Source organism: Gouania willdenowi, chromosome 7 (assembly GCF_900634775.1).
Source record: "Gouania willdenowi chromosome 7, fGouWil2.1, whole genome shotgun sequence".
Classification (NCBI taxonomy): Eukaryota; Metazoa; Chordata; class Actinopteri; order Blenniiformes; family Gobiesocidae; genus Gouania; species Gouania willdenowi.
Window position 1 is genome coordinate 39,795,418 of NC_041050.1, and position 72,089 is coordinate 39,867,506.

At 36.2% G+C, this 72,089-nt stretch overlaps 2 protein-coding genes across 5 annotated transcripts; one reads left to right on the forward strand and one right to left on the reverse strand.

Annotated features, from left to right (window-relative positions):
- Positions 1–10,895: 10,895 nt before the first annotated feature.
- Positions 10,896–25,226, reverse strand: LOC114466914 (acylamino-acid-releasing enzyme). Of its 4 annotated transcripts, XM_028452789.1 has the most exons (22): positions 24,937–25,226; positions 23,685–23,820; positions 22,660–22,735; positions 21,854–21,929; positions 21,683–21,768; positions 20,291–20,425; positions 19,963–20,054; positions 19,340–19,377; positions 19,122–19,243; positions 18,487–18,547; positions 17,885–17,979; positions 17,164–17,215; positions 16,825–16,929; positions 15,713–15,807; positions 15,469–15,601; positions 15,316–15,399; positions 14,431–14,511; positions 14,037–14,125; positions 12,886–13,079; positions 12,378–12,480; positions 12,177–12,283; positions 10,896–11,338 (listed from the first exon to the last, which is right to left on the reverse strand). In XM_028452789.1, exons 1-22 carry the CDS (start codon positions 25,052–25,054, stop codon positions 11,239–11,241), a joined length of 2,178 nt encoding a protein of 725 aa, XP_028308590.1. In that variant the 5' UTR covers positions 25,055–25,226; the 3' UTR covers positions 10,896–11,238. The 4 variants fall into 4 exon arrangements, with proteins under 4 accessions (XP_028308590.1, XP_028308589.1, XP_028308591.1 ...); XM_028452788.1 differs by having other exon boundaries at positions 16,825–17,215; positions 23,685–23,809; positions 24,947–25,226; XM_028452790.1 differs by lacking the exon at positions 16,825–16,929.
- A 1,325-nt stretch (positions 25,227–26,551) lies between these two features.
- Positions 26,552–44,622, forward strand: dalrd3 (DALR anticodon binding domain containing 3). Its single transcript, XM_028454144.1, has 13 exons — positions 26,552–26,967; positions 32,240–32,547; positions 34,143–34,450; positions 35,696–35,754; positions 35,875–35,976; positions 36,050–36,114; positions 38,744–38,802; positions 38,882–38,964; positions 39,626–39,752; positions 40,839–40,897; positions 41,009–41,125; positions 41,184–41,252; positions 44,372–44,622. Exons 1-13 carry the CDS (start codon positions 26,746–26,748, stop codon positions 44,489–44,491), a joined length of 1,698 nt encoding a protein of 565 aa, XP_028309945.1. The 5' UTR covers positions 26,552–26,745; the 3' UTR covers positions 44,492–44,622.
- The last annotated feature ends 27,467 nt before the right edge of the window (positions 44,623–72,089 follow it).

Here is a 72,089-nt window from a genome sequence, read left to right on the forward strand (position 1 = left end):
GTCAGCATCTGACCAGGTTTGTTTAATTCAAATGTCAGCATTCAGAATAATGACCCGTCTGAGCATTAACACATGAAACGACAAAGATATTTTACAGTAGCTTTGTGTGTTTTTTCTGTCATTCTGTGTCATTTTTTTTTTTGCATTTCTTTTGTGTATTTTTTCTGTAAAATGTACTTTTGTGCTGTTTTCCTTTTTTTACAGTCAATTTTGTGAATTTCTGTTGTTGTTTAGTTTGTTTGTCGTACTGTAAGTTTGAGTCTTTTTGTTTGTTTTTTGTGTACTTTTGTTGTCATTTTCTGTATTTTGAGTCCTTTTATGTATTTTTGTTGTTGTTTTGTGTTATTTGGAGTCATTTTGGGTATTATTGATGTTTTGTAAAGTATTTTCTGTGTTTTCTGTAATATTGTAATTTTTTAAATATATTTTATTTTATTATTGTTTTTGTTTTGTGTATTTTGTGCGTTTACTTTGGGGGTACCAGTTATCCAAGTCTGGAATGCTCACTGAGTGTGTAGTATGTTAGTGTGCACACACACACTCCATAGCGAGCAGTGTAATAACAAGTGAAAAAAGAACATCTCTTTTCTTATCAATGAATTATGCATCTCACATATTACAAAACGCTGCAGCGCATGGATTATTGATACAAAACAAGTACACGCTCTGCATGTGTGTGAACAGACGCATGCTGACACTAACACAAAATAACGCTGAGGTAAGCTAAAAAACTTTCTGAAGAGATGGAAAAACAACCTCAGACGACCAAAAAGGCTGCAGATGGAAGGAGTTTTATTCATTATTTTTACAACCTGGGATTTAGAAAAACCATGAGTTATTATTTTAATTTATACATATTTCTACTGGATCAAATGTCCTTTTGGTAGATCGAACACAAACTGCTGCTTTGCACATACATTCCAACCCTCAGATCATAAAATCAGGAGAAACAAACTTAACTCACTATAGTTTATGTCGTCCAGCTGTGAGTTGTGTTTATTGTGTGCAGCCAAGTATCTGATGAGTTGTAACATGTTTGACACGTGTGCGTTAGCTACAAGGTTAGCAGTGAGGCTATTTTACCTGCTGAAGGAAAATACCTGAAGTGATTTATGCTCAGAGGAGAAGTATCAGTTACAGCCGTGTACAAGCTTTCGTTTTATTATAATTAAGATGTTTTTTACTGTTTAACATGGTGTGTATTCTTGTCAATCTATCTACTCTTCAATAGCAAAACAATATTGATACATGAACCACAGACAAATCTGACTTATTTTTTATTGGCCATGTACGGTTTTAAACAATACGAGAAATGATAAATAAATGGTAAATGGACTTGATTTATATACAGTAGTGCTTCATCCACACACTGAAACAGTCTTGCTTTACAATGTGACTTGGTGGATGATGTGAAAAAAACCCTGTATATTATTAATAATAATAATAATAATAAGTAAAGATAGTGAAGTTCAAACACTTATTATCAAACAAGTAAATATTTACACAAACACTACAGAGTGCTAACGCTCACTAAACTAAGTACGAGGCTCAAGTACATAAAATAAAAAGAGAAAGTTTAATGGAAGAAAAAAGATAGAGAAATGCTTTTAAGTTACACATTTTATATATTGTTTGAAATAGAAAAAGATTTACTGGTTTAAAGGAGAGAGCTGACTGGATCTTAATACATTTAAGAAGGAATTCTATAAAAGTCTGTAAAAGACTGTGAAAATAAGTCTAAAATGTGTCCATTGGTAAATTTAGTTAAAGCAGATATTAAGTGCATTATTTTTTCTTATTTAACCTTTATTTCATTTTATGAATATTTTAGCAAAAAGTTCCTACAGGTTCTATTAACTAGTCAATAAAGATGTTTTTAGTGTGAAAGTGTTTTAACAGAATATATTTGTTATGATCCAGTTCAACAGGTTCATATTAGAATTCAATAAGAAAATATATTTATTGTGAAACCATAACAAGCCTTTCCATTGTTGACATAGATGTGACAAATCTAATGTTATTTAAAACAAAAAAAAGGTTAGAAAGGATTTGTTTTGGGATGTGTTTAGTTTGACATTTTAGTTTCATGAAATGAAGAACAAAATAATTTCTATTATTGTGTTTGACTTCGTCACTGTGAGTTTAGCCTGAACTAATTTAAGTTTCTATTCTTTAAACTCAAACTATTTCTGTCAATAGAGGCATTTAGTGCTTTAGAATCCATGGATCATTCGTTCGTTCGTTTTTTATTATGAAACAAAAACTTGAAAACGAAAAAAAAACACTCATTATTTGATATTTGTTTCCAAAACCAAAATGAAAAAACAAAAAATACCTTGTTTTTCAAATTCAAGGTCTTTTGCTTTGGAACAGAAAACAAAAAATGGAAAACGAACACCTTTATTTGTTTTCTCCATTAATGATTTGCTAAAGTACGTGACCAGGAAGTGAAGCGTTACACATTCAGAGATATCTTTATCTCTGCAACACTTAGAGTCTCTAAATCATCCTAAATGTCTGTGAGGACGTTCTGTGTTCAACACCAGCTAAAGACAAAAGGACACGTTTCTGATGCACAGTTGGAAGCAGCGATCTTATCATGCTGAACTGCCGTTAGCATAGCCGTTAGCGTCGGATGAGAGTACACTTCCGGGTGGCGTCACATCATCCTATGATTTAAATGATATAACATTGTTATATGCAGTGTTGTAACTAGTAATGTAACGCAATATATTTCTAAAGAAATAACACCGTTACCGTTACAATATGGTGCGTTTGTCCGTTACTTTGCTAGCTGTAGTGTACTTCCTGTTTACAGTGGCGCTACATATTTTAGCGGGATGCCGTGCCAACCACGATAAAACAGTAGAAGAAGAAGCATCGTCAGCGTGTCTGTGTTTACATCACGTGTGTCAATCATGGTGAGTCGATGCGAGAACAGGACGAGCTACTCAGAGTAGAAATATGTGCATTATTTTTGTCTCCAAGAGATGCATCAGTGAAGCTAAGCTAACGCTGCGGCTGGATTTTAACAGACTGTGACTGTTATCCAGGGACAGGTCAGCCAAACTAGTGCACGGTATGTTGTTGTAAATATGCAGCCTGTCGCTACTGCTGAGTCACTGCTAACAGCAGCTCATTAGCCTGATATGTTTAGCATTGTGTAGCTGAGAAAAATGCTGTGAATTAGTTTTTCCACATTTATTTTTATAAGCATTTTCAACAGCAGAATGTACACCTGGAATACACACAGCTTACTTTACATTACTGTGTTAAGGCTGAAATTAAGTAATTTTGGAACAGCTGTTTTGTGCTTTATATGCACATCATTTATGGTTGTTTAATAGCAGTTGATCAACAGTGCATTATTATATTATTACAGCACTGATATGAAGCTGTATGGACACAAATGACCCAAAATAAATAATACAAGTAACTCAAAAGTTACTTTTTCCAGTAACACATTACTTTTTGGTGTAAGTGATCAAAATATTAACTGAGTTACTTTGTGAATGATGTAACTAGTAACGATAACTAGTTACTTTTTTCAGTAACTAGCACAACACTGGTTATATGCCACAGCCACAACGCCACACACTCCACTGACTTGATAAATAATTTAGTTGAACGGTGGTTTGGAGGCAAAGTTCAACTTCTTGCTCAACCCGTTGCATCGTCTTCATTTGTCGTTTCAAACGAGTTCGTTTTTGTGAAAAAGTTGTAAATTTTAGCAGTAGTGGAGGCGGAGGCAGCCCAGGGACAGCAGTAGCAGAATACGTCATCAACCACACACACACACACACACACAAAGTGAGCACCAAACATCAGACCGGCTAATCAGGAGAACCAGGAATTGTCTCGGTCCTCTCGACTGCTAAAAAGCATGAAATTGTAACTTGTCCAAAAAGTCTTGGTAATTTCAAGGTAATTTACTGTAAGCAGCCGTTATTTTTTATTTACACCCCCAGTGTTTCATCTATCTACCTTCTAACAATGTTTTATGTTTTACATGCTGTCGTGTTGATTGCCAGATACATTACCACACCTAAAGTTATGATTTGTTACTCCTGCTGCTGAACTAAATATTCTAGTTGCAGCATGTTATCAGTGATACTGTATATCAGGCTTTAATGCAGCTGCTTGAAACAAATAAACCACATTTTGTGATGAGTGCCATGAGAAAACTTGTTTTATTTAGCACAATATCAATGAAGTTCAATTAAATGAGTTTGTAGTTTTTACTTTTCAAACCATAGTTAAGAGAATGATGGACATTTGTACACGAGGGTTTTAGATTATGCCAATGGTTCCCACTCACAATCAAGAAATCCAATATGGCGGCCATCTGTATTACCAATTTGGATATTTTGTCATAACTTTGGTTCTATTTGACATAGAAACTCGATTTCAGTGGAGAATTATAGGTTTTCATGGTCAATGAATTCAATAATATATCTATAAATACTGTAAATTGTGCTCAGAGCAAGATCCAAGATGGCCACCATCTGTAATTTAAATTTTATAACTTTGGATGTAGAAATATGATCTTTGTGGCAAAAAGTAAGTTTTTTGGGGTAGAAATTGCCCATTTCTGGTTTAAACTGTCCCACTAAAATAAATGCATTTCATTTTTTATCTCTTTTTCCCTTATGTTTATAAAGTCACGTATCTCAAAGTGACACTAACATCTTAACCATAACAACAAGGTCAAAACACACTGATGTCACTCATATAAGAGGGGGTTTTTCACCTCTTGTTTGTTTTTGGTGGTATTTTGGAGCTAAACCCCTACACCTCACACCCCACCCCTTTTATCCCACATGGCACTGATACAATCGTAGCTTAGGGCGTAGCATGAGAAAAACAGATAAATGTGACAAAAGAAAGATGGAGGTAAGCCAAATGTTTAGAGGAGGAGAATATAAAGAGGTTTATGTGTGATGGAGTTGAGACGACTCCCACCGTCACAAAGAAAAGGAAGATGGGCCGTTCCCATAATCTGCTGCCGTGGTTCTCAACCTGGGGTACGCTTAGCTCGTACTACAGTAGCGTGTGGCAGCGAGTGTAGCGTTAGCTCGTTAGCATTAGCTTTCTAGCATTTGCTCGTTAGCGTTAGCTCGTTAGCATTTGCTCTGCAGAATCCTGATAACCATCATGTTAAAACTAAAAGTATCAGGTTCAACCACTGCTCATTCAACCAAAGATCTTCATTTTTTATATTAATATTGTTTTATTTTTATGTTGAAAAAAACAACAAGAGCAGAAAAGTTAACATCCTGTTAATTTAAAGTGAAGTTTAAACTTGATTCAAATAAAATGGGGAATACATTTGACATTAAATGTTGTTTACTTTTTGGTTTTCTTTATTTCCTGTATTATTATACTGTACTACTATACTATTAGTCATTAACTAACACTTTTAAAATGTGGTTTTTATACAGGTGATTAGTTGAATTTAATTTTTTTAGTAAATTATTCATGAAATATGTCACGTGCATTATGTAAAATGACGTTAATTTATTTCATACTTTTCCTCTTTTTTTTTAAGCTTTTTGTCACAGATTGCAAACGATGTTTCTTTATTTCCTGTATTTTTAACTACTGCATTTTTACATGTGTTTTTCATGCATGTTTAATTTAGTTTGGGATTTTTGATTCATTATTAAATATGATGATACGTGTTCTGTTAGTTCAATAAATGTTAAAATGTGTGACTGTTTTTATTTATTTTATTTTTCCTAATCTATGTGTTCCACTATTATCTTATGTTGGTATTTATTTTTGTGTTTACTTCCTGCTATTCTATTGTGTTGCTGCAATGTGTGAATCTCCCCTCTGGTGATCAATAAAGGTATATTCTATTCTATTCTATTCTATTCTATTCTACTCTATTGTCTATTGGATTATTTGGGGGCAACGGGAGCAGGTGGGGCTTGAAAGTTCACCTTTGTTAAAAAGAGGAACACCTAAAAAAGCAGTTTAAGACATTGGATTACCCAATAAAAACTAAGCTAATATAGAGAAAATTAAAGCCAGTAAAGGAAAATAAAAGATAAAAAGTGAGAGTTGAGAGCAAACAGTGAGCGAGGCCTCGACTGTTCAAACAACCTTTTACTGTCAGACAGTAAATCAAAATGATTAAAACCTGTTTTCATGAGCGTGTGAATGAATGAACGCTGTATGTATGGTAAACACAAGCACTCGTTCATGGTAAAAGGTAGAAAACAAAAAGTCCCTAAGGAAAGAATGCAGCAGGAAGAGGAAAGTTCAGCCACGCGAAACGCTTCACAAATGTAACGAGGACGGAAAAATAAAGAAGTTGTTTTATTGAATCAACCAGACTGTGAAAGGAAACACATTTATACACTGCTTTAAAACACACACACACACACAGGTGACACACACTCATCATAAACAGAGGTTTGAAACACACTACACACTACACACTCGATGAGTATATACTTACTTCTCCCACCCTGGGACCCACATTTTTCCAAGATCATTATTGTGACCCACTTTCACAGAAATCAATCACCAAATTTAGTTTCTTTTAAAAATATCTGTTTAGAACTCACATGTATCATCTTTTTTAAAACATACATTCATATATTTTCCTGAGCAACATGCATTTCACAGCATGCCTGTCAAAATAAGTTTCTTTCAAAACAAAAGACAAGTCCAACATGAGACACATTAGGTATTTATATATATTTTATCAGCTGTCTGTGACCCACTTCAGGTCCCGACCCACCAGTTGAGAATCACTGGTCTACTATATACCATTAGTATGATTAGTTTCCCAAGATGCATCTGGAACCTCCAACGTCAAAAACCTTGTTCACACTGAGGTTAAATATCTCTGTTGATTTTCCACCTTTACTTTGAAAGTTCTGAAAACATTTGAAGTGAGAAAGTGACCAAGTAGAATATCAACATGTGCTCATTTGATCCATAAAACTCACGTAGACACATTTCATTCACACATTTTCAGAGACCCTCCATTGGTCTACTGACTAAACTTCCTGTTCACTTCAAAATAAGAGCCCCATTTACAAAAAAGCTAAAAAACTAATGGAAGCCAAGAAATGCTTTTATTTTGAAAAGGGGATGTTTGATTTTTATCTTGAAGCTGGTCCCAGGACCATTTTACATTCAGGTCCCAATGCATTATGGGACGTTTGAGTATGACTAGTGTGTTCACCGTGCATACTTAAAATATGTCCCCATATAGTATACATCCTGGTATTTCTCACATACTCAATCTATTCATACTATCTATTGTGAACGCACTATATACTCATTTAGTACGAGTAGTACGTTAGCATGAGTAGTACGTTAGCATGAGTAGTACGTTAGCATGAGTAGTACGTTAGCATGAGTAGCACGTTAGCATGATGAGTAGTATGTTAGCATGAGTAGTACGTTAGCATGAGTAGTACATTAGCATGAGTAGTACGTTAGCATGAGTAGTACGTTAGCATGATGAGTAGTACGTTAGCATGATGAGTAGTACGTTAGCATGATGAGTAGTATATTAGCATGAGTAGTACGTTAGCATGAGTAGTACATTAGCATGAGTAGTACGTTAGCATGAGTAGTACGTTAGCATGATGAGTAGTATGTTAGCATGAGTAGTACGTTAGCATGAGTAGTACGTTAGCATGATGAGTAGTACGTTAGCATGAGTAGTACGTTAGCATGAGTAGTACATTAGCATGATGAGTAGTATGTTAGCATGAGTAGTACGTTAGCATGAGTAATACGTTAGTATGATGAGTAGTATGTTAGCATGAGTAGTACGTTAGCATGAGTAGTACGTTAGCATGAGTAGTACGTTAGCATGATGAGTAGTATGTTAGCATGAGTAGTACGTTAGCATGAGTAGTACGTTAGCATGAGTAGCACGTTAGCATGATGAGTAGTATGTTAGCATGAGTAGTATGTTAGCATGAGTAGTACGTTAGCATGAGTAGTACATTAGCATGAGTAGTACGTTAGCATGAGTAGTACGTTAGCATGATGAGTAGTATGTTAGCATGAGTAGTACGTTAGCATGAGTAGTACATTAGCATGAGTAGTACGTTAGCATGAGTAGTACGTTAGCATGAGTAGTACGTTAGCATGATGAGTAGTATGTTAGCATGAGTAGTACGTTAGCATGAGTAGTACATTAGCATGATGAGTAGTATGTTAGCATGAGTAGTACGTTAGCATGAGTAATACGTTAGTATGATGAGTAGTATGTTAGCATGAGTAGTACGTTAGCATGAGTAGTACGTTAGCATGATGAGTAGTATGTTAGCATGAGTAGTACGTTAGCATGAGTAGTACGTTAGCATGAGTAGTACGTTAGCATGAGTAGTACGTTAGTATGACTTTACACCAGATATCATTTACGTTTCAGCATCTTATGACGTCCATGATGGCAAATAATTTGTAACAGCCTCACACCTCATTGACAGTTGATAATATCTAACTACATAATAATGATTATTATTATTATTATTATTATAGAACTTTTTCTTGTTTTCTTTTCTTGTTTGTTTTGTACGCCGGTTCCTCCATCTTGACATCATTTCCTCCTGCTGTACATCAAACAAATGGGTTAAACCAGGGTTTTTCAAACTTGTGGTTGTCATCCCTTTGTGGGGTCACCTGAAATGTCTAGTAATAATATAATATTAAATAAATTACTGATTAAAATTATGTTTTTAAATTTTATTTATTTTCAATTATTGATTTTGTAGAATTTAAAATAAAAAAACAAGACTTAATATCACATAAATAGATTTACAGTGCAGGAAGAGGTAGAAAGCTCACAGAGCTTAAATTATTATTTTTCTTTTTCAAATTAAAACACCACACGCAATCTCAAACAACTGTATTCTATACTTTCATTTTGTCAAACATAAATCTAGTTCAAATAAAATGCAGTAAAATATATATATATGATAAAAATGTTGCCCAGTGTGAAGCATTTTTCTGCATCATCTTCTCTGTTCTTCTGTTTCTGTCTGTGATCAGCTGATGAGGGGATACACCAGAATAAAACACACAAAGTCATTTTCCTCACTTTCAGGAAACACTTTTCTTGACGTTCTTTGTCTGTCTGCCTCCTACAGACACTATAGTGTGAGTCTCTGCTTTCAACAAAGCTTCATCTCTGGGCCTCCACCCACTCAGCAGAAATACCAGGGGGGGGTACCATGATCATTGACGGGGCCCAGTCTCAATCATTTCATTATCTCAGACAACCATAATTCCAGCAATGGTCACCCACATCACATGGCAGTGACTTCATCAGCTCAGCTCAGTCACCAGCAGCAGATTGTAGAACAAAGTCATCTCAGTAACACATATTTTACAGGAAAAAAAGCACATGTTGGTGATGGTGTTTTTATTTTTTTACTGTTTAATGGTTTAGTTAGAGTGACGGACGTCTTTGTAGGCAATAGGTTGCAGTCATGGGCGGAGTTTGAGATTCTTGCCAGTGAAAAATAAATAAATAGAATTAAATATACATATTGTACAGTAATGCAAAAATAATTAGTAACATAATTGATAATGTTGACGACAAAAATTTGCATCTACGCGTCATTTGATGTTGTAAATTCATGATAAAATATTTTTGCTTCATTTTTGCTGCAGTACCATACATGACCTGCTGGGTGCAGTGTCGCTTCACCATTTACATTGTGAAGAACAACAGAAGAAGAAACAACCTAAAGTCTGAAAAGTTCTACTACACACCTGAGATAGAACTAATATCTGTGACATGAAACTAACTGTAATATGTTCAAATCAAAGCAGCAGAAAACTATTTTATATATGAATATTAAAAAATCTCAATAACTGTTGCCAAAAAAATAACAATTTAACTCATGTATATTTTGTACAGTCACTGTTTTATGGCACGCAAAATACTTGTATGTTATGTATTTATGTACATTATATTAAGAATTGTATTTTTTGGAATAAATTTGGGGGAAAAGTAATGAAAACTTTTGACTAAAGAGCAGTTTCACAACTTGAGGTCGGGACCCAAAAAACCCAAAAACAGATGTTTTTTTAGTGTGTAGCAGACATCTCATCAGGATTAGTGACAAAGTGATGTCACCTCAGATGTTTATATATATATATATATATATATATATATATATATTATATTATATTGAGAAAGTTTAAGTATAGGATGCAGTTATTTGATTTTTATTGTGTCATGTGTATTTGAAAAATAATAATTAAAAAGTGTATATATATATAATTTGGATACCTTTTCATTTAAATTTTTATTTTTTATTTTTCGACCCTGCATTAGGCCCTGACCCTAAGGTTGAAAAATACTGTACGAGAACCAACGTGACCTGGATGACTGGGATATTTTAATTTGTTTTAAGTAGTTGATTAAAAAAAATACATTTTGAAATATTAGTAGCTAAAATTCTGAAGTCGCAATATTTTATACTTTTTTGGTTGGAAATGACACACATGAGATCAGTTGTTAAACACCACCATCTGCTGGATGTTTCTGTGCATTACAGTCATAATAATCACTACTGCTTTCCATTATTATCTCTGAGTGTTTCATGTTATGAGGATAAGGTTATTAGGTAAAAAAATACACATTTTAATACAGTTTAAGTTATGTATTTCTTATTAACATGTATAATTAGAGGAACCAACTGGACTGAGACCTAACCCACAAAGAGAGAACATGCAATCTCTGTAGCCCACCATAGGTAATCCCTGTAAAACGTATTGCTGCGTAGCTTAGGTTTTGTGAAACTATTTAAAACATGCAAATTCAAACAAGACAAAAAATAAATCCTCACACAAAAGACAAACATCTAAAACTACTTCAAACCAGTAATAAATAATAAACTAATACATTGTTTTCAAAGACAGGTTTATTTTTCCAAAGACAATCTTAAATCCTATTTAGTAATCCATTAGTTGTTGTTTGTCAGCCCAAAGCTAATACATGTGTATATATTTTATTGGTGCAGTATTTTATCATTTTTATGTTTAAGGGATGTGACTCCAAATGATGTCCCAAAGACCATTTATTCATTGATTTACAAAAACTGAATTCTATCAATGTTTACAGGAATCTAAAGAGTAAACATCAGTGTGGTAAAATCCACAATGAGAAGAGAACTATTTTAGCTACGCTGTGGTCAGGTGTTATTCCTCTTTGACGCTTCTTTAAAGTGTGTCTCCACGTGGTGCGTTCAGTGTTCAGAGATGCTGCTGCAGCCACAGCACAGTGCTGAGGAAGCAGTCGGCCTGTGTGTCCACTCTGGACAGAGAATGTCCGTCATCTGGAAACCACAGCACCCTGAAAACAAACCACACTGTTTGTGTTAAGTCGGGTAGGCAATTTTCAAAAGCTAGCATGATTTTGAATGTAGCCTCCCTGATGGCTCCACCTTTACCCCCCTCGCCCCTCCCCTCTCTGCTCCGTCTGACTCACATGCATGCTCACAGCTGCTGCAGAAGAGGAGCTCAGCTCATCACTTGTATTGTGTAGAAACGTTGTCTCATTCAGCAATAAATAAACAATAAACTTTATCATTATATATGTTAAAAACGTAACCAAAAACTCTGTTTTAACTCTGTCAGTGGTGACGAGCTTTCAGTGTGAGCTCGTGCAGGACATAAAGACAATTTCAACCAAATCTGGAGAAAATAGCCTACCCTAGCTTTAATAGATCCTCCACTGTTTTTATAAATGTGTCCTAAAACATTTAAAATGTCTTTATTAGTAGATCAAACACATTATTATGCACCATATTTGTTGGGATGGGACTACTTTACAGTTTTAGAGCCTGTGTTACTCCATCTTGAAATCATCATCTTGAAAGCTGCCAAAATGTCATTTTGGCCAAAAAAATCTGTAAAATAATCTATAAATCAGGCTGAATGTTTCACTCCAATAGAAAACAATAGGATGTTTACAGGCAGTGGAGCCGAGTGACATCATCAATCACGTGATTTCAAGGCTCTAAAACTGTAAAGTAGTCCCATTTTTAAGAGGAAATATAACTAATATGGTGCATAATACCGTTAATGTGTTTTGTCAGACTTAGATATACTATTAAGGACATTTAGAAAGTTTAGGCCACATTTATAAAGGACAGTTTTTTCAATGGGAGGAAGTGACATCAGTGATGTACCTGACATCTGATCCTCGGCTCTTCAGTGCTTTGTAAAGCTCCAGGCCCTGGTGAGGGGACACTCGTCTGTCTTTGGCCCCCAGCATCAGCAGCACTGGAGCTTTGATCTGAACACAAACACACACTCATTATCAGCTGTGATGAGTCGTCCACATGTGTTAGTAAATCACACACTGATGGACACATTAGTATTTTCTCTACCTGAGCAGCATGTGTGATAGGTGACCTCTGTAACATGGTCGTCAGGGCCACAGCAGACGGAATCTGGTCATAAGAAAACTGGAGCCCCACGCTGGTGTAACGCCTGCAGGAGGAGGAGAAAAAACCGACAAGCGCAGTTAAAAGATGAGTGGGAGTTGTAAATGTCATGCTAACGTACTACTCATGCTAACGTACTACTCATGCTAACGTACTACTCATACTAACATACTACTCATACTAACGTACTACTCATACTAACATACTACTCATACTAACGTACTACTCATACTAACATACTACTCATACTAAATGAGTATATAGTGCGTTCACATTAGATAGTATGAATAGATTGAGTATGTGAGAAATACCAGGATGTATACTATATGGGGACATTTTTAAGTATGCACGGTGGGCACACTAGTCAAACTCAACCGTCCCATGATGCATTGGGAGCTGAATGTAACACAGCCTGGGAGATGCATCATGAGTGCTTATGGTAACTTCTCACCAGTCCATGATGTCACTGGTTCCCAGTAAGGTGGCAGCATTGATGACTGGGTTCCTAGAAGCTCCTGCTCTGTAGAAGTCTGGGTACTGACCCAGCAGGTGGCAAGTCAGGAAACCTCCGTGAGAGCCACCAATCACAGCCAAGCGCTTGGGGTCGAGGGCGGGGTCTGTCTGCAGCGCCGTGAGCACGGCCCTCTGGGTAAAGACAGGAAACCACATCTAATTATTGTCTTTTATTGTCTTCATCTGAGTGGAGTTTAGTTTGTCTCTGACTCATCATATTTTACTGTATTTAGTCATTGAGAGTTAGATTCATTGGTCCTCATTTATCAACCATGCGTGAAAACGTGTGTAAATCTGAGTTCACATTGTGTCATACGACAGGACCAATGTGTGATTTATCGAACATTGGTATCTGACCGATCACAGCTTACAAATGATCAAGTGGCTGAATTCAATCATTAATAACTTGTTTCTGAAGCCCCGCCCACTGAGGTCAAACAAGAAAAGAAACTTTTCCAAGATGAAAATCATCATCTTCACATCTGAGGTAGAGCAAAACAAAGATGAGCTTTTAGAACGTGTGAAAACTGCACTTAAAAGATCTGATTTAAACGTTCTGTAGAAGAGGATCAGCTACTGAGCAGGAGACGTCTGCCCCCCTGTGTGCACTGACAACAAAATATGATGTTAATATCAGCCTCAGTCCACACGCTTTAGACATTAAATATAACATTCAAAGAAATTAACGATGAAAACGCTTTAAAAAAGCCTTAAAAATGACTTAAAAATGACTAAATGTTGACTCTGTCTGTGTTTATTATGCCTTCACCCATATTCACCTATAATTCATTACATTACCAATTACTGCAGCACATTTGTAAAGGTTTAAGGAACTATTAACATTTAACAGCATGAATGAGGTCCTGTTTCCTCCGTACAGCCTCCAATGATGTGATGTATGGAGAAAATAGGACCTCACTTTACTTTATAATAGTTTTATTAATCTGTGTTTGCTTATGCCTAAATGACATCTGACTTTTAGTTTCTGTTTGTTTGTTACAAAATGGCCATTCTTTAGGACGACTGGAGGAAAAATTAAATGAAAGTCAGACGACCACATTTTAACAGCAGAAATAAAGTCTGAAGAACCTGCACATCTTTCACATCTTGGCTGCCGATCTGACCAATCAGGGACAAGATACTGTCCTGGCCGAACCCAGTGGATCCTCGATAGTTCACTGAAGACACAAAGAGAGAAAAACTCCACGTTATGGGTTCAGTGAGTAACTGGTTTATATCAGCAGAAAGCTTTAGCATGCTAACCCTCATGCTAACACTAAATCAACTCTGTGTCCAAAAATGTAACTAAATTAATCTTTCAGACCATTTTAGTTTGATTTGATGAAAATGTGGATCTTTACACGAGGATTTATATTTTGAATATTAAATTATTAAATATGTTAAATCTATATGTTGGTTTGGAATAATTTAGGCTTTGTCACATTTGATTCTTAAACAAGTAAATAAAAATAAAACGGCTCACCCATGAGCACAGCAAAGCCCAGTAGAACCAGACCAGATGTTGTGCAGTTCCACTCAGCAGGAAACTGGGAATGAGGTCCACCTGAGGAACACATCATACTTTAGTTCAGCCCTAATCAAATTATTGGAGGAATGAAGTAATGGATGGCTGATGTCATAACTATAAATAATAAACATTATATCAACATTTTTTCAAATGATAATAATTCTGTATTTACTACAGAAGAGAAGTTGGGCCACTGGAGAAAAAAACAGAGCAACTGAAAAAATGGTTATCTTTATTTTTTGTCTGTTTTATTCTTAATCTATTTTTTAGTCTGAAATTTTCTTAAAAAAAAAATGTTTTTTTTTATTGTCTAGTTTTTTTTCCCCCTTTGATCTTATTTTTTTTTTTCTTCTTTTGAGTCTTAATCTTTTTAGTTTTTAGTTTTGAGTTCTTAGTTTTAATTTTTAATTTTAGAGTGAAATTTCTTTTTTGAGATTATTTTTTTTAGTCTTAATCTTTTTTTTGTCTGAATTTATTTGCTTTAGTCTCAACTTTTTTCCCTGTTTTGTTCTGAGTGAACGAGGGGTTCCTGAGGAATGTCTTCTCTTAATGGTCATTCTCAATTCCATCATTCAGGTGTCCTGAAGTAGAAACAGATGAAAATAAAAATGAAAAAATTAAATAAAAACGAAGCCAGAAAAAAAAGTTTAAACTGGACTAAAAAAATAAAAACTGACAAAAAAAAAACACAACCATATGATTTAAAAATGTGTTCTATGATTTGTTTCTTCTTCTTCTTCTTCCACTACTGGATTTGTTTTTTGGTTGTTGTTTTTTCCAGTGGTCCTAATCTTCTAACATACTTTATTCACTAACTCCTTGTGTGAAATGCAGACCAACCATGGATGAAGACCACTACAGGTATCTTGGCTTCGGTGAGTGAAGTGGTCGGTTTAACCAGGACGGCCCCAAAGTCTAACCCAGCTGATAGAAAAAATGTAGTGAGACAAAAAGTAACGAGAAGAAGATGCTGTGATCAGGAGCTCAGCTCACAGTAGGCGGAGTTATCTTCCTCTGGTGAAGGCACAACATCCAGTGACGTCCAATGGAAATCATAGGACTTCACAGGCTCCTGTAGAGTGTACCAGTTTACAGGTTCTCCTTCAGACGGCAGGAATCCAACTCTCTGTAGATAAAACACACACACACACACACACACACACACACACACCCTGAATCACATCAAAGAGCCTCCAGATGCAGACATGTCTGTTTCCAGTAATGTGTGCTGTCTGACCAGAGTGGGAGGGGTGTTGGGGCTGGAACAACAAACCACCATCAGGTCTCTGTGGATGGTCAGGAGCTTCCAGCCCCCATAGACTCTGACGGACTCTGCAGGGGAAACCAAATGCATCAGGCTTCAAAATAAAAGTCATCAGACAAGAACGGCCTCAAGTAAAACCGACTTCCAGGCCATAAAACACGACATGACGTCATCAATATGTGTTGAGAGGAAAGTTTAAAGCTCTTATTTTCTATTTTTATTTTTAAAGGTTAAGATTTATCAATGTTTCATTTAACTATGTATTTATTAATCAAACACTGTGTTGATGCATCTCAACTTTTAAAAAACAACTTTTCAACTTACTTTGTCATGTGTTCTGGTTTCTTCAAAATAAAATGCCATGTTGTGTTTTATGGCCTGAGGCTGTTGAGTCTGGAGACTCTTATTTTGAAGCCTGAGGACGTTTCATTTGACGGAGGTTTTGCTGAGTCATGAGTCAGTTTGGACTGATAAATGACTGTACGGAGGATTTGAAAGATGACAGAACATATACAATGACTCATGGAGACAAAGTTTTCTTTTGAGCTTTTAATTCATCATATAAATAACATGACATGCACCGAAATACAAAAAACTAATCATGATAACCTCATTAAAAAACATAACATCATTTTTCAGTTATTTCATTTTAACTTAAGAAAAAAAATGATTCCAAGAGACATCCAAAAGAATGATTAGGAATAATTATCAAATATTAACATTAAATAAATGCCTAATCAATAAATGAGAAAGTAATTAGATGATAAATTATATTTATTAGTGTATTTTACAGCTGATTTAAGACATGAGTCAAACTGACCTGTTAGCATTAGCGATGCTAACAGAATGCTAACACAAGAGGAAGGTTAACTTTTATGGGCTTATTTATTAAAGGCTCAGTAATTGTGATTAATTGTAATTGAACTTTAGTAATTGAGAATGTAATTGTAATTGACTTTCAGGTGGGAAAATAATAATGGGAATTTTAATTGTAATTGGGAAATAATTCTGGTCACCATAATCTTAATTGAGTTGTAATTGAACATGGATAATTGTAATTGAACCTGACTCTGGTTATCTCATACCTTGATGTTGCATCTTGTTCTCCAGATGAGAAGAAGGCAGAAGAGAAGGAGGAGGAGGAGGAGGAGGAGGAATAAGGAAGGGAGACTCAGCAGAGAGTGGAGGAGCTGAAAGAGGAAGAGGAGGAGGAGGAAGAGGAGTGAGGATAGAACACTGGGATGGCAGAGTAGAGGTGGGCAGCACTGGAGGAAGAGGAAGAGGAAATGGAGGAGGAGGAGGAGGAAGATGGATGGACCAGAAGGGGGAAGGAGGAGGAGGGAGCTGAGGAGAGGGAGGGGAGGAAGGGGGAGAAGGGAAGATGAGAGAAGGAGAGGAACAGAGGAGAGATGATGGGATCTTACTATCAGAGATGGAGGAAACTTTCTTTGATCTTCGGTCAACGACGAAAACATCCTGAGAAGAAAAGATTCAAGTTCAAACTATAAGACCTGTATTCACAAGACAGAATGTCAACCTGTATGTGGATTGGTTGACAAGTTATATAATGACTGACCTTGACCTTAAATATGACTTTGAGTGAAGGTCAATGTCACACATTGAAAGAAAATGTTGTTCAATGGTACCAGTCTGAGGACTGCATCTGTGGCCATAGGAAATAAAGTTTTTTTGGGGGGTTTTTTTGGGTTTTTTTGTGACGTCATGAACTTTGACCCCAACCAATCTTTTTACTGGTAGGTCGTACAGCTTTAGTCCAATGAAATAAAATACTTCACAGATGAGCTTTTCATAAATGTAAGCATTGAACTTGTACAATAAATATTCGTAGAGATGGAACATTTTGGTTTTTCACATTTGACGTGACCTTGACATTTTGGCTCCAGAAAAGGTCGACTGCACATCGTTAACATTGTCCCTATGTGATAATATACATGTTATTAGTGCTGTATTAATAGTGTAGGAGGAGCTACAGGATAAGAGGAGTTATGGAAGAAAAATAATAATAATAACTCCTACGAGAACAGTGTGTGTGTGTGTGTGTGTGTGTGTGTGTGTGTGTGTGTGTGTGTGTGTGTGTGTGTGTGTGTGTGTGTGTGTGTGTGTGTGTGTGTGTGTGTGTGTTACCCTGTAGTTTCTACAGGCGCTGCTGAACACCACTCTCTGACCGTCCTCAGACCAACAACAGGACGCCAGAGCTTCATAAACTCCTGCAAACTCACCTGGAACACATCATTACATCATAATTACTCTATATACTTCTTTTTCTCTAACTTTACCTCCTCTCCTTTCCAATCAGCCAAAAACTCAACTAAAATGTTTTGTATTCTCAAAAAAATGCAGTAGACGATTTTAATCAGAAATCTTTGACCTGAGATAATGAGGTAATAATAATTTCATTTAGCTTAGTCAGCTCAAAAAACATCTAAACCTGGATACACACACACACACACACACACACACATTCAGGTGTCCCACTTTGCTGCAGTGACATGTTCGTAGAAAAAGCTACTGGTACTGTATATAAACCAGATATTTGCTTAAAAGAAAAAAACGATAAGATTTACAAAATATGCAAATACATCCAAATTGTTTTTTTAAAAACCAGCTAAACATATTGTAGAAGTCAAATGTTAGTGGGAAGCGTGTTAGTGTTATCAGTGAATAAATAAATCATTATAGACAACTGTTAAAGGGTGAAGTTTTATTACATTACATTAATTACTCACCAGTTTGAGGTCTATCGACAACTTCTATCAGTGTGGACGTCTTCATACGTTTCAGATCCATCTGTGGAGAAATAACTGTGTGTTTTAAAGAACACACTACGTCAAATAATGTCCACACTAGGGCTGGACGATATGGACCAAACCTCATATATCAATATTGTTTTCTGAAAAAGGTAATACACAAAATTAATCTTGATATTTTCACTCAATAAAGTCTGACCAGAAAGACAATTATCTGTTAAATTTACTGATGTAAAATACCACACAGACACATTTATTAACTTTTGGCTATTTTCTCGTCTCAGGGACAGCACGTGTGAGTGAGTTCTGTAGTGTGTCTTGTTTAGATGAAGGTCTGGGTTAGAACACACTCAGTGATCATCTAACTGAGCTTTACATGTTCTGAGATGAAACTAAAGCAGCGACTCCTAAAACTAGTATTTTAATATAAAATATAGATCTTAGACATATGGAACAGATGTAAAGAAGGATACTGTTTGACTGTACTTTATGAATGATATTAAATACTTTTATGTTGTGATTTGTACTATAAATAAAAACAAGTTTAAAAAAATATATAGATATATATCAATTGCCCAGCCCTAGTCCACACACACACACACACACACACACACCTGCTGCAGACTAAGGCACTGGCTGTGAGGTCCAAACACTGCCCCCTGCAGGTAGATGATGGTAGATCCATCAGGACACAAACGAGGACAGGACACAGAGACGTTGTCCTCTGACAGACGTTCTAGAAGAAGGAGGAGGAGGAGGAGGACACAAAGGGATGAGATAAGCAGGACATGGTCCATCTAGGTTTAAAATCAGTCACATTAATGCTTCTCACCACAGTTTCCATTTAGATCCAGTCTGAACAAAGCTGACCTGAACATAAGTAGAGGAAAAGCAACATGTCACCACCTGTACTATGAATATCTGTCTTCACTTAACCAAACTGTATGTAAACTCTTCATCATAATGTCACTGCGTGTTGTCTTTACTTTAAATTTAAATTTTGGGTGATTATGAACTCATTATTAACCCTTGGTGCACCTTTAAAAACTAATTACAATATTTAAGCTTAGGTACCAAAACGATACCCTTCATAAAACTGTCATAAAAATGTCATATGTACATATTCTTTCCCACTTTTTCACATCAAATCTTTTGAACAACTCCAGAACCATAGATATAAAGTTTTCATTATATTTTTATACATTTTATGTTTTTTTATTATTTTTTTAAATAAGGTGCAATGCTCAATATTGTATGAGTTATTACAGCCTTGAGTAGGTCAATAATTGATAGGAACATTGATTTTTGCTCACTGTATAATATTGCAGTACTTTTAACAGAGTGCTGTAGAAAACTAAATACAATTTGAGAACAAAAATAAGAATTAATCACAGAAATACAATGCATAACTACTACTGTAATAATCCACTGTGTGTGAATAACGGACTCTCTCACCTACGGTTGGAGCAGAATTTCAATCCGAGTCTGAACGGTTCATGATACCAACCCACGAAGTACAAGGACTGTCCTCCTGGAGCCCACAGCGCCTACACACACACACACACACACACACATAGGAAGTATTTTATTGAACATTAGTGCTGTTAGTTTATGTTGAATTTGTCCAACAAAAAAAAAAAAATTAGCCTAAAAAGGAACTGGGATGATTTCCTGATTATTTTCTAATTAATTGGTAAATCTTTCCCCCTGTAATGTGTTCCTGTACCTCTGATTGGGAACCACTGGACGAGAACAGATAAATACTGGTGAGACGTGAGCTCACCTGTCCTGCTGAAACATCTGATGGAACGCCTTCTAGGACGGAGAGCGTCCCACTCCGTAGATCCACCACACATATGACTGGGACGCTCTGATTGGTCAGAGCCTCTCCCCAGTCCTCACGGTACACATTCCTGTCCTGATCCAGCACAATCAATCAATCAATCAATCAATCAATCAATCAATCAATCAATCAATCAATCAATCAATCAATCAAACTTTATTTAAATAACACCTTTATTACATATTTAACTGCAGATCAAAGTGTTTCACAGAAATGTACTAATGTGATTGATTGACCAAAGTTAACAATACTAAAAAAGGTTTAGAGACTAATGCACACAAATGTATTTTAATAAAATAATTAAAATGATGATAAAATAACAAAGTCAGAAATAAAAACAAAGCAGAGAATGGAACATTTTTATAAATATAAACTGTTAAATTAGCATAAAAACATTAAAGCTTAATTAAAATAATTAAATTATAAAACACTACATAAAACACCAGACTGAATAAATAGGTTTGTAGTTTGCGTTTAAAAATTGTGATACTCTAAATAAATAAATAAAAACTGAAAGAGGAGGAGTCTCTAAACTTTTCAGTTTTGCTCTTTAGAACAGTTTAAATAGTCTTTATTAACCAATAAAATCATTTTAAAATCTATGCAAAAACTAACAGGCAACAAGTGTAAAGATTGTAAAATAGGAATAATATGTGCTCTCCTTCTGGTCTGGGTCAGTACAACAACAATATACACTAGGCAAGACCTTTATTCACAAGGCAAATATGTATTTGGCAAAAATAACAACTTGTATCTGGATTTGTTGACACGTTTGTTATTTTTACTAATTAAACTGACAGTAATAATGCAGGGAAAACAGAAGACTGACCTTGACCTTAAATATGACCTTGAGTCAAGGTCAAGGTCATACAGTGAAAGTAAATGTTGTTCAATGGTACCAGTCTGAGCACTGTATGTCAATCTGTGGCCAAGTTATATCTATTTTACTGGTAGGTCGTACAGCTTTGGTCCAATTTAAATAAAATACTGAGTTTTTCATAAATGTAAACATCAAACTTGTACAATAAATATTGGTAAGATATGGAACATTTTTATTTTTTCACACTTGACTTGACCTTGACCTTGAAATTTTGGCTCCAAAAAAGGTCAACTGCACATCCTTAACATTGTCTCTATGAGATGGCATACGTGCTGCATTAATAGTCTATGGGAGGAGTTACACAATAAAGGATTTATGGAAGAAAAATAATAAGAACTCCTACGAGAACAATGTATTTGGCAATTTTCAATGACCAAATACAATAATGACAATAATCAATAATGACACAACATATCGTGTGACTATTTAACAGTAAAAATCGTTGTACTTACTGGGTCTGAGGAACGTTCTTTGGCCTTCTCTGCCACGTACAGCACTTTATTCTCACAGTCTGACCACGACAGACAACCAAACTGGGCTGGAATCACACACACACACACACACACACGTTAGTATGGCATTGAGCACAATGTGCTGCATTTGATATTTTCTTTAAATCCCACCTTCGTCGTACACTCGTCCATGTTTGCTGAGTGAAGTCAGGTCGAGACATTTCCTGAGGCCATGTGGGTCCCAAATCTAAACAGAAACAACAACAGAATATTAAACGTGTCCATAATGTCATATTAGAACAAGGTGTGTCAAACTCATTTTAGTTCAGGGCGGGGCCAAAAATGGACCAGTTTGATCTGAGGTGGGCCACAGATTTTAGGAGGAAAAGTTAAAGTTTTTAATATCAGTCCCTGGAGGACTTTTACTTCACAACTTTTAGATTTTCTAACCCAGTTTCTGTATTTTAGAGGTTTTTTGTGGAATTGTTTTTGAAAAGTTTCAAAATCTTGTAATTAAAAATGACTGCATTCTAGTGTTATGAGCTGGGAAAACTGAGCTCCTAAAATATTGTAGAGTTTCATTAAAACTGTGAACTTGAGATATCTACAACTGAATTATTTTATGATTTACACAATAATTATTTTTTTCCTCATTATTTCTTCTGTCTCCTGTGGCCCAAATTATTTATTTATTATTTATTTATTTATTCAGTTCATTTCCGACATGGTTGCATTCACAGAAATTCATTTGACATTCAGAGCAAAATCACATCATTGTTTTTTTTTTTTTTTGTCCTTTTTTTGTCCTTTTTCATGCCGGAAAGGGCGGCGGAAAAAAGCATTATGCTTATCCAGATCCGTCCCCTAATTTGAACACAGATAATTTTACATCCAACCATTAGATGCTCTGAAGGGCCAAATTTGGCCCCCGGGCCTTGAGTTTGACACGTGTATTAGATGAAAGGCACCAATCCCACCTCCAGAAGCTGGTGACCACCCGTTTCCCTGACAACGGCTCTCAGGTGTCCAACAGGAGAGCGTCTGCTCAGTAACCTGAGGATTAGAAACACATAAACACTAATGCTAACCACACACTAGGGATGCACAATTCATCACATTTTAATCATAATCACAATTTTAGTTGCCATGATTAAATAAACCTGATTCATATTTATAATACGGGTTCTGAACTCTGTAATAGTGCATTCATTCATTTAGCCTTTGGTATATCTTGGGTTAATTAATTAATTTTTTTTATTTTTTTTTTATTTATTTATTTATTTATTTTTTTTTTTTTTTATTTATTTTCGTGTAATTCTTAATTCTTAAGCTTAATTTTCCACTGTAAACTTTACACATTGTTTTAAAGTAGTGTAATAAAAACTGCAATTTATAACACAAACAACAAAAAACTATAATTTAACAAATAGTGAACAGAAAAACTGTTTTCTTTTTTCATACCAATTATGATAAATAATTGGGATTACACTATTGATCAAAAATAATGGTGATTATCATCACAGACACACACACACACAGACACACACACACAGACACACACACAGACACACACACATATACACACACACACATATACACACACACACACACGCTCACTCTGCAGACACACACACACACACACACACACACACACACACACACACACACACAGACACACACACACACACACACACACACAGACACACACACACACACTCACTCTGCACACACACAGACACACACACACACACATACACACACATATACACACACACACGCACACACACAGACACACACACATACACACTCACTCTGCAGACACACACACACACACTCACTCTGCAGACACACACACACACACTCACTCTGCAGACACACATACACACTCACTCTGCAGACACACATACACACTCACTCTGCAGACACACAGACACACACATACACACTCACTCTGCAGACACACACACACACACTCACTCTGCAGACACACATACACACTCACTCTGCAGACACGGGGGTGGGGGGCCCAGAGGGGAGGATGTTCCGGAAGCTTCTGTGGTCGTTGGCGTCTGAGATCAGAGTCCAATCCTGTGTGTAATGAAGTCTGGAACCACGGACCAGGTCCACCTGAGTCCAGCCTAACCATGACACATGGAACCATTATTCAGCATTTATTATTCCACTCATGACTCATCATAATCATCTCCTCTATTAATGAGAGGTGTGAACAAATGTTTATCACATTATTCATTGTATTTTGATTTTATCCTCAACATTTCAACTTCATTCTTGATTTGTCCAAAATGACTTTCATTTCCATATTGTATTTTTAATTTATTTTCTATATTTCAACTTTATTCTTAAAATGTTAAGTTATTCTCAACATTTCCACTTAAATCTCAGCATTTTGTCTTTAATCTTGATTTGCCCAAAATTATTTCCTCCATCAATATTAGTCCTAATCCTCTTCCGTAGAGAAAAAATTAATGCCACTTTTTAATAAATAAATGTATAAATATAAAGAAGATAAAACAGTACACAATAACTATTAAACCTGTTAATTATTTAGAAGCCTGTAATAATGTTCTTTATATTCAAACATTCACACAAATATCTCAATCAGTTCATTATAGAAGAATATTTAACTACAGCTGAATAAACATATTTACTCTGGACTGTATACTACCTTAATATTAATGTATACTAGTGTATTAATAAAGGTGTTTATAGACATGTAGCTATGTGTTGTTATTAATGTATAATAGTGTATTAATAAAGGTGTTTATAGACCTGTAGCTATGTGTTATTATTAATGTATAATAGTGTATTAATAAGGTGTTTTTTAGACCTGTAGCTATGTGTTCATATTAATGTATAATAGTGTATTAATAAAGGTGTTTATAGACCTGTAGCTATGTGTTGTTATTAAAGTATAATAGTGTATTAATAAAGGTGTTTATAGACCTGTAGCTATGTGTTAATATTAATGTATAATAGTGTATTAATAAAGGTGTTTATAGACCTGTAGCTATGTGTTGTTATTAAAGTATAATAGTGTATTAATAAAGGTGTTTATAGACCTGTAGCTATGTGTTAATATTAATGTATAATAGTGTATTAATAAAGGTGTTTATAGACCTGTAGCTATGTGTTAATATTAATGTATAATAGTGTATTAATAAAGGTGTTTATAGACCTGTAGCTATGTGTTAATATTAATGTATAATAGTGTATTAATAAAGGTGTTTATAGACCTGTAGTCACCGTGTAGATGCAGACCTCCAGGAGCTTCTTCTCTCTAACTTCCCCAGAAACAGGCACAGAGAAGCCGCTAAGCTCTCCGTACGTCCCGCTAATCTGACCGGCCTCCATGGCTCCGAGCTGCCGCTGAGCTCAACCCTAGCCCGGCCTCACAGTGAGGCTCTGCTGCGGTTCTGTTCTGTATACTATATAAAGTTAATCACATAATAACTAATGAGTTTAAAGCAGATACGTTCCCAGCCTCCATGTTGGATTCATGAAGGGAAGCTAGTCCGTTAAGACGATGCAGTGGTGGGTAGTGACCGCATGGTGGCAGCAGATAGCAGATAATAGCTGGTTCAGAATCTAGAGACTGTCAGACTTAAGGAGGTCGATTTGTGTCTTTTTATTCAATCAAAATCACTTTATTAAAACCATACTTTTTAATAAAAGTTTACTTCAATCAAAATAAATATTTTCCAAGAAAAAAGTGTTCAAATGCAAAAAAAAAATTCAGACCCATTTGAAATCTTTTTTCTTTGATTAAATATGTTTTGGTTTTTTAATGAATTATAAAAACAAATATTTACTACCCATAATATGGCCCAATTACGAAAAAGATTACTTCAATCCAAAAAAAAAAAAAAAAAAAATCGGTTTGACCTTGTCTTTAATCAGCTTTAGATTATAAAAATACATTAACTATTATTTTATTTGTTTTTTTATCTCTTGGTTACCTTGTTAGACTTCCTTATCTATGAAATATTTTAATTACATATTATTGGTGTTGATGAATGAGCCTTTTTTCTGTCAGTATACCCCGATAGTTCACTTTTTTTTTTAAATGATAAAAATGATCCTTAAAAAAAAAAAAAAAAAAAGAAGAAGAAGACAGGTAACTTGATATTAAACACATTTTATTAATTGTCAACTATGTATGCGTAAGCCATAGCACTGTAACATGGTTCTCAAATTATATTTGACTTTTTGATAGGATTTCTAGAGAACCAAAATATATTTTCCCCTGTGGCAGCAATTTCCATGCCAATTACAATTACAAAATACATTTTCTGAAGTCAGTTATAATTCAACCTGACAGTTTTGATTTTTGTATATATCTGTATTATTATTATTATTATTATTATTATTATTATTATTATTATTATTATTATTATTAATTTTATTTTTTTTACTGTAATGTGTGCACTTGTATTTAATCCTTATTTAATTACAAGTATTTTACTTAACTTTGTTTGTCTTTCTTTCTTTCTTTCTTTCTTTCTTTCTTTAGTGTGTTATTTTTATTTGTAATATTAGTAGGTATTTTCCCCCTGGGATAAATAAAGAATTTCTGATTCTACAGCAGCAGCAGTTTTTTCAATTAAAATTAAAATGATAATTACTCCATAATTGTAACTAATTATCAATTAAGTCATTACAATTATAATTTAACCCAATCCTGTTTCTATTTTTTTAATAAATAATTAAATTTATTGTTCTTGTTGTTGTTGTTGTTGTTGTTGTTGTTGTTGTTGTTGTTGTTGTTGTTGTTGTTATTATTATTATTATAAGATTGCTGCAGTTGATTTACGGGCCGCTAGGAAGCGCCAAAACAGTCCCACACAAAAATGGCCTCGGTCAGAACACCGACTGTGCTGCTACGGTTCCGCTACAGAAACGGACCGGTGCGGTTATTCACATCATAACAGCCATTGAACATCGACCAGCGAACAGAATACCGTCATTTAGCATCTTTAAAACCACAGTGAGTCGTTATGAGACGTGTTTAAAGCTACACTGAGACAGAGTTTCACCTTTCTATAATGGAGGCTGTGGAGGAAACCTGTCCTCTGAGGATAACCGCCACCGTCCAGGCTCTGAGCTCTGCACTGCGGGGAGAACATGTCTCTAGACCGGGTAAAGGTGTGGGAATGTTCCCTAACCCGGAGAAACTGTGGTTTAAAGAAAGCAGCGCTAAAAACCTGAGGAACAGAGACTTCTTATCACCGAGCACCATGATTAACACTCTGTATGCAGACGGACAGGTTAGCACATTTATTATTATTTATTATTTATTATTTACCTCTACAGTTTGAGCTCACTGCGCAGTGACAAACACTGTTTAGCTGATATTATATAAAACCTGTTTTGGTTGAACAAACCCCCTATTTGACTCGTTAAATTACCGTACCCTGATTATTCCGCTTTGTAGTGTAGATCAGGGTTTCTCAAATGGGGGTACGTGTACCCCTACTGCTACGCGATGGTCTACAGGTGGAACTTGTGAGATAGAGAGATAGTGGAAAATTAACAACTTAAATAATAAAATAATAATAATGATGATAATGATAATTATCTTGACTAAAAAAAGAACTGGAAATACAAAAGTGTTGGTCCCACTACATCAGGAGGGAGATGACGTAAATAATAAAAAACTACAGAAATAAATCTATTCAGGAGACACTAAATACTGTTTTTTTATTTCTTACTTACAAAATAAGATTCTTTAAAAAATGTTATCACTCATTAATTCTATCATTATGATCTATTAGGGATATCCCAATACACCCCCCCCCCCCCCCCCCACCTCAAATACGATATTGATATTGCAGCCTTGAGTATTGGCCGGATGCCGATATTGATCTGCACATACACATACTTTTATGACTTATTTTGTTGTGTGGAATGTTAGAAAATGTTTGATCATGTGATGTCACTCAAACAGAGAACAATAGTGAACAACAGCAGGTTATTGTGTTAGAGTGTGAACCACAGACATCTATAGATAGATGTGCTGGAGCAGAACATTTTATCAGAGAGCTTATATCGGAGACTTTAGATGCAGTCCGATAAAATCCGATATTTGTTTTCTGGCTGATATCGGACTGATATTCGATATCAATATTCGATCGGGACACCTCTAATTGTTATTAGGTATTTGGAACAGCGCAGTACGGCCTTCATAAATAGGTTATGTATTACATAATTATATATATATATTAGAAGTGTCTCGATACAGCGATATATTGCAATATTTTTTGGCACGATCGATTATCGATATGCTCGCACTAGTATCGATTTTTTTTTTTTTTTTGGATTTTTTTCTTCTAAAATATTTATTTAATTTTTCAAAACCTTTTCTGCTTTTTCACTAAAATGTGCAGGTACGTCTTCACAGAAATGTGTATCGCGTATTTTTATCGTATTGTGAGGTACCCAGAGGCTCCCACCACTAATATATATATATATATATATATATATATATATATATATATTGATATCGATTTTCTGAGAATTGAATCACAGTACTTTTTTTAAACAGCAGAGGGTGCTATATATTTATCCTTCTCTTGTCCAAATGCTGAGGCGGTGGGTGGAATCTGCTACTACTTTCTTTCTGGCCACCTTCTACTCTTAAACATGTTCATAAATGATTCCTTACCTCTTTAGCACCAAAAGAATATCCGTAGTATTACGTGAATATCTGTAAAAGTCACGTTTTTCTATTAGCTCTGTCTGCTAGCATAGCATTTCTTCTTCACTGCACAGAATATCTGCATGCCAACCGACCACTGGGTTACCAGCGCCCTCTGCTGGTCCAAACAAATATCTGACGTAAATACATGAGGGGTTTTTTTTTAAAGTCCAATTGTTAAGGCACAAAATACGTATATAAGTTGCACTTTTAAAAAGAAAAAGAACTATTATGTAGTTTTGCATTGTTTACTATAGAACCAGAATTTAAAATAATAGGCTTCTTCTTCATTTGTATATATGTTTATTTCATTCAAGATTTATTTTTAGTTAAATTGCATTGCTTTGAATAGTTTATCAAGGGATTCTTTTGACAATGAAAATAAAAGGAAAACAGTACAGTGTTTTCTCGTTTTTTTCCCAAAAAGAATAAAGGAATATTTTTCAATCATCATTTATCTACAGTCCCATTTTGTAAAATAAATCGTGAGAGAATCGTATTGTGAACCCAGTATCGTGAATAGAATCGTATCGGGAGTTGAGTGAATCATTACATCTCTTTTTTTTTTTAATGCCGTACGTTGGTTTTTTTATCATCTTTGTACATATTCAATGCCTTGTTGTTGTTTTTGCTCCTGTCTTTTAATTCTATGCTCTGTGGTGTACTGTAGCTCTATGCGAGCATCTCTCAAATTTCACTGTACCACCAAGTACCGTGACAATGAAAGACTATTCTATTCTATTCTATTCTAATATGTATATATATAGGTGATATTTTAATTTTCTATATTGCCAAAATAGAAAAGTCGATTTATCTTGAATGTCGATATATTGCTCAGCTCTAGATGGGGCGCTGATGGGGTACAGCCCAAACTTTGGAAAAAGTTGAACTGAACTGAATTAGATATGAATGGGCTTTAAAATAAATTGATTGTCCCACTTTTGATTGTGAAACTAACTGTATAAATGATTTAAAGTGGTTTAAAATACTCAACCTAAAGTCAGTATATAGCAACTTTAAAATGTAATCTTGAATCTTATTTCTTGCAGCTCTCGTTCAAGGTTATATTGACATTTTGAATAGAATAGGATAAAAAAAGAACAATGGCACATAATTTAATCTAAACTCTAAGTCAGAGTTAGGAGCCTGCAGCACTAATTATTAACCCATGACTGGTGGCACATATAATAAATATAATATGGGTCAAAGCAACAAACTGTGAAATACAAAGCTTTGAAAAGTCAGATATGCTCAAACAATGAGTGATTCATTCATAAAATGTGATGTTTAATGACTAATATATACAGCTGTTATCTTGCTTTAGGATGTTTGTTGAGTACATGTGTTGTCCTATGGGTTTTTGAAGCAGGGATGATAATCTGGTATTGATGTATTATGTCTGACTGACATTTGTATTGATCTTTCTGGGGCAGAGCTTTTTAAACTTACTGACATTTATGTTAAAACCTGGTTTGAAAACAAAACCTAAAGGTTTACTGTACATCCTGTTGGAAAGTAAAACACTACTTAGGAGTTTATGCTTTCACATTCAGAGCTCAACATTTACAATTAGTTTTATTCTGCTTTTATCAGTCATTTTTAATCAAACACTTACGTTTTTTACAAAATGCTGCAATTTTCCTCTAAATATTTCACAAAATTTCCCCAAGTTAAATAGAAAATTTGTCACAAAATCAAGTAAATTTAAAGTAAATATATCCTGTAGAGGGACTGATATCTATTATTTATTGCTTAGATATTGTTGGTGTCTTACATACTTTACATATCATTTAGGGAAACTAGGAAATATTCATGTTGAAATTGCTTGTTTTCTTTTGTGGTTAAAGATTGTTTTTTTTTTTTTTTCAAAGGTAAAATGTAAATCAGAATTATGCAAACAAAAGCTTGTTTTCATGATTATGCTGACCATAAATCAAATAGTGCACCGCCCTCTTTTTAAATTGTATTTTATGTCATACATTATGTTTAAATAATTGTTAGAATATTGTTAAATAATTAGGTTCCCGTGTTATAGTTCTATTGCTTACACATACTGTACATAGTTGATAATTATTAAAATGTTTCATATCAAGTTTACCGGTTTGTTCTCTTAAGAATCATTTTGCCATTAAAAAAAAAGTTAATCTATTTCAAACTGACAGTAAGAATGTTCAGACACCCATACCATAAATATTAATACCAATATTTGTATTGATTAGGAAGCCTAACTATGTAATAGATGAGAAACTAATTAGATGATAAATAATATTTATTAGTGTATTTTACAGCTGATTTAAGTAATCGGTCAAACTGACCCGTTAGCATTAGAGATGCTAACAGAAAGCTAACACAAGAGGAAGGTTACGTTTAATAAAGGTTATTTATTAAAGGATTAGTAGATGTGATTAAAATAGAATTTTCATAATTTAGAAGGTAATTGCAATTAATTCCAGGGGGAAATAATAATTGTAATTGGAAAAAATACAGGTCAACATAATTGTCATTGTAATTGAAGATGTAATTGTATTTTAAAAATGTAATTGACCCCAACCCTGTCGATAAGCAATGATTTTAGATGATAGGAATGATCTAATCATTGTAGATCTTGTTTTGTTTTGTTTTATCTTTTTTTTCATTTCATTCTTGAGATTCTAAAAAACATTTAAACTCATTCATTCATTTATTTTATTCCTTTCATGAAAATGCATAGTTGTACAGACCACATATGATTCACACCTTCAGTGTTTTATACATTTTTATGATGAGAAATGAGCAGGAGGAAGAATAATATATTAATAATATATTTATCTGCTCTCTTTTTTAACAGAGCTAATATTAGACGGCTTTATCAGAATCAGAATAAACTTTATTGACCAAGTAATGTATTGAATACACACGAGGAATTTGTCTTGCTGTTCCCTCCACCATCACCTGAACTGCAACATACTTTATAATATTAATTTAAGCATTTTTACAAAGAACATATCCAAATAAATAAATAAACTGTATTTATCCTTATTCAAAATAAATAAGTTTTTTGATACCTTGTTTTTACATGTAATATATGAGCTCTCCATGTGAACTTCTCATCTATGATGAGCTCGAGAAATCTTATTTCACTATTTACACCTTCTCAATATTCACATTGGTAATGGATAAACTGACTTCCACCTTTCTTTTATTACTAAATACCATAAATTTAGTCTTTGTCAAATTTAAAGATAATGTATTTATTTTAGTTTAACAATTTCCTCTTCAATATTATGGTAAGGTTTTCAAATCATTTCATGAACAGTATACATTTATATTATCTGTGAATAGCATAATGCTTTTTTTCGTCGCCCTTTCCGGCATGCAAAAGGACAAAGAACAAAAAAAAAGAACAAAAAAAAAAACAATGATGTGATTTTGCTCTGAATGTCAAAATGAATTTCTGTGATTGCAACCATGTCGGAAATGAACTGAATAAATAAATAAATAAATACGTACTGTAACGTCTTCAAAACCTCACAAATATAATTTATATATAAAATAAAAAGTTTAGATCCTAAAATCGAACCTTGTGGAAGTCCATATTCAATATTCATACATTCTGACCAATAATCGTCAAATTCAAACTGGTTGTTGTAAATAACCAGTCCAGTACAACTCCATGGTATATCATTTAGAATCTATGATCTATAGTGTCAAATACCTTCTTTAAATTAATGAACACCCTATTGTGTATGTATTTTTCTATAAGTTGCAGTTGTAATCTCTTCAATGAGTTCCATGATGGCCAAACTGGTGCTGGTAGTGGTTACTGTACTATGACATCTACTGTAATGGTGGTGTCTCCCCAGGTCCCCCCAGCAGTCCTGTCCAGGGTCCTGTCCCTCCGTGGCCCTGGGGTTCTCCCTGTAGCCGATGGGGAGATGATGAGTGAGGGTCTGAGGGTGCGGGTGGACCACGCTGCTGCCTTCAAAGCCGTCTTATCTGGGGGAGCCGTGGACTACCTGGGCCTCTCCAGTCACACCAAAGGCTGTGTGGTGATCAACTGCCCCGCGCTGCACCCTAAACCCAGCCCCCCCACCCCAGACTCACTGACCATTGGTCAGCTGAGGACCGTCCTTCTGTCTGACCACATGGGGGCGCTACTGAAAAGACAGGGGTGAGTCAGCAGGATTTTATGTTGAGTCAGAGTGAAACCTGCACCAGCGAAGGAAATGATATGCAAAATAATCTTTACAAATCAAATTAGATTGTTTTATTGTTCAGTGTTTCTCAAATGGGGGTACGTATACCCCTAGGGGTACACGATGGCACTACAGGGGGTACTTTAAAGAGAAAGTGGTAAATGAATAAATAAAGTGTCAGTCTTGGCCCCACCCCAGGAAGGAGATGACCAGAAATGATAAAACCTATAGAAATAAATCTATTCAAGAGCCACTAAATCAGGGTTTTTCAACCTTAGGGTCGAGACCTATTGTAGGGTCACCTGGAATTTAACTGGGGTCGCTTGAAATTTCTAAAAAATTAAAATAGATTTTTGAAGGGTTTTAATTATTATTCTTTTAAAATAAATAAAACAACAATAAAACACAATCTTAAACAACTGTGTTTCTATACTTTCACTTTGTGAAATATTAATGTAGTTTAATAGTTAGCTAGTTTGCAGTGATTTTTTATTTTTTTTATCTAATTCAAGGAAAGAATGTCTTTGGAGTCTCCAGAAATTCTTGAAAACAAAATGTTGTCATGATCCAAAAAAAGGTTGAGAACCACTGCAATAAATACTGTTTATTTCCACTTATTTAAAAGTCAGATTATTTTAAATGTGTGTTATCACTCACTCATTACATCATTATGATCAATTGTTGTTTTTAAATAAAATACTGTCGTCGAACAAAGGGGGAGCTTGGTTCAGAAATAAAAGACAGGGGTTCTAGAGCTAATAAAGTTTGAGAACCACTGCGCTATGGCACTACAGGGGGTTCTTAAATGAGAGAGAGAAAGTGGAAAATGAATAAATGAAAGTGCTTACTACCGCTGAGGTCAAGGAGCAAAGAAGTGGAATACAACCAGTTGCAAAAGTGTAAAAACCAAAGAATTTATTTATAATTTAACAAAGCGAGCGATTCAAATCAAAATTAAGGGCAAACAGTCATAAAACGCTTTGGCAAAAACTCAACTAAGAACCAAACCTTTCAATTCAAACAAAAATAACAACTAAGGAAATCACAAGAACTATATCATATTCATATTTTTTAAACTTGTGGGAACACGTAAATGGTAACTAACTGTAATTCAAGCACACATATCAAAAACAAGTCGTATTTATCAAACTTTCAAATTACATTTTCATTTTTCAGAAAAGTTTAACTTTTGCTTCTCCAACAGATTCTGATTCTGTTAAGTTGTTAAAGTCTTAAAAACTAACCACATACATCTATAAAAGTGTCCAGTATGTTTTATAAAAATAAAGCTAAAGGTCATAGAATAGTGAGGTAGTTTAAGGTCTGATGGTGCGTTCACTGACACCTAGTGACCAGGAGTTTACGTGCTATTTTTGCTAAAAAACATGAATAAAAAAATTCTATTTGAACATTTTATTGGATCAATACGATAATCGTGTGGTGAAATACTACGATATATCACAGAGATTATTTTTTTTCTTACACATTTAGGCCTTAACCTTGCATTTTGTTCCTCAGACTTACCACTGCTTCCCTCAGTAGATGATGACCCTCTCCCTTCCTGTGTTAGCTTTGCAGTGTCCTACTGCCCCACACTTCCAGAAGACAGTGAGATCCTCCCCCTCCTCAGAGCCCTGGGCATCGATTGGCCGGCTGCTGCAGCCAACTGGACCAATGAGGAGCGAGAGAAGAAGATGCAGGAGGCGTTGGAGAGCTCCCCGTACAGAGAGAAGGAGATGAGGAGGAGCAGTGGAGGGAGGAAAAGTGAGGAGCAGCAGGAGGAGGAGGAGGAGGGAGGAGCACTCAGGATTAATCTCACACGAGTGTTCCAGGAGGAGGGTCTGCTGGGATACGACCCCAGCCTCGGTACCTGCACAGGTCAGACTCTCATTATGAAAAATCATGGTTCCCACAACGACCAAAAGCAGCATCTACAGTGTTTGTTTCATGTAATTTTTAGGGGTGGGCAATATTTAACAAAATTCACATCTCAGTATTTTTTCTCAAAATGGTGACATACAATATAAGTCTAGATCATTTAAATTAAAAAAGTCTGACCAGAAAGACAATTTTGGGTTAAATTTGCTGATGCAAAATGCCACACAACTAAAATAATGTCACGGGGCTTTAAGATTGGTAAAAAAAAAAAAATAGTTAATACACAAAATTAGAGCAAAAAATACACAAAATTATTACAAAAACACAAATTAACAGAGAAATACACAAAAGAACAACACAAATACTTAATAGGACAACAAAATATAGAAAAGGAAAAAAAGTTCACAAGGGGACAACAAAAATACACGAAAAAAACACAAAAGAACAACAAAAATAATGAAAACGACACAAAAAGACCAAAAAAATGCAGTGGGACAACAGAAATACATAAAAGTACAAAAATAAACAAAAGGAGTAAAAATACACAATAGGACAAGAAAAAAGAACAACATACATACCAAAAATACACCACACAGCTCAGAAAGACATCCAAAATGACCAGAAAATACACATAAGAATAACAAAAATACATAGGACAACAAAATACACAAAAGGAGATAAAAAAATACCAAATGGGACATTCACAAATTCAATGAAACTCTACAATAATTGCAGGGTTCACAGTTTCTCATGCTTGTATAACAGCATGGAAGTAATTTTTACTGTCAAATTGTTGAAAGAAACCTAATTTTTCCAAAATCCTGCTCAATCTTCAAATAATTTGGTAACATTTCCTCAAATTAAATAAATATTAATTCTCACTACCTATCACCGATTGCTCAGATATAGTCGGTGCCTTATATACTCTACATACATACCTTTTATTCATTTATACATGGAAATGCAAAAGTAGCACCAATTGTTCGATTCCCAACCTCAAATGAGTTTGACACCCTTGAGTTAATCTATGATAGCATTTGCAGACAAGGTAGAAAAGGAGGAAAAATGTTAGGAAATGTAGTCATTTTACTTTCAATTATGATTTTAAGGAAAGCAATGGGGACTTCTGTTCAATAATTTTACACAGCACGGCCTAAATGTATCATGTGTTTTATACTTTATTCAACATTGAGATAAAAATCTTGTTCTGTAGAGAAATGTTGCTACAAACTGTGTTTGCTTTAGTTCACAGAGATAGAGTTTCACATCTCGCTCAATTGGACCAGTCTGTAGCTGACTGCACTGTAAGTACACACACACACACACACACACACACACACACACACACACACAGTTCCGATTTCTCATTAAAAACAACACAAAAACACATTAACTTGATTTGTGTGCTCTTTCCTGTCTTGCAGGTTACCATGGTAACAACATTACATGTGACTTCATGCCAGGATGAGTTTCGCCAGCAGCAGATAGCGATGCTGTGGCGAGCCAGTGGAGCGGCGTACACACAAGTAACCGTAACAAACATACACACACGTACACTTGCGTACACACGGTGGATTGATGTGCTGTTTGCTTCCACAGAGGCATCTGCTGTGTGGACCTGTGAAGACTCCTGGTTCTGACCTCTCAGCGGCTCAGTACCTGCAGTAAGACACCACTGTACCTGTGTTTGTGAAGGTGTCTCATCTCTTTTATAATTAGTTTATATGTCCCTCTTCGCTATAGTCTCATTCTTTCACTGCACATGAGACACAATCATTCTGGTCCTCATTGATCAACCCTTGGTACGTTCAGATCTGAGCGTACGACGTGTGTTCAACCACATTTATGAAAGCTTCAGTATTTATCAATAGTGACGTGATGGTACGCTATGATCAGATCTCACGTCTGGTCTGAGCTCGTGTAGATAATCTGTGAGACTGAAAATAAAGTGTTAAACAAACCTCAGCTGTTATTTAAACATAAACAGACACACAAGAACAGATTTATTTATTTTATTTATTTATTCAGTTTATTTCCGACATGGTTACATTCACTTTTTTTTTTTACATTTTTTTTTTTTTTTTTTTGTACATGCCGAAAAAGGAGACGAGAGAAGCAGTTTGCTTATCTGGGTCCCGTCCCCTGTTTTACCATCGCAAATTTACATGGGTTTACATGTCTCTCTGGTCAAACATTCTTGAGTTGTTCTGAACAGTCCTTTTTTGTGTATTCTCATCTGTAGTCAGTGTTGTCTTGTTTTTATTCCTCCTCCTCTCTATCGTTGTTCGTGTTGGCCTTGTTCCCTGCCAGACGTTGTTAGCATTCCTCCAGTTCAAGAATAGTTCCTCTTTCGAAGTTGTTTGGAAGGTTTTTCCCTTTTCATCCATAATGTCACCACTCGGGAATGTCTCTTTTGGACACACAAGTTTGCAGCTTGTTTTGTCTCTACATCAAGGTTAATCCAGCTGTTGTTAGTTCTATTGGCAGTGTTGTATTTTCCACTGTTAGATTTAACTTGTATAAACACATTATTATATCTTAGTTCATAAGCAAGGTAGTAATTTCATTGTACAGGAAAACGTGTTTCTAACTGCACATATGACAATAAACACTTTGAATTTCAATTTAATGTAATCCTTAATCACCCCACCACCTAGCAATTGAAATGAATAAATGTGGTTTCCACATTTAATTCAGTCTCCGTAAAATAATCACAGTCTGAGTTTTGTTTCAGTGTTTATATAGATCTGGGTCCATATCCATGATTACCATCAGTAATGTTGTTGTTTAGGTGGATCCTTCGTATTTTCCCAAGTCTTCCATCGTTTTGATGAGGATTGGTTTTCCGTTCTCTTCTCCCAGTGGTGTGATGTAAATCCTGCAGTTCCTTGTCCACGTTTTTAGAATCTTTCCTCCTTTTTTTATTTGGCGTGCCTTCCATGCGATGCTTGCAATTTTTTTATGTCAGGCTTTCATTAATAAAAACCTTCGTTTCCTTCAGCTTTCTTCCTTGCTTCAGTAGTTCTCCTTTGAAATTCTTATTCGTGAAGGTTATTTTTACAGCTCTGTTATCATTTTTCTTTGGCAAGAGATGGCAGGAGTTGATGTTGTCAGGGTTCAGGACAATGTCCTTCGACTCCAGGTAGTCAATGACCTGTTGTTCAATCGACTTTGTTTCTTCGTCACTCGCGTAGCTTCTGGGTTTTATCTTTAGGCCTGTGATGATGGCATCTTTCTCTCTTTCCTTTTGTTCCAGCTGTTCAACCCTGGCGTTCAACAATTTTATCTCTTCAGCATTTCTTTCATTCTTTTCTTTCAGTACCTTTGCTTCGCTTTGTAGGTTTTCCAGTGAGTTTTCCAGCGTCTTTTCCAACGACTTTATCTCGGCAGATAGGTTTCGTAGACCTTCGCGTATCATCTCCTTGACCTCTTCCAAACCCGAATTGGGTTCTGAAGGGCCTCCCTGCGGTTTTTTCACCATTTTCCTTCAGTCTTGGGCCCAATTTTTCAGGCTGTTCAGCTGTAGCCAGCTGTAGCCAAGGTCGTGTTATCGGAGCGAATGAAAACACGTCTGCTCTCTCCAAAGACCAGAGAGTCTTCTAAACGTATTATTGAACCAAACCAAATAACAAAACATTCATGCTTTTAAATGTAAATAATTACATAAACTTTTACCAATGCACTGCAGTATTTAATCAGTAATGTGATGAATTATAGGTGAAATTGGCTGAAGGCAAAATAAACACAGATACGAGACAATATTTAGTCATTTTTTAAGCTTTTTTTTTTTAAAGTTTCAATTGTTAATTTAGTTTAATGTTATATTTATTGCCTAAAGCATGCAGAATGAGGCTGATATAAACGTAGTATTTCGTTGTGTGTGTCTCCAGGATCTCTGTTGTGTAGTTGTTGTCAGTGCACAAAGGGGGGCAGACGTCTCCTGCTCAGTAGCTGATCTTCTTCCACAGAACGTTTCAATGAGATCTTTTAAGTCCAGTTTTCACACGTTCTAAAAGCTCATTTTTGTTTAGCTCCACCTCAGATGTGAAGATGATGATTTTCATTTTGGAAAAGTTTTTTTTCCTGTTTGACCTCAGTGGGCGGGGCCTCAGAAACAGGAGGAAGTTAATGACGAGACACAATGTGAACTCAGAGTTACACCTGTTTTCATGTTGTTTGCACTGTGATTTTATGTCACATAAAGAACACTAGAGTCATCAATGGTGCTTTTTTAAAGATACTTTTTATTTGTCCAGTTGTCCATGAACATGCATTTGTTGCTGACTCATGCAGGTTAAGAAGAGGCCAGATGAAGGAGGCCTCAGAGATGAAATATGGAAACCAAGTGGAAGGTGCGTGTGCTTGTGTGTGCGTGCGTGCGTGCGCGTGGACAAAGTGAATAGATTTAAGTGAAGTCTTTCCTCCTCGTAGGTCAGACATGGAGTGACATCATCAAGGTCATGACCTCTGCTACGGTTCGCTTTGAGCTGCTGTCGACAGTCCACACCAGTCCTGTGAGTCGTTAAGTCGTGTGTTTTACCTTCATTACAATTATTATTTTCTCCCTAGGGTCAGTTTGACTCATGTCTTAAATCATCTGTAAAATACACTAAAACATATTATTTATCATCTAATTAGTTTCTCATCTATTGGTTACATTGTTAGGATTCATAATCAATGAATATACTGTATTAGAATGAATATTTATGATGTGGGCGTTTGAGCCTTTTTTCTGCCACTATATTCATAGATTAAAATAATTTTTAAAATGTAAAAAGAATATAATGAGAACTGAAAAGGTAGTAGGACAATAATAATAATTAACTACGTACGTGTAAGACATAGAACTGTAACATGGTCTTACAGGTTTATGTTTAATTCAATTATAATTCACAGTTTTTATAGAATTTCAATTACAATTACAAAGTCAATTATCTGAACTTACAGCAGCAACATATTTTTCCATTACAATTCCTATTATAATTAAGTCATTATTGTAATCATCAGTTGTGCAATTACAATTATACTTGTCCCTGCACACTGCGCCCCCTTGTGACCAGAGGCGTTTTCTTTAGCTGCTTTGATTGAATCAGTGACTGGGAATGACTGATAATAATAATAATAATAATAATAATAATGAATAATCATTGTTAATAATATTAACTGTGTGTTTAGGTGACGCTGGACGTCCAAAGGGAAGGAGGCGTGCCAACCAAAGGACCACGGGGGGGCGCATTTGTGATGTACAACTGTGCCCGATTACACACACTGTTTGACAGCTATGAGAGAGGAGTGGAGAAGGGTGAGAGTTCTTTTTCTATTATTAGTTCAGTTCATCTTTCAACTGTTTCAGGCTAAAATTAGTCTTTTTCATTCATTAATCCTTCAAACATGCCTCATTTTTCAATAAAGCATGTTTTTTTGCACATAAGCACTGTGTACACTTTCTTATTACACTGATGCTGCACGACTATTGCACTATTTTAGTATTTTAATATTGTATGTGTTGCTAACCTGTTTTTTGGCATCTGTGTAGCTGCTGAATAATTTAAATTCTATCATTTTTACTGTCTTGGGCTGAATTTGATGCTCCAATAGACAGCATTTGGCCCCCGGACCTTGAGTTTGACACACGTGTCTTAGTGTGAAAGATAGCTCAGTATTAGTTTTCAAGAGATGATTAGTTTCATTGGTGTTTCAGCAGTAGGTAATATTAATAAGTAACCAAAAAACATATTAACCTTAATTATTGTTTTAATGAAAGTGATCAATATGGCCAACAAAGCTTTTAATATTACTGTAGCTAGGCCTGGGCAATATATCAAAAGTTAAGATAAATCACAATTTCTGTTTTAGTGATATAGAAAATTACAACATTGCCGCTATATTTAATATATTTATATAATATATATTTTTTATTTTAGAGCTTATTTTGTATAAAATACAAATTTTAGGGGTCACTGCATTTGTTACTTCTCAGAACAACATGAAAAGCTGTTAGATGATCACTGTGTGTGTTCTAACCATCATCTAAACATCCACACTACAGAACTCACTCACACGTGCTGTCCCTTAGGGGAGAACCAGCCAAAAGCTGTTTGTTAATCAATGTGTCTGCGTGGCAAATTTAACCCAGTATTATCTTTCTGCTCTGACTTTATTTAGTTAAAAATGTTGAGATTTGTATTCTATATCGTCATTTTGGGAAGAAATATCAAGATATAAGTTTTGGTTGATAACGCCCAGCCCTAGCTGTAGCTGTGTAATCTCATCTTTAGTTTGTTTACCTTGATTTTTTTCAGAATTGGATGATTAAGAGCATCATTAATGTAATGTTTTAATACTGAGCCTAAATCTCTACATCCTGGTTCTTTGTGTTTATCTGCAGGTCTGTATCCAGAAATCCCTGAGGGCTCCCAGCTAGACTTCTCTGCTCTGAAAGAAGAGGTACCACCTTCTCCATCTTCATCATTACTTCTTTATTTCTACCAGCTTTGACCATGAGCTGTTCCTTAACAAATTAAAACCTTTATCTTGTCTTTATGTGCTCACCTACAGGGTGAATGGCTTCTTCTCTTTAATTACATCATTCCATTCTCTGAGCTGCTGGACCAATCAGGACAGGTGCTCGATTGTGAAGAAGGAGGAGCCAGAGTTAACATCAAGACAGAGCAGGTGTGTGGATGAATGAATGAAGCAGTGCTAACCAGCGCTAACTCCTCCATGTGTGTAGATCTGCAGGTTCCTGGTGACTCTGAGCAAAGACTTCAGCTCCTACTACAACAGAGTCCATGTGCTGGGGGTGAGTGTTTCTATATTTAAGTTTCATACGTTCACTTTTTATAACCATTGAAAATACACGTAGTGACTTTTTTCAAACACATCTACTGTGATTTACACATGGAAACTAGAGCCTATTAAAGGCAATAAATGTTTATAAAACTGAACAAAGTCAACTGACAGTGAATATATAGATATAGGTTAACATTTAGGTTTCGTCAGTAAACAATTTAAAACTAAATTATTTATTTATTCATTTTATTTTAAATTATATTATTTATTTAAATAAATAAAAAACTTCAATCGTAAACATCAGTAAATACAGTGGTTACTTTGAACGAAGGTGAACTTTCTCAAATAATCCTGACAAATATCACTTTTTCAAATCTATTGAACGAACAGAGAACAAGTAAGATCTTGTTTTATAATAGATTATAAACTAAATTAAATTAATCACCTGCACTAAAAACTAATGTTAAAGTGTAGCGGTGAAAACTACAGAAAATAATGTAATAATCTGAGACAAAAAACTTAAGAAAAACATGCTGACTTAATTTGTTATTTTTAGTTCCACGTTACATTTTCTTCCTGGTCCATATCTAATACAGCCTAATAATTTAATGCTCTTTTAATTTCTGATATAATTTTAGGTTTTCATTATTACTTTTTTGTGTGTTTACTGTTATTAATTTTTATTGTCAATGAAAAAAGTCATGACTATGAATTTGAAAATGTCCTCCTGTTTTTTTGCAGCCCACCTGTCATGTCTCCATTCCCCACACTTTGAGAAGTTAATAAATCAGATGTATTATTAATAATATTTAATTTTACTATACCTGATGTACAGATGGTTGTTAGCGTACCCCTCTATACCTGCGCTAGATTAGCCTGCCAAAGTCCTGGAAACCCTCCCCCCACACAGCTGCACACATCTGTTTCAGGCAGCTCAGACACCAGTCCATGACCTGCTCATGAGTTTCCGTGAGCGCTCGGGTGTGCGTGTCACATTAAATGAATTGTGGGTCATTATGTGGTCTCCTTTGGTAAAGGATGTATCAGTGTTTCCTAGGCTAAAGGAGGTTATAAAGGAAGCATTGAGCCTCCTTTCCTGAGCTTTTAGAGAACTGGAACGCTCTTTATCATGGCTGCCACTTAAACACTTCTGGGGGTGAAGGAACAGTGGATAGGAAAGGAGATAGGAGGGAACAGTGGATAGGAAAGGAGATAGGAGGGAACAGTGGATAGGAAAGGAGATAGGAGGGAACAGTGGACAGGAAAGGAGATAGGAGGGAACAGTGGATAGGAAAGGAGATAGGAGAGAATATTCAGATGCAGCCACTGACGTAACAGAGAATATCACTATTATAGTCCATATAACACTTTCTCCAGTGCCTCCAGAGCTCTGAGCTGTACCTGATACTGCTCTGGTCAGTCTGTATAAGAGCAATTATCATTTCATTATGTGAGTCCATGAGCCTATCATACATTGATAAACAACATTTCTTATTACAGCATTTAATGTGGTCACATTGTTCTCTACAAACAGCAGACTGGTACTTTCCCAGCGAGGAACTTTCAAAAGAATCCTGGGAGCATCGTTGTATGCTACGTGTAGCTTATGGAATGTAGCCTTTGTGTAGCAGCACCACTAGTGGGCAGTGTAGAGTGGTGTGTTTGATGCGTGTACCAAAAACAGTTTGCCATGGTAGAAGCATCTAAGCAGCACATGTCCTCTGTACTTCCTCACAGCCTCTTTCAGGGCATAGATGCACATATCAGTTCCATGTTGACTTTTAAAACCAAATTGCTCATCAGTGGTGATAACATATTTCTTGAATCTATCCATGAGTACAATTTCAAAGACCTTTGATATCACACAGGCCATTAAGTTGTCAATACTGGATATTTTCCCTGTTTTATCCTTCACTACAAGTACAACAGACAGCATAGAAAAATATACCATGAGTTAACATTGCAGTGAAACATAAAGCAAGTAATACCATAACTCTATTTTAAGTGCTCTGCTGTGATTTGATCTGAACCACAAGATTTACCCATTGATATTTGCTAATGGCTTCAGTCACCTCCTCAGTAGTGACGACCACATTGTCAGGGGTATGTACAGTATGTCACCAATACTAAAGTTTTTACTTTTTACACAATTGAATATATCACTGTAATGCTTTCTCCACAGCTCCACAACATTATCAGGCCCAGTGAATCCTTCAACAGTAGATGGTAGAGGAACTTTAGAAGCATTCATGACCTGGACTTCTTTCTAAAAGTCTTGCACATAATTATTATTATTATTAAGAACTATTAATAGTTCAGTGAATATGTTTATAAAGCTGATGCTTTAGTGTGACTGATACGCATCACTGCATCATCTCACCTCAGGTTCTCTGTGAGGTTCCACTCACTGCATGTTCTTTGTCTCACAACATACAGTCATAGATCAAAGTATCCAAACCTCTGGAATTATCCCAGAAAAAGTAGCAACTGCAAATGTTTTTAATATTCACATTTATTTCCTTTGTGCATTGATAAAACACAAAAAAGCCAAAACATAAGTAATTTTCCATAAAATTTTAAAAATGGACCAAACGACTCTGTGTGTGTTCAGCATGTACATCCAAGGTTCACATTAGGTTATATAGGACAGTGAAAATATCAGCGTTTATGATGCAGTGCTGCTTCCAGGTCCCGTCATAACTTCCTGGTGTCGTCCGTCCAGGCCAGCCGTCAAATTAAAATGAAAATAAAAGTCCAAAATAACGGATGCACACCCTGGGGCTTCGGAAAGGCTGTTAAAAAGTTTCAGGTCGACCAACACTGCGTCGGCTCCACAAACAGATTGGTGCGCTAGCGCCCCCCCTCACACTGAGGTCAAATGTTGAATAGGTTTCATTTTCTGGTAAACCATCTGGGCTAATCCTCATGCAAAATAAAACACTCAGCATGTTTGCAAGCTTGTAAAAAAGTTTCAGGTTGAACACACACACACACACACACACACACACACACACAGACAATCTTTGATTTATTAGAGCGATAACCCGTGAACTTTCTCTTTCTTTTTCCTGTATCTGTATTAACTTTTCTCTCTTCATCATCTCCCCCCCCCTCCACCCCCCCCACCAGGAACCATTGCCTCACCTTTTCAATCAGATGTTTTGTCGTCTCTATCTGCTGAAAGCCTTGAGAGAGCTTTACCACAGCGCTCTGGATACGCTCCACCTCCCCCCCATCAGACAGCTATAACTGCACCATAGGCCCATCAGCTCTACCTCTACACACACACACACACACACACACACACGTTTCCTCACCAACAGTAAATAGTAACAATAATAAAACACCACAATTATAGAAACTGATTTTTACTTCATTGTTTTGCAAAAACAAAACAAAACATAGATGTCGCAAAAATATTGCACTTCACATAATGCTAACCAGGGTTGGGGTCAATTACATTTTCAATTACAATTATGATTATGGTAACCAGCATTTTGTTATTTATTTTTTTCCAGGAAATCAATTACAATCAATTACAGGTAGTGTGAAAATTTGATATGAAACATATTTTAATAGTTAATTACATATGTGTAAGACATGGAACTGTTACATGGTTCTTAAGTTTTGCGTTTAATTGAAAGTCAATTATCTGAACTAAATTATTATTCCAGCACCAATAGATTTTTTCAATTCCAATCACCTATAATTGTAATTATCTGACCTCAGCCCTAGCGCGAACCTTAGACGACTGATGCAGAAATATGAATCATTATTGTAGCATGACTTGTTTAAAATCTCACTCTTTGCTATGATTCCAAGAACGTTCTCCTGTTTAAAATGCTTTACAGTGACATGTTTATGCCTTGTTAATATTATTCATAATAATGGTTATTTGGCTGTTGGAATGCTAATGATCAACTGATTTTAGTTCTTTGTTTCATTAAGTTATGACAGATTGGAGGTTTCAATGACGGTTTTGTGTCACATGGAAGCTTGAAAAACTAATTGTTATTTATTCTGTAAAATGTGGTTTTATGCAGATTCTGTAAATCTTTCAGAGCAGCTTATTAATATCTGACTATTTCCTGCTATTGGCCCCTAATGGGTGTTTGTGTGCAATGTCATTGCTTTACATGTCTCTTCTGATTAGTTAATTTTCTTTTAAAACCTGTGGACCAGATCATGTGCAGATTGTAATTTGACTCCAGCCTCATTCTTTCATTATTGATGCCTGAACAGACAGATGTGTCACATCTGCAGCATGGCTCGTAGCAACGCTTGGACTTTTTTCCTCTAATTTTATTGCTGATGCTGGTCTTTATGTGTAATTATTTGCTTTATTATTATTATTTACATTAATTCACTGCATGTTAACAATCACACACGCAGCCTCTTGTCTTTGTACATTTTTCCAACTTTCAGGACCTTTACGCGTGTGTCATAAATATTTATCAAAGCATTTAAAATATTTATTGTCATGAGGAAAAAAAAGAGACATTTGTATAGAATATATTCTTCACCTGCGTCTTAAGTGCTTATGTGTTTATGTAACTTTCTTTAGTGACTAGGTCATCGCCATGGCAACCCAGCCGGAGGTGACCACTGTTATCCTGCTTGACAAATCAAATGTATTAGCATAACAATAGGAAAAAAAAGTATGCTAGCAGTATTAGCACAACGTGCCAAAATACTTAGAATTGCATGAGAGCAAATAAAGTAAATGCCAAAGAAAGAGCATTTATTCATTAAAAGCAGTTTAAATTAAATCTGTATTCCTGAAACAAATGTGATTTATTGTTTTTGTTCAAATGTGCCATAGTTAGTTTAACGCCTTTCTCGTCAAAGCCTGAATTTTAACTGTCATTTTATTTTTATACAACACAAACGTTGGTTTGACCTAGTGTTTGTATTTATGTTCGTTACAGTGTGTTGTTATTTCCCTGCATTGAAGGGAAACAGGATGTTTACATTTTTCTCATCATGTTTAACTTTCATTGTAATTTTCACACAATTAAAGCTGTAGATTTGACCAAGGAAACAATGTTTTTTTGTTTCTTTTGTTTTGCTCTTTAATGCTATGCTACTGTAGGAGTTGTAACTCTTCAGGTTACAGTGTTTAATGCTGCGGGTAAAAAAGAGCACAGGGACATATTCTGTATGACTTCTATAACACTTTTTAGTTCAGGGGCCAAATATGGACCAGTGTGACCTTGAGTGGGCCACAGATTTAGGTTGGAAACAGAACAAAGTCAACTTTGTCCTGGTTTACACCTCCACCTGTAAATGATTTATAAATGATAAGTATATCAGTCCCTGCAGGAACTTCACTTAAATTTCTCTGATTTTGCAAATTCGGTGGAACAATTCGAGAAATTTGCCAGATTTTGGAAAAATTGAAAGTTCTTTGAACAATTTCAGATAAGAAATGATTGTTGTCATGTGATATAAGACGTGGAAACCTGAGCTCTGCAAATATTGTGGATTTTCATGGAATTTATGTATTTTGGACGGGCTGAGATATCTACAACTGAAATAGTTGATCATTTACAAAATGTTTCATGTTTTTTAACTATAATTTTTACTTTCTCGAGCGGGCCTAATTTGATGCCTGAAAGGGCCGGCTTTGGCCCTCGGGCCTTGAGTTTGACACGTGTTTAATGGCTCAGTTTAGCATAGCGTCTTTTTTCAACCTCACTTCCTCACTACTCGTTCATGTTGCATCTTAAAAAAACATAAAAACTAGTACCTTCTAAATACACTTTAACTAAGGAGCCCCGCCCATAATCAAGGTATTTCTTTAATTTAGTGGCAGGTCAAGAGAAATCAAGGGTTTAGTTACTTTTTAACTTCAAACAATTAATATAATGCAAAATAATGCCTAAATTAAATCTTGTTTCTGGAGTTACACTTATTTTAGTTCAGGGGCCGCAGATTTTAGGCAGGAAAACGAGCAATTTCAACAATAATATTCCCAAGTTTGCACTTTGACGTATAAAAGATACATAACGTACATATACGACTCCGACAATATCCAAGCTATTAGTGACGAATATCATCCTCTGCAGGATTTAAACTTTTAAATTTCATTGATTTTGTGACTAATTTGTATTTAAATTTTGAAATTAAAGGAAATAATTTCAGGAAAATTGTGTATTTAGAAGGGCTGAGATATTTACAACTAAATTATTATCATTTAATTCATGTATTTTTTACTTTAATTGGATGGTCTAAAGGGCCGGATTTGGCCCCTGGGCCTTAAGTTTGACACTTGTGCCTTATGTGAAAATGAATAATATAAAACAAAAATATATGTAATCTTACACTACATTATATAACTGAGCTACACATGTTTTCATCTATTCATCATTATTGTTTCTGTCATCATTGCAGTGATATTTTACATCACATTTTATTATTCTATCAGTAAATGTCTAAAATGTTACCTGATAATGTTTGTGCTGCTCATTATGTTTTTAAACTTATTCTCTCACTAGAGTTTAGGAAATATAGAACAGATGCTCTACGTTGTGATTAAAGACATATTTAAAGTGCAACGCTCTCATTAAAGTATAAGAATAGAAAATACCGTATTAAAGTGTGAGCATGTACATGTTTAACTAAATGCTATTAGGGCTGGGACGATACAGTAATGGACGATAACGGGCTCGTGGTGATATTTTTGGAAAGAAAAATGAATCTAAAATGTGGATGATTAAAACTTTGCTTTAATTTGACGTTAACTCTGGACATATTGGCTCATTATCAATTTTTCAACTCAAAAGGAATATTAAAAAAAATGAAAACAAATCATAACAATTGATAGTAGAATATTTTTCTGTTGAAAAGTTGCTCACCAGAGAAATGTCCATAATAAATAATTCAATATATTAATTGGCTTCACATTGATTTTTTTGGCAGGCATTAATGTCTTAGATGATTTTTCATTAGGAAATCAATGATTTTTAAGTGCCTAACGACGTGTAGACATGGCTATTGGTCATTTTGTTTCATCAATAATATTAATAATAGAAATACAAGCGATCATTTATTCTGCAGTTACTGTGTTTGGCAAAATGAAATAACAGCTAAATATTTGCTTTGCGTGTGTCTATTCTACTGTAGATTATTCACATCTATTCTCTACTGTTACACACTGCCCTGAGGACACACTGCTCCAACAGTAACACACACACACACACACACACTGTGTATTTACATCATATGCTGTAAAGGATGATCCGCCACAGATAATTTAACTGTGTTGTTAGTTATTTTGCCTACAGTGTTTTTTTTTTGTTTTTTTAGACTCAAACATCTGTACACTCTCCTTTTTTTATATATTTATTTCCTACCTGATGTTGGTGTGTAAGTGTGTGATAACCTAAAAAGATTATTGAATTCCACTCATCAAGTACCAGGACCTTTTTTTAAGGTATCAGCTCAGATTCTGGATCAAATCTTTAAAATAAGGTTTTCAAAAGAAAAAAACAGATGAAACCTTTAGTTTGGGTTTATCAGAATGTTTAAGTAGGATTGAGATCATTTTGGTCCAAAAAACATCTCAACAAAACACAAACAACTCCAGAAACAGAAAAACAACAACAAAATGATAATAAAGACACTAAACATTCACTGAAACGCACGTCGACTACAACAACATTTATAAAAGGACTTCAAAGACGCACAAAATGACAGAAAAATACACAAAAAGATATCAATAAAACAGAAAATATCACAAAAACACACAAAAAAGGCGACAAAAAATCATCATATTGACAAGAAAATAGACAAAATGAATAAAAAACATAAAATCTATTTTCCTGTATAGATGCTCACATTGATCATTATTCTAAATAAAGTTGCCCATCTCTGGATTACGTGATCATGGATGGCAAAAAAAAATGAAACAAACAGTTTAAACATTTATAGCATACAGTGTATACTGTATATACGTAGCTCAGTAAAAGTACAGATATCCACCCACAGTTTATCTAAAGCTCAGAGCTGAGACGAGAGCATTAAACCCGTTAATTTATTTCATATTCTGCTTCATTTGCTGCTCATTCAATAGAGATTCATTCATAATAACTTTTACAACCCTTTGTATCAATTTATCCTCTAGGTGGCAATGTTGAGACACTTTAGTCTTTGTTTCTTAACCCAAGACGTTTCCAGAAAATCACAGATGAGGCAGTGATTTTTATAGACATTATTTTAACTGATAGAATAATCAAAATAAATGACTTAATCAGATACAGAATTTTCTTCTCCTTTGAAACCAAAATAAAATGACTTTTTTAATAATGTGTTTCTTTAGTTTATCCATCATCAGCTCAGCAAAATGTTTTAATCAAAGGCTGTTGAAATGATTTTTAATTGATGATAATTCCAAAATAAAACAAAGAATTGGGTTTGTTTAGCTTAAAGGCAATAAACATGAGTTCCTTCTTGTAATTATTAAACTAATAAGCAATCAGGGAATAATTTATCCTCCTGTTTATTGACTGATGGGACACATTATTAATCTGGTTTTATTTATGAGTGAAAATGTATAAATGTATGTTCTGGATAGAGTTTAGATAAACAAACACCGAAGCCTGAACATCAACAGTGCGTGTGCCACAAGTGTTTGTGTGTGCGCACCATGAGTGTTAGTGTGTGCGCGTGTAGAGTGTTTGTGTGCGCACCATGAGTGTTTGTGTGCGCGCATAGAGTGTTTGTGTGCGTGTGCCATAATTGTTTGTGTGCGCACGCCATGAGAGTTTGTGTGCGTGCACCATGAGAGTTTGTGTGCGTGCACCATGAGTATTTGTATGCGCGCACCACGAGTGTTTGTGTGTGCGCACCATGAGTGTTTGTGTACGCGTGCACCACGAGTCTTTGTGTGCGCGGCACCACGAGTGTTTGTGTGTGTGCGTGCGCCACGAGTGTTTGTGTGTGCGCGTGCGCCACGAGTGTTTGTGTGTGTGTGCCGTAATTGTTTGTGTGCGCTCGCCATGATTGTTTGTGTGCGTGCACCATGAGAGTTTGTGTGCGCATCATGAGTGTTTGTGTGCGTACGCCACGAGTGTTTGTGTGCGCGTGCACCACGAGTCTTTGTGTGCGCGTGCACCACGAGTGTTTGTGTGCGCGTGCACCACGAGTGTTTGTGTGCGCGTGCACCACGAGTGTTTGTGTGCGCGTGCACCACGAGTGTTTGTGAGCGCGGCACCACGAGTGTTTGTGTGTGCGTGCGCCACGAGTGTTTGTGTGTGCGCGTGCGCCACGAGTGTTTGTGTGTGCGCGTGCGCCACGAGTGTTTGTGTGCGCGTGCGCCACGAGTGTTTGTGTGTGCGCGTGCGCCACGAGTGTTTGTGTGCGCGTGCACCACGAGTGTTTGTGTGCGCGTGCACCACGAGTGTTTGTGTGCGCGTGCACCACGAGTGTTTGTGTGCGCGTGCACCACGAGTGTTTGTGTGCGCGCGTAGAGTGTTTGTGTGCGTGTGCCATAATTGTTTGTGTGCGCACGCCATGAGAGTTTGTGTGCACGCACCATGAGAGTTTGTGTGCGCGCACCATGAGTGTTTGTGTGCGTGTCCCATGAGTGTTTGTGTGCGTGTCCCACGAGTGTTTGTGTTTGCGCACCATGAGTGTTTGTGTACGCGCATAGAGTGTTTGTGTGTGTGTGCCATAATTGTTTGTGTGCGCTCGCCATGATTGTTTGTGTGCGTGCACCATGAGAGTTTGTGTGCGCACCATGAGTGTTTGTGTGTGCGCACACGAGTGTTTGTGTGTGCGCGCACGAGTGTTTGTGTGTGCGCGCACGAGTGTTTGTGTGCGCGCGCCACGAGTGTTTGTGTGCGCGTGCACCACGAGTCTTTTTGTGCGCGTGCACCACGAGTGTTTGTGTGCGCGTGCACCACGAGTGTTTGTGTGCGCGTGCACCACGAGTGTTTGTGTGCGCGTGCACCACGAGTGTTTGTGTGCGCGTGCACCACGAGTGTTTGTGTGCGCGGCACCACGAGTGTTTGTGTGTGCGCGAGCGCCACGAGTGTTTGTGTGTGCGCGAGCGCCACGAGTGTTTGTGTGTGCGCGAGCGCCACGAGTGTTTGTGTGTGCGCGTGCGCCACGAGTGTTTGTGTGCGCGTGCGCCACGAGTGTTTGTGTGCGCGTGCGCCACGAGTGTTTGTGTGCGCGTGCGCCACGAGTGTTTGTGTGCGCGTGCGCCACGAGTGTTTGTGTGCGTGTGCCATGAGTGTTTGTGTGCGTGCGCCATGATTGTGTGCGCGTATGCCACAAGTGTTTGTGTGCACACGCACACGGGTGTTTGTGTGTGCATGCGTGCACCATGAGTGTTTGTGTGCACACAAGTGTTTGTGTGTGTGTATGCACGACTGTTTGTGTGTGACTTGCGTGCACGTTTGTTTGTGCATGACAGACACATTTCAGTTTAAGCAGGTTTTAAATGTGCTTTATAAACTGTGCTTTTAAAAAAAATCTGATTAATCCATTCATTTATTGACCGATAAATCGATTATGAAAATAATTGTTAGTTGTAGCTCTACATGAAACGTGTGGTGGTATCTGTTCAGATAGATACCACTACTGAGCACAGGCTGAATGTTGTTCAGCGTACGTCCAGAAGGTAGAAAACATCTTTTTCATCTCCATCACCACCAATCAGAGAGCTCCCTTTACAAACCTCTGCTGTCAATCACTGCCCTCAGGCAATAGGGTGGAGAGAGACAAAAGGTGTGTGTGTGTGTGTGTGTGTGTGTGTGTGTGTGTGTGTGTGTGTGTGTGTGTGTGTGTGTGTGTGTGTGTGTGTGTGTGTGTGTGTGTGTGTGTGTGTGTGTGTGTGTGTGTGTGTGTGTGTGTGTGTGTGTGTGTGTGTGTGTGTGTGTGTGTGTGTGTGTGTGTGTGTGTTTTAATGGCCCATAGCGTCTCCACTGTGAGGAGAGATGAATGAATGAGGTCAGAGACGCTCCTGAGAATAAAGAGGAAGAGAAAAAACAACTAGTGATGGAGTAAAAACATGAGGTGGAACTGGACCGAAAGCAATAGTAGAACACTGAGAAATAGGGCTGAACGATATGGAACAAAACTCATATCTAAAAGATCACATGTCACGCTATTTCTCACCATCATCTCTATTTGTTCTAAGAACCAGAAAAACATAATATTTGAGCTTTATTTTCACAAACTCTCCTGTTTTTCAGAGTTTTATCCTCTGAAAAGTCACTTTCTGACCAACTCTACACAAACAGGCTGATTTACATTGTACTTATGAATATTCATGAGTGGGCGTGTCTATAGACGGGACACTGACTTCCTCCTCCCCACACGGTGACGTAGGCCCAGAGGACGGCCCACCCTCCTCCCACCCACTCTGTAGCTGAGCTCATGCTGCTTTATAAACACAGACAGAGCGTGGGGGCGGGGCTTTCACCGGTACATACATAGACTTTAGAAAATACATACATAGCACTGTGTGATTGACGCTGACATGCTCACCTTTGTGGGCGTGTCTGTTTACATGTCAATCATGACAGAGAGCTTCCTGGAGGCGTGGCTTCTCCAGCTCAGTGCTGCGTCAAATTCATCATCAAAGTGGGAACGTGTCATCAAATTGTAGCGATGTTTGTGTTCACCCTGTAGTAAGAAAGTAGTAAATGATTGATGGAATCAATAAAAAACACTTTGATCATATTTATGAAGCCATAATATATATAATATATAGCTGAGGTTTATCTATAATGAAAATGACTTGTTAAGTGAGAGAACTTTCACAGTTAGTGGCTGAATAAATACTTGTTTGTCCCACTGTAGAAGCACAGGGGGTGTGTTGATGTTTTCAGGTGTGGGTATGTTTATGAAGGACTTTAGATGATGTAATAAACAGTTCTCATGTGGTCTTCTGTGTAACAGTCGACATTAAAAGGTTTGTTGCTGCCTTGTTGATACATCACATTCTCCTGCTGTCCAATCAGAGCCTTCCCAACCCCCACACCTAAAGCAGAATTAACTAACGCTGAATAAACTGTTTTTTTGTGAACCTCAATTATTATTACCATGTAAACACTAAACAGAACACTTTAATTCTGAATGATTTAATTCTGAATAACTAATTCCAAATTGAAAAACATCATGTAACCGTGGTTACGAAGCATGTGTGAGTGAGTTCTGCAGTGTGTTTGGGTTAAAACACACTCAGTAATCATGTTTGACTGTACTCTATGAATAACATTAAATACTTTTCAAAATAGGTTAAAAATAGATACTGTATATATCTCAACATAGGTAATATTGTCATTTTCCATATTGCCAAAATAGAAAACTATATATCTTGAATCTCGATATATATTGAATGAAGGGGAGTGATCAGAAAGTGTATGGTGCTAGTCTTAGAGGTGTCAGAAAGTAGAGCATGATAAAATAAAGAGTACGTAGGGAAGTATAGATGAATAAAAGAGTGTTTAGGAGATCGCTGAGGACAAAATAACAGAGATGGAGAAATTTCATGAAATAGCAACAAAAGCAGAAGTGAATGTTTTAAAAAGAGAGAAAGAAGAGAATCCACACAGAGTTCAGCCTTTAATGATGAGATATGTTGTATCTACACAGTTTGAGCTCAACGCAAACCTTCAGTCTCAGAAATATTTAGCCTAGAAGCAAAATCCAAAATAATTAGTTTTCATGCCTCAAGCATTCACCACCTCCTAAAAATGAAACCCACCAGTGACCTGGATTACATCATGATAATAACAGACGTACCCTAGAGTTATGTGTGACAGAATGTATAATTATCAAAATTAACATTGGTACCAGAACCTTTTGTCCTTTTAATTCTTTAAATGTTCAAATCGTGTGTGTGTGTGTGTGTGTGTGTGTGTGTGTGTGTGTGTGTGTGTGTGTGTGTGTGTGTGTGTGTGTGTGTGTGTGTGTGTGTGTGTGTGTGTGTGTGTGTGTGTGTGTGTGTGTGTGTGTGTGTGTGTGTGTGTGTGTGTGTGTGTGTGTGTGTGTGTGTGTGTGTGTGTGTGTGTGTGTGTGTGTGTGCGCACATTTATACATGAGCGCTCTACATTTACATTTTGAGTAGTTTGGACGCGCCTGGAAAATGAACTGATTACAATGTGGAAAGAATTGATCTGCTTTGGTCTCTATTCTGGTCTAATTTAGGTTCAAAATGTGTTTTTCTCAAACTACGACTCACCAACTGTTCTTTCTTTGTTTTCTATTGTCATTTATCACCTCTGTTCACTGACGGTTTAAAAAAAGATATCATTTAGTTTTAAACCTCACTTTTCTTATATTTAGAGCTTGTTTTTCTTTCTTCTTTTGCAAAATGAAGATGTTGGTAATTTAGCACCAAAAGATAGCTTTAGATGCTCTAGGATCCATTTTCCCAGTTAGTCCGTTTCATTTGGCCGGTGGGAATGTAAAACATCACCAAACACATGGAAATGTATTGTTGCTCTATTGTTAAACTGTGAAAGAGCAGGTGGAAAATATGACCCCTGCTAATATTAAATGTGTATTCATTTAGAGATATTTATAACTGTATTAGTTATTGATATCAGTCAGACACAGAATGACAGTGATTGGTTGCTTTAAAGTGACCTCAGGGGTCCATAATGTACTCTAATCAGTCCAGTGATTATCAAACATTTTGCCTTGTATAGTTTTTAGTTATTATTTTAGTTTATACTTTTATTCTCCAGCTCCTTATAAACCATGGTCTGGACAGAAGATTAATGTGTGCTATAAAACATGTACGTTGTGTGTTGGAAGAGGAAAACATCTACAACATGCTGGATAGTGGCCCTTGAGGACCAGGATTGGGGACCCCTGGTATAGAGGACAGGGCAGTGTGACACAGATGTTCACTGCATGATGGAAACATCTGTAAAAATGTCAGACGTGAAAGGAAAGAGTCGTGCACCTGATGGAAGGATGAGATAAATCACTGACTGCCAGGGATGAGATAAATACAGCTGAACATTCTGGTCCAATCAGCTGTGTGTTGCTATACAATTACAATCAAACTGTTGCAAATGTTCCTGTGAAGTGTTGCTGCTGTGGAAAGCAGGAGATGGGTGGGGGTGGGGGGGGGGTGCTTATGACAAGGATGGAGGAGGGGATGCTTGGCAGAGCAGACAGGGTCTGTGTTATACAATAATTGAATAAATTGAGAAGGGAATTAAGTCAAATTGTATAAATTACTTTTCTGGAAACACCTAATTGCTATGAATTGTGGTTACTTGCCCAAGGCTGTGCCTGGAATGGAACTGGAGCGTGAACATTTCCCATTGGGAGAAATGATTCTTCTTTCTTCTTCTTTCTTTCAAGTTCTCATAAAATCAAAGGAGCAGTTTTACTCACACAGTCAGTACAGGGTGGATAAGACCTGTGACTATTTAGACCAGGGGTCACCAACATGGGGCCAGTGGGCCCCTGGTAGCCCTCATGGACCGTGTGAGGTCCCCTCACGAGCTCAGAACTGTAGTCAGAACTTTAGTAAAGTTAAATTCTGCTGGACTTCATACATATTTGTATTAAATGAACCATGTTTAAATGTTTATTTATTGATAATACCTTTTTAAAGATGTTGCTGATTTGGTGTTTGAATTGTAGTAACAATGTTGTTAAACAAAAAGAGGATTTTTATAAAATATTACAAACCTGTTGAATTGTGCAAACAAGTTAAAATGTTTTAGGAATGGTTAAGACATTTAGTGGCTATTAAAATGAGAACAATTGTATACATTTAGAAAAATAAAGTGTTGCATGTTAAACTTAAACATTTCTTGGTGTTCCTTCATTATCTTTTCCTCTAATTAAAGTAAAATCTTAGAAGTGTAAATCAAAGTGGTAGCCCTTAGCATTACTCAGTCATTCTGATATACTGTAGATTGTAGTTTCTGAGAAGTTTGTGGCCCCTGATTTAGACCCTAATAATTCCTCCTGTTAGTATTTCAAAAGATATGGAAAACAGGAGTAAAATGTGTAACAGCATTAGAAGTGTATTTATTTACCTAATCGCTCTAATGGCCAATGTGGTGGGGTAGTGGTTCAGCACGTCTGCCTCACAGCAAAGAATGTGCTGGGTTCAAACCCTGAGGTAGACACGTGGGTCCTCTGTGTGGAGTTTACATGTTCTCCCTGTGCTCGTGTGCGTTTCCTCTGGGTTCACCATCCAAAAACATGACATGGTTGGTTAGAGTCAACATTAGGGTGACCATATTTAGATTTTTTAAAAACTGACCTCATCGTACTCAAAGTACTAAAGCCATGTAATGGCAAAATACATTATACGTAGGAGTTAAATAATTTGATATTGTTCATATGGTTTAAAGATTCATTTTTCTCTTTATAACAAATAATTTTAAAATGTCATAAACCTTAAAGTCTCTCAATTATTTAAACAATAAAAAATATTTCCTAGAAATAAAATAATAAAAACAAAAACCCTCAAAACTTACAGAACATTAAATAATCATCAATAAATAACTGATAGTTTCCATCCCATGATCCCATGCTGACTCAGCTTTATTCTGTCTGTTGTCATGGAGACAGAGGTGATGAGGTCTAGACCAGATGATGAAACTTCCTACATTCTAAGGTTCTCCCAGTGGTTCCTTGGTTTTCTAATCTCTCTCTGAACCTCCATGGAGGTTTGATCATCCAGGAGGATCTTCATCATGATATTTATTCATAAATCCACCAGTGTTTGGTCTCTTTTGATCCATCTTAGACTTTAGTCTCTTTTTTCTTCTCCTCGTGTGATGATTTCATCAAAACAAAGTAAATCTATGATGATTCCATCACATGTGAGTTAAATTACTGTAATAACATGATACTAGATGTAAAGATCAACTCATTAACTTTCAGAAACTGGTGGAATTTCTCAGATAGATAAATATTAGCAGAGTTACAGTCATTTAAATTGATGCGTTCAGGGTTCCTGGGAAACCTGGACATTATGATGAGTTTGTAAAATGTGAAAGTATCAAGTGTGTCAGGAAATGGATGGATTCGTGTTAACTTTATCTTCAACGTTGAGCTAAGTTTAGACATTATTTTACTGTGTTATCAACATGTCCTAATTAAATACACATTGTGTGCTTTTCTTTAGTGCCGAGGGTTAAACGGGTCCTTCCTGTCATAGCGGAGATGGTCAGGATGAAACATGATTTAAACTGTGGATGTAACATCTGTCCTCCTTCATACTCTTCCTCTCCACTAATGCCTTTCACTAGAAGTGTGTGTACACACACACACACACACACTCACAAGGAGGTCAGAGGACAGCTCGTGTCGTCCATTATCCATTTCAGAGCCTAATCCAGCTGCACAATCTGGTTCAATAGTTATTCTGTTCCAGAGAAAGACACTGATATTATACAACACACAGTATCAGCCTTCAGCAGATGTTCCTATGAATACATTATTCAGTCACTATTAGATGATGACATGGGCTCATGGAGCAGTAACACCACCTTCCATATTTGATTTTTAGCGTCTCATTGGGACCCAGTGTCTTTACTCTGTAGCTTTAACCAGCTGTTGGATTATAACGTCATTACGTGTTCAGTGGTTGAGGTAAAGATGGATGAGTACGTTTTGTTCTCTAATCTCCTCACTGCCCATTTTAATGTGTAAACAACACGTTTTATGACTTTTGTAAAGTTAAACAATTCTACTGAAAATCATTCATTGGAATAAATAGATTTTTAATGAAATAATTCCCTTAAAATAATAGCTTTTACTTTTAGACTACTTTGTGTTTAAGCAGATGTGGAAATAAACATTTTTAAATGTACCACATGGCAGAGTTTGAGATTGCTGAAGAAAAAAATAGAACTAAATATATAGATATACATATAGATTTAAGTCTCGACAACTGCATCAACCACAATGTGTGTAACATATACAATAATGCAAAATATGATTAGTAACATAACAAATTTGCGTCAAATCGTTGTTAATGTTGTAAATTCATGATAAAATCTTTGTTTGATTTTTTCTGCAGTACCATACATGAACTGCTGGGGGCAACAGAAGAAGAACCAACCTAAAGTCTCAAACGTTTGGGACCATTTCACTGAAAACTTCTACTACACACCTGAAGTATAGAACTAAACTTACTACATTTTTTTTATGAATTTGAAAATACTGCAATGATTACAACCATAAAAATAATATTAGGTAACGGTTTTTCTTAAAGCAGAACTACTGTTAGTATCTTGTGCTTAGCGCTCCCCCTAACGGTCCCTTTGGTTATGTCACTGTCGTTAACACTCCTCACGCCCCGCCCCCTGCCCCACCCCACAGCTATGATCACTGAAAAATCCTATTCCATCAGTGACACTAAGGGTGCTTTCACACATATAGTCCCATGTGACCATGTGACCAGTATGTGGAAGAGAGACAAGTTAAATGAATGAATGATGTGGGAGTAATAGTGTGCGTGTGTGCACGTGTGCGTGTGCGCTGACAAAGCAGCTCTGAAAATGGATGGATGGATATTTGTGTGTGTGCGTGCCTGTTGCCGTGACAACAGTGTGTGTGATTGCTTTGTGTTGCTGCTGAGCTGTCACTGATGGAGTTTGCTGGCTCCGCCCTGATATAAGTTTTATAAAAGTGAATTAGTAAACAACCGTGTGGTCATAATCTATCATTAGTGTGTATTGGGCCGTCGTAAAGTCGTACGTCTGTCACTGGGTCAGAGACAGCAGGGTGGATGAAAGACCCCCAATCCCCCCATAAACACATGTATTACCCTCACAGGGACTATGAGGAGGATTCATTAAGGTTCTGCTTTAAGATACAAACAGAAAATTAAGGGATTCAGTCGTTATAGGAATGAGAAGAAATTGCAACGAAACACAAAATATAAAATGATTTTTCATTTGTTCAAAAACAGTTTTATAACATTTCAAGCCTCGCCCTTAGAGACTAATATTAAAATACCTGCGTAAAGTCAATACTTAACAAATATTTCCCTTTACAACATGCCTAGACAAATACAATACATTGGGTTACATTACTGTAAAGTTATTATTACAACAATATGTTTGAACATTTGGTCATTTCACAATTGATCTTTCACAAAATGAATGATCATCTCAACACAAACAATACACATTCCGTACTTGTCACATTAATCGTTAAATCAAGTATCAGACCATATTTCAGCCACAAGTGGATATTGAGCTAACAGCATGTGTAATAAAATAAATCAAGCATTAAAAGAAGTGTACATGGTTTTTCTCCACGACATCTGCAACATTTCAGTACCAGAAAAATGCTGATTTAGATATTTAAGGTTTCATATAAATCACATTAAAATTAAAGTCATATAAAAACAATGCACTTTAAACTATTGGAAAAGGAACTATTCATATTCATCTTCTGATATCATTCACTTTTATTTGGGCCTATTTTTCACTTTGACAGGACGGAGGAAAGGTTTTCTCTTCTTTTCCTCAACAAAGACAGAAACATTAAGGTGGGAATCAGGATGAACACGGTGCTGGAAACAGGACGGGGTTAAAGAGCACAGATACCTGCTGAATAGATGCAACACAGACTGATGACTGACAGAGGTCTACAATGTTCACTCAGGTTCAGTCTGTCCACGTTAAACTAACAAACTATCAACAGCCACATCATTAATATGCACATAGAGCTAATGGCTAAGCAGGCTCATTAGCAGGGTTGGCTCAATTACAATTGTAATGGTGTAAGAGCTAATTGTAATTACCATGAAAATTCTCTATAAATTAACAATTATAATTTAATGCAAAACTGTGGAAACATGTTACATATCTACAGTATGTACAGTTCTACACATACAGTATGTAGTTAACAATTATTAAAATGTGTTTCATATCAAGCTTTCCCACATTTTACCATTTAAAGAATATAAATCTATGGTACTAACACAAAAAAGTCTCAGACGCCCACATCATAAATATTAAAATCTATATTTTTATTGATTAGGAAGCAGAAGAAGGTAATCAATAGATAGGAAATACATTAGACAATAGATATTAGTTCTTAGTGTATTTTACAGCTGATTTAGGACTCGTTAGCATTTGAGCTAACACAAGAGGATGATTAACTTTTATTAGCTTATTTATTAAAGGCTCAATAATTGTGATTAATTGTAATTGAACTCTAGTAATTGAAAATATTGTAATTGACTTTATAAGCAAAAAAAACAATTGTAACATAAGTAAGTGTGATTAATTGTAATTCATTTTCGGGGGGGAAATAATAATTGTAATTTTAAATTTAAATTTTAATTTAAAAAAAATAAATAAATAAATAAAAAAAAAATAAAATAAAATAAAATTGTAATTTTAGTCTTAATTGGAAAAAAAAATGCAGGTCACATATTATAATGGAGTTGTAATTGAATATAGATAATTGAAGATGTAATTGTAATAGAAAAATGTAATTGACCCCAACCCTGGTGATATCACTACCACTGCCTGAAAAGCTTATTTTAACCTCACATTTAAAGTAAAAATGAAATCAAATACTGTGCTGTAGTTCAGTGACATCATCGGAGCATTTCCTTCATCGTGTTCTCCGCCGTCACCTCGTTTATCGCACCTTTAAAGTTAAGAATCTCTGTCTTAGCAGCTCGATTTCTTTCTTTATTATAGACATTTCACTTTCAATCACAGACCGTGTGTGAAAACAACTGCGAAATCAGTCGTAGTGATGTCATCAGCTCCTCCTTAAATGCTGTAATTTCAGTTGAGCTGGTCGTTGTCGGGGTTGCCGTTGTGCGGTCATCAGAACCACTCAAGCTCGTGGATGTGGAAGCTATTGTTGATCTTTGCAGGCATTGGTATTACGGCTTTTTCTGCTTCTGTTAGCCATGATGTACTTATCCATGATGTACTTATTCATGATGTACTTATCCATGATGTACTTATCCATGTGGTTAATTATCAAACAGGGTTAAGATGGTTGTAGTTTATTTTATGCCAGAATATTTCTTAAAGGTTGAAATAACTCATGACTTTTCTCTCTCTGAGTGTGACGTACGTTTTAGTGCAGATTCTTTAAACTCTCTGAACATACGTGATAAATGTCTGTTTGCTGAAATGTAAATGTCTTCCCGTTTCAATCACTCTAAGGTGTTTCTTCACTTCTACTTCCTTTTGTTCAGCTTTTAAAACGTGTCTCAAGGCTGTGGTTTCAACCAGACAATTCAACAATCATCCTTCAAAGTGCAGTTGATCGTTGCCTTTGCTCAATAATAATGATACTCAGAGCCTCATTTAGTCTGTCAACAGAGTGATTGATATGCACATAAATTGTCCCCTGTAATAAGGCACTTTTGGATTTATTATAGTGTCTTTTTTTTCACCATGACAAGTTAAGTTGTTTTGGCCTTTGACACAATGAATAAAACATCGTTTATTTTGCATTTTACCTGCGTTTAACCATGGTGCAATGTGCCATGAACACTCATCAGATGTTCCACCAAAAACTGTTCAATTCCACCAAAGTAGTGCAAAGAAGAGGTTGATTTGTCTTTAATTAACTGCAGTTATTTTGCTATTGATTACCAATTAGTTAAGTTAGTTAATCACTCGTCACTGTCAGAGGGTGACAGTGGGAAGTGCATTAGTGCCACAATATTGGATTCAGTGAAGGTTCTATTAGAGGAATTAATTACAATACACAAGGTGTGTGTCAGTGTCTAATGAAGACAAAACATGTCAACAGACAAAATAAAACCAATGGATTAAAGGCTCATGAACACTTTTATAGAAATGATCATAAATCTGCTTTGTAGCTAATGCTGCAGCTGGATTTAGAACATGTGACAAACAAAGAACCAAACATTGCATCACATTCTTAATATTATGTTTGGTTGCAGCCTTGGATTCTGCTGTGCACAGTTTGCGTGCGTGCGTAAGGTTGTCCTTTGTGTGTTTGCGACTGATCCATGTTCTTGTCTTGCGTTCTCCGTGGCCTTGGAATAGCTCTTCATGCAGCTCTTAGATGAGGACAGTATATGTTTGTATGAATATAAAGATGTTGATGGAATGCTAAAAGTAAAGCTTTTCGATGTTGCTATGTTTTATTGTTAGCAAAGTGCTATAAGAACCTCTGTATAAATATATAATAAACACACAAACTTAAATCTCTAGAAGATCTTGTGCCAGTCTCACTCTTATAGTCTGGTGGTATTTTCATTAGTTATTTAATTTTCTTATTGTTAAAATACCTTTACCAGATTCAGCGCACACATTTTTACCTGTTTGTATCTTGGAAATAAGGATATTTTTGATTTTTTTTTTTGATGAGGATTTCTCTAATTTTAGTGCTTGGTCCTGGAGGCCAACTGCGCTGCTTGTTTCACCTCCCTACTCATTATCAGGCCTTCAGTAGAGCTGTGTGACCATACATTATATAAATAGGTGTGTCCCAAATGGACCACACATAAACTAAAATGTGAACCATACATAACATATCCTCTACAGCATGTCAAACACGAGGCCCGGGGGCCAAATCCGGCCCTTTAAAACATCCAAATTGAAGCGCAGGTTAACGTAAAAATGGCTGAGAAAACATGAGTCATTGTGTAAAGGACTAAATAATTTAGTTGTGGATAGTATCAGTAGGGTTCCAAAGAGGTGTAGCATTTCTACATGAACTTGAGCTCAGGAATTTTGGCAATATCCAAAAAATAGACACTTTTAATAAAACAATACACAAAAAAATAGTATTAAAAACAACATTTTAACAGATTTATTTGGAAAAACAACTTTACAATTATTGAAATGGTGTTTCATTTAATTTTTCACAAATTCAATGAAATGCTACAATATATTTATATACATATATTTTTTTTGACAAAAAGACCGGGCAGGGGTGAGCCTGCGTGTCCAAGCAGGACGTTTGTTGCTGGATACGCAATGGACACTTGGAACAAGTGGCTTGTTGTGTGTCTCTGGATGCTTTTTGTGGAAGACATCTACATGATTGGAATTATGGGAGCAGGCATGCTGCTAATCCAAGCTGGCAGCTTCCTGATCTATCGCAAAGTCCGTATTACATTGGCAACTGTTTTGGTAAGGCTGCCAGTCATTTCTGAAGGATGGAGCAGGGCTCTCAACACTCCGACTCATGTGATGAATGATCTCAAAAGCAAGCAAGAGCGGCTTTTGGATCGTTTACGCGAAATTGAAACCAACTTGGAAAAGCTGAGTGACCGGCTTGCTTGTTCAAAGGCCACCTTATTAGATACTGCAGAGAGGCTATTTAAAATGGACCTAAAACAAAAACACACATTACTTATCTTCTTTTGGTTCCCAAAGCCAGCTATCCAAGGCTGCCTCGTCCATCTAACACCTGGTGTTATGCAGACAGACGCTGCACGCCCTCGCCCCCCAGCGGCTGGAAATCCTTTTCTTCTTCTTCGCCCTGAACCCCGCCCCAGACACCCCTCACCGCTCTGTAACATGTGCAATGACAAATAAAGCTATTTTATTCTATTTGCAGGGGTTGGCAGTTTTCCCACGCTTTTAAACACGATGGAAATATTTTTTCTCTTGAATTGTTGGAACAAACGAACCAAAATGCTGCTCAATCCCCAAATTATTTGACAGGATTTCTCCAAATTTAATAAATATAGTCACTACCTGTCACCTATTGCTTGGATATTTTATACTACATGCTTTTATATCATTTATACATGGAATTGCAGAGTAGCCTCAATGTTAAAATTGTTTGATTCACAACCTCTGCGGCCCACTTGAGATAAAACGTATTCGTATTTGGATCCTGAACTAAAATTAGTTTGACATTGCTGCTCTTTATATATTATACAGTATATGTAATAGTGTGTGATCACTAACTCGGCTTTAGATTTACTCTATCCAATTATGTTAATTTTACCAGTGACCAGATTACAGATGAATCCATTTATACAAAAAGGATACATTTTATACACCCATTCTGGTGAAACAATTTTTAATCCAATTCTTTCAGATTAGTGCCAGTTTTTGTACGTCTAAGACTGTAAAAAGGAATTTTTCTCCTTTGCCGTTACCTCATTTCATTGAGTTTCCTTTAATCCTATTGAAGACATCCTGGAGCCTAAAAGTCAGATACTGTGATCTGATATGACTCAGCACTTCAATATTGATCCAATTTGGTGTGATTTCCATGGGAGCTGTGTCTACTGGCTGGCTCGCCAAGTGCCTGGCGAGAGGAAGACGAGCCAGGGCAGCACAAAGCCAGGCTGAGCTATGCTGAATACGTCTACATTTGGACACGTTTCCAGCCTGAAAGAGATCAAACTTGAAAAGCATCCAGTGAGGAGATGAGTTTAGGCTCAAATTACATATTTGGTGAGCGTTTGATTAGCAGTTTTGTTGTTAGATCGCACTAATTCTCTATTGTGTGTTTAGCCATTGGAGGGATGTGAAGCCATGCTGAGGGTAAATCAGGGAATGGTGAATCAGTGGTGCAGCGCTGTTTTAAAACACATTCAAAAGTGACTTACTTTCATCATTTCTAGGTACTTTTCTAATTTAATATTTATCACTTGTTTTTTTTAGCTTGTTGTTTATTAACTACTTAGCTTTCTTAATAAGTTGGAATTTAATGTGGAATAAAAATATTAGAATGAGGCCACTGTCTGTTCCAGTACCTGGAAATATTAGCATAATCCAAAATGAAAATATTCTTAGAAAGCAGCAGCTATCTAATATATGCAATATTCATGTTTAAAAAAGTCAAATGGCGCCGTTGTCCATTTTTTCCAGTTCAAAAGCTGAACGACAGTCGTCTCGTCCAATCAGCGATGTCTCATGTGACCCCTTATGGTCAACGCACTGACGTTGGGCATTAACGAGAAGATTTCAAGGAAATTCTTTAAGAAAAGTATTGACGACTTCTGCTTCTCATTGTGAAGAATAATTGTATGAATCTTTTGAAGTTGCTCTATGTCGTGTACCCAGGAGGTGGGTTGGTTTGAACATTTTCTTTAATCATAGAAACATCAGTAATAAAAGTCATGTTATGCTATACATCATTATGACACAGGATTATGGTGAAATGACGATGATGTGGTGAGATGTGAAGGCAGAAAGTGATGCTGATGGATTCTGTTCTTGTTTCTGATCTGCTTTAGTCTCCACTCTGAATTACAAATGTAATTATTAATGAGAGGAAACAACTATTTTAGTCTTCTTTTGATGTGTGCATGTTCAGCTCAGGATATCAAGCCAGGATGCAGGTTCTACACTGTACATACAATAACACAAGAGTTCTTAATTTATTTGCAAACAGATCAAACTGTAATGAAGCAGTAATGACACGTGGGTCGCTAACGCTATCCTGACTAAATGAAGTCTTTCTCTATGACAACTCTACAGCTCAGTTTGCTTGTTGGTGTTGGTGGATCATGTTTGGTTTGAAAGCTGGAGCTATGGGAGCCTCACGCTGTGGAAATGTAAAACAGGAAACAACAAACCCAGTTATTTATATCTGCGCTGCATAATCTACCATCATTTCTCTCACTCATCTCTTTGCTTTTATCTTCATTTTTTCTTCCGTATCCATTCAGTTGTTTTTATTGGTCTCCTTCTTTATTTTAGTCTCTTTTTCATACATTATTCTGCTTCTACAGCACAAACATCCACTCCTGTTTTCTCTTTGATTCCCTTTCACTCTTTATATCTGATTTAGGTCACTGACTGACTGACTGACTGACTGACTGACTGACTGACTGACTGACTGACTGACTGACTACACACAGTTGGTCTATAAACCCTCCCCTTATATCTACTGTCACAACTGAAAGTGTATGTTTTATTATAAACCATTTCTGTTGTTAACTATTTTCCTTCATTTTTTCTCTTGTCAGCCAATGAATGTACTGCAATATGCAAACTGAAAAGGAACAATTATAGTTCTAGAACAGTGGAAAGTTCAATTAAACTAATGTATACTGTATACAGTATATATATAATGTATATGAAGCATCTAGAGGACTAGTTGGGGTTAGTGGACAGGAAGTGGAGAACAGAACAGGATATAGTAAAATGAGAGCCAATCACTGAACAGCACTGACGAGATACGAGAACATTTCACCTTAAATCATGACTGACTGGATATTTCACACTGGACCTCAAACAGCTCTGGTTCTGTTCCTCACGTCTTCCTATAATCACTTGGACCTTGAAAGACACACTTTACTTTCATCAGAAAAGAGGACCATGGACCACTGACCAACAGTCCAGTCCTTCATCTCCTCTTTTTTCTGCATAAACTGAAAAATAAATATTGATTTCTTCACAGTATTTTTTAAATCCTGTTTTGTGTGTTTTATGAGCTGGAAGCACAAATTATGTTAAAATAAACAAATAAATACTTGAAATTGTTTCAATTGTGAAATCTATCTGAATCTATAATCTATGAAAGTTTAACCTTTTTGAAAGGAATTATGGAAATTAAGCAACTTTTCCATGATATTCAAATTTTTTTGGAAAGGGTCTGTACAGCCTGTGATTGGCTGATCTGGTTAGATCTGTGAAGATCAGCAGGTCTGGTCCTGGTCAGTAGATGATGGAGATCACTGAGAGTTCCAGGTGCCACAGTGGGGGACAGTCACCCTAGTGGTATCTGTCATTGTGTCCTTGGGCAAGGCACTTCACCCACATTGCTTTGGCAGCCTTGCCTGCCCAGGGCAGCTGTGGCTACAATAGTAGTTTACCACCACTAAGTGTGGCGTAAAAGAATAAAATAATTTTGTCTTTGAGTGTCTATGATAAAGCACTATATAAAATTGATGCATTATTATTATTATATATAAATATATACAGGAGTTTACTACCAAATATCCAGATACTGTATTTCTATTTTAATAGGCCATCTTGATTCTTCTGCATGTTAAAAACGCTATTCATTTATAAACTCTACGTCCACTGAGTCTTTACCTTGGGGCGTATTGTTGGATTATCTTCTACATTTATTTGTTCTGGTGATGATTTGGATTTTTTGCCCCACAGTAGCAAAAACATTTAACAAAACACATTGTCACGCATGCAACCACTCTCATCTGAATCTAATAATGTGGTCACCAGAAACACAGCCACAGGCGCACACACACACACACACACACACACGCACAGGCACACACACACACACACACGCACACACACACACAGGCACACACACACATACACACACACACACACACACACACACACACACACACACACACGGAAGGAAGCTAATCACATAATCTCTACCCAAATAATTAATGGCATCATTTTTGGCGTGATTGGCCAATCAGATGTCAGAGGAAATGGAGAGAAAATGAGATGAATCAGTGGAATCATGAACAAAGGGACAAAAACATAAAAACCCAACGACAAAGGAAAGAAAGAGATTGAGAGACTGGGATCCATAAAGGTTTAAAATATGTAGAATACACAGGATTCTACTTGTTTTATAAGATTTATTACTAAACACTGTCACCATCCTCGCCTGATTCAAGGTTTCTTTACTACTTTTTTTATTTTACTGTTTTCTTTAAACTTTAAAATTGATTTCATATAGTGTCAGATAATGAGTAATGGCTCTAGACCAGTGGTTCCCAAACTGTGTGACGCAGCACCTCCCATCCTGGCTGCATTAAACACCACCTAACCCCCCCAAACACCACATAACCCCCCCAACACCACCTAACCCCCCCCCCCCCCCCCCCAACACCACCTAACCCCCCCAAACACCACCTAACCCCCCAAACACCACCTAACCCCCCCCCCCCCAAAAAAACCACCTAAACCCCCCCCCAACACCACCAAACCCCCCCAAACACCACCTAACCCCCCCCCAAAAAAAACCCACCTAAACCCCCCCAAACACCACCTAACCCCCCCAAACACCGTCTAAACTGACAAAAAAACTACACAAATAATCACTGACTCCTGAAATCAGAGCCGACCAGTGCCTGCTTAACTTTAATGTGCCGGTCAAACTCCGTCCGTTTCTTGTCAAGAGCAGCATCGCTCCATGAAAACATGAGTCAGCATTAATCATCTTCACCTGCTCAGAGCGTTTAAACATCTGATCAGAGCTACAGAAGATCTGTGGATAAAGTTGTTGTGGACGAGATCATCAATACCAGGGATTGTAGAGACTGAAACATTATAGATTATTGATCACTTCCGATACTGTAAATATTCTGACCCCTTGTGTCCATTTATTGTTGTTTAATCTTTACGGTCTGAAATGATGTCATCAGGATCATTTAAATTAGGTTCATTTAAATTAAGTTGATCAAAACCTAATCAATCAACCTGATCAGTCTCAGTAAACCTTTGATCCCTGAGGGAAAATATGGTGACATTAATGCTGTTCTCATATATTTTTATGTAACATGTAAATAATTAAAAAGGAACAGTCAGAATAATCCATGTCACTACAACTTATATCTACTTTTTAATTGTTACTTTATTTTTTACATACATTTTTGTTTCATTTTTTTTTATGTATTCGTATTTCTTTTGTTTCCTCAACAGTATTTAAAAACTAATGTTTTCTGAAAAAATTGATTAATATTTCTAAAAAAAACGGAATTCTAAAAAAAACAATGTGGAAAACACGAAATTTGGAGAGAAAAAAAGCAGATTTTATAGTGCCCTAATTATTGCTATATACAATAATTAATTTATGACATTGTATGCACTCGTTTCATAATACAGAGGCAAACTCTATACCTATTTTTATTATTTTAAAATAATTTGTTAATAAATATTTCATGAGTAATATAGTTGTCTTTGTCACATTTTATTTGGCATTAGTAAATAATTATGCACATTTACAGATATTGTACATGATATGAGTGATAAAGGTTATTTTGAACAATAGGTGTGTCTTCACATTTATACGTGTTCTTTGGTGTACCATGAGCACTAAAAGTCTGAACCACTGCTGTAAATAACCAGATGACATCATTATAAGCTAGAATAACACAATCAGCTAAACTACAAAGCTTTGGAAACACACACACATTTTACACTCATTATTACAGAAGAATATTACATTCACTGAGAGAAAAAAATCTGCTTTTTCTGAATAATCATTTTTTTGGTTTGTTTTTTGAGTTTAGAGACATGTTTTTTTAATGTAGGGTAAACAGATTATTGGTCATAAGATCCTTTATTGCTTTTATGCACATATCAATTGTTACTTAAAAAAGTATTTTTTTTCCTATTGAACCTTTTTTATGATTAAAGCTCTAAGAAGGTGAAGTACTTCATTTGATCACAGCCAGTTTTATATCCTCACATCTTTTTGTCCAACATGATGGAAGACATAAAGGGTTTAAACACAGACAGTTTGAATATGACGTAATATAATATAATATAATAAATAGCCATGAACAGTTTAATGAGGAAATAAATCAGCAGCTGTTAAATCAACATTTCTGGATCAGAGAAGCTTTCTTCACCTCCTTTTTTCTCCTTTTCTTTTCATCATGTGAAGCTCGTACACGTAGAGGGGCGGGGCTAGACTTTCCTATTAATGCAGACAATCACGGCACGCGCCATGCAGCTGCCGCCATATGTCGTGTGTGTGTGTGTGTGTGTGTGTGTGTGTGTGTGTGTGTGTGTGTGTGTGTGTGTGTGTGTGTGTGTGTGTGTGTGTGTGTGTGTGTGTGTGTGTGTGTGTGTGTGTGTGTGTGTGTGTGTGTGTGTGTGTGTGTGTGTGTGTGTGGAACCAACATAGCTGCGTTTTTAAGAAGCAGTCATTGACAGGAAGGCCACTTATTGAACCCCGCCCCCCCAACCACCACCTCTCTTCTCACACACACACACACACACACACACACACACAAATGATATGCATCACTGCTGAACCTCTTCCAAACTGGACAGATTAACAGCAGGCCAGAGACCACCTGCTGGTCCTCAGGATCCCCCTCCCTTTACTTTTGGGGTGTGGGTTTGCTTAAAGTGGGGGTCCTGCCAATTGGCAGCCTGTGGCTCCCCCCGCCACAGCCCCTCCTCTATTCCCCTGCGGTCTGGATCAACAGAAAAGCAAAAGGCCGAGGACAGCAGCAATTAGAAGGAGCGCCATTTTACTGATGATTAGCACGTTTATCAGTTTTTGTTTTAAAGGCTCCTCCACTGTTTTAACATGTGACCTAAACTCTTTCAAATGTCCTTATTAGTAGATCTATGTCTAACAAAACTCATTATTATTCACCATATTCATTATATTTCCTTTTAAAAATAGAACTACTTTACAGTTATAGAGCCTGTGTTCCTCCATCTTGATATCATGTGACTGATGATGTCACACGGCCCCACTGCCTGATTTTTACACTATTTAGTAGCATTTTAGATCATTTAGCAGCTCAAGGGCTTTGCCTTTATTTATTGTCATATATGATTTACACATATATGATATTTGTTCTCTACATTTAACCCATCCCTGAGGGACAGTGTGGGGAGCATTTGGGGGTTAAGGGACTTGATAAACATCCCACAGTGTGGTGGCCTGAGTGAGATTCAAACTGGTGACCCTCTGATTACAGCCCACTTCCTTAATCACTACCCCCCCATAAATGATCTATAAATCAGGCTGAATGTTTCACTCCAATAGAAAACAATAGGATGTTTACAGGCAGTGGGGCCGTGTGACATCATCAATCACATGATTTCAAGATGGAGGAACACAGGCTCTAAAACTGTAAAGTAGTCCTATTTATGAAAGTTAATAAAACAAATATGATGAATAATCATGTGTTTTGTTATACATAGATCTACTAATAAGGACATTTAGAAGATTTTAGGACATATTTGTAAAAATAGGAGGATTTCTTTAAATATTGTAAATGCTTGTTTTTTTTCGTTTCCCTTTTTTTCCTCCGTCGACCTCAGATCTAACCTTTCCTCTTCTTTCTACTCTCTCTCACACAGCAATAATCCATCCGTCTCAGTGTATCCCCTAAACACACGTGCACTGTGTGCACATTGACAGTTACCATGGAAACCCAGACCCACAGAAAGCTTGTTGGTCTCTGCTCGCAGCCCGAGGCGGGGCGGAGACTTCTTATGAAGAGTCAGACATTTATTGATCCATTGGCACTTGGTAGCCTGTAACACACACACACACACACACACACACACACACACACACACACACACACAACTTGGGGTGTCAGTTTACCAGAGGCCATGAAAGGAAACACCAAATTCTAAAATGACAATATTGAGTTATATCTATATATTTACATACAGTATTTTTGCAATCACACAGTGCAAATCACATCATACAAGTGTTTATTATTATTCATTGAGTACAGTTAAACTGTCCTCTTTTAAAATGTTTCCATATCTGTGAGATATTTATTTTAAATCTTATTTTGTGTTAAATACTCATTTTAGGAGTCGCTGCTTTCGCTATGTCTCAGAACAGCATAAGAATCCTAGTTAGACAAGCCACGCTACAGAACTCACTCACACGTGCTGTCCCTGAGTAAAGAAAAAGTCTAAAGTGGCTCATATTGTGTAACTGTTAATAAATGTGTCTGTGTGCCATTTTACCTCAACAAATTTAACCCAGAATTGTTTTTCTGGTCAGACTTTATGAAGTTCAAAATATCAAGATTAATATGGTATATTTTGAGAATAAATGTTGAGATATAAAGTTTTGGATGATATTGCCCAGCCCTAATAACTACAGTTTAACAATGTGATGCTAACAAAGTGAGTTAAAACACCTAATGTTAAGGTAAAACCTTTAATAATAAGTTTTGTATGATTATGTAATTGCACATATCTTTTCTAAGGAGAGAGGTCACATGTTTAAC

Coding starts and splice junctions, on each gene's coding strand:
- LOC114466914 (XM_028452787.1), bottom strand. CDS start 25,054: ATGGAGGCCGGTCAGATTAGCGGGACGTACGGAGAGCTTAGCGGCTTC. Junction 23,821..24,936: donor CATCTACACGGTGACTACAG/GTCTATAAACAC, acceptor TGTCATGGTTAG/GCTGGACTCAGGTGGACCTG. Junction 17,980..18,486: donor TGTCGATAGACCTCAAACTG/GTGAGTAATTAA, acceptor GATGTGTTCCAG/GTGAGTTTGCAGGAGTTTAT.
- dalrd3 (XM_028454144.1), top strand. CDS start 26,746: ATGGAGGCTGTGGAGGAAACCTGTCCTCTGAGGATAACCGCCACCGTC. Junction 38,965..39,625: donor CGACAGTCCACACCAGTCCT/GTGAGTCGTTAA, acceptor CTGTGTGTTTAG/GTGACGCTGGACGTCCAAAG. Junction 41,126..41,183: donor TTAACATCAAGACAGAGCAG/GTGTGTGGATGA, acceptor CCATGTGTGTAG/ATCTGCAGGTTCCTGGTGAC.